Source organism: Cucumis melo, chromosome 9 (assembly GCF_025177605.1).
Source record: "Cucumis melo cultivar AY chromosome 9, USDA_Cmelo_AY_1.0, whole genome shotgun sequence".
Taxonomy (NCBI): Eukaryota; Viridiplantae; Streptophyta; class Magnoliopsida; order Cucurbitales; family Cucurbitaceae; genus Cucumis; species Cucumis melo.
Window position 1 is genome coordinate 8,846,981 of NC_066865.1, and position 72,089 is coordinate 8,919,069.

The following is a 72,089-nucleotide window of genomic DNA, read 5'->3' on the forward strand; positions in this document are numbered from 1 at the left end:
AACATCCTAAGCTGTTTGATGAGTCTTGAACAGTATGTAAAGACATACGGGGATCAATGTTCAAGATCAACTTAAAGGGTCTATAGTATAGGGTTAAGGTTGGGTACCTTATCCTGTTAACACTATGGATACGGCTCACTTTGTATTTGATACAAACACATTGATCCAATGTGTTCATGTATGCGACATGCGAGTGAGGGTATCCTATGCAATGAGTTTGCATAAGACTGGACCACGAAATAGTAATCACTAGATGTAACTCCGTTAACTAGTTGGATTTCTATTTCATTAGGATGACCTAGGTGACTTAGTCTTAATCCTGAGTGTATTATGAACTCTTGTTTGCGAGGAATTGTCCTTTGATTTGTACGAGTGAGAGTGGCCAAATTACCGACTCAATATGCTTATCATTTTGGGGACAAGACCGAGTGGGGAGCTGGAAACATAATCACACAAGATAGAATTCACTCCTTCCCACGTTTAGGGTAAGTAGATAAGTGTTCCCTTAAATGGTGTGTCCGGGACTTGAACAAAGGGCCCTACCCTCTCTATGGCACGAGAGGAGTTTCTGTTTAGTGGTTGGACCATAAACAGGTTGTTCATTAGAGGAGCACTGGTATTTAAGGACAAGATGTAACCCAGGGGTAAAACGGTAATTTGACCCAGCTGATGTTACGAACACTTGTGAAGGACTAACTTACTGGTATTGGTCTATATCCGTGGACACAGAAATATATCTACAGTGAGAAGAGTTCAGCTGTGAGTCTTTAGTGGAGTGTACACACAGTTAACGAATATTGATAATGTAGTTAATGAGTTTAGCTAATTAATCTCATATCGCTGTAGCTTCTGATCTGTAGGTCTATTAGGTCCCCTTCCTAGCTCATAAAGAGTAATGAGATTTATTTATATTGGTTGTAATTTGAAATGTTCAAATTTACTTTGGGAATTAATATAATGTATATTGATACATTATAATATAAAGTTTATTAGACTTTATTATATAAATTTAATTTTGGATATGATTCAAAATTAAATTACGAGAGAATAAAATATTTGAATAAGTTCAAATATTAGTTTAATTTGAATTAGATTCATATTAAAACTATAAGTTAAAATTTAATGTGTATATGATACATATTAAAACTATAGGTTATGAGAGAAATTTATATTTGAATATGATTCAAATTATAGATTAAATTAAATATAAGATATTTAATTTAGAAATTAATTAATTGGAGAATTAATTAATAGTTTAGTTTAATTTGATTTAATTTAATTAATTAAATTAAAACTATAGGTTATGCGAGAGATATTCATTTAGATATGATTTAAATGAAAATATTAATTAAATATGATTTAATTAATTATTAAATTAATTATTTATTTAATTAAATTAAGTAATTAGTTTAATATATATATTAACTTAATAATTATTATTAAGTTAATAGGGAACGTGGGTGGTTTTCCCACGTTCCCACTTATTATCTCTAACTTCCCACTTCTTTCGTCTGAAGAAGTGGGAATACTTTACGTAACAAGGAGTGAGTTCTGTGAAAAAATTTTGCTCTCCCATTTCTCTCTGACAAAAAATATTCTCTCTGAAAAAATTCTCTCCATTCCCTTATTCCAATTTTTGGTTCCCACAAACCATCTCTTGAAGAGAATAGGAAGGTTTCCAAGTGGTGGTGCCCAATTTGGTGATTGGTAGATTCAGAGTCGTCAACAAGCGTAAGTTTTTTTTTCTTCCCTGTATTTTTTCAAAGCATGTTTAACCATAAAAATTGTTTTTCTATTTTTTTTCCAATGTATTGATATTTTTAAGGTTCCAATTAAAATTGAGTTTCTGTAATTTTTCCTCTATAAAGGGTTTTCATCCCTTCAGATTATTGGGTTGGGTTGGGACTCTTGAATATTGAACAGATAGGGTTTATTTTTTGCTAACCCGAATACTTTGGGTTGGTCCATAATTTTTCTCAAACCCGGTCCAACCCATCTTATGTATATCCCTAGTTGTAGTTGAATTGTGATCTTCTAGTGTATAGTCTGATCGCTATACAAAGTAAGGAAATGACACTCACGACCATAAAGGGAACTCCGTCAATAATAGTTTCATTGATATAGTTGGGCATATAGTCGAAGACATATACCTTGCAATGCTTGATATTGGCCGCAACCATCAACCCTTATTGTCATTTTCCATCAAAACCCCTCTATCATCAAGACATTCAGTGATTGTTTCATTGGGCTTAATTGTATTCTTAAAGAACACAAAAAGGAGAAATTGGTAGTCATATCATTCATGAATCAAACTACGACAATCTAATTATAAGTAAAGAGAACCAACCATGAACGAAGAGTCCAATACCATAAACTGGTAGATATAGAGATCTACTCTTGAAAGCATCTTTCTCTAAACGTGCATCATTAGCAGTTCCATGGTCTACAAAAAAAAATGTAAAAACTTATAAATAGAAAATTTCAGTGCATAACCCTAAACTTACATCTTCGGTGACCCATGTATTCCTCTCAAATGTCTAGAAGAAATCCTTTTTTCGTCATGTGTAGACAACAACCTGTTCTTCATGTTTGGTCTTTAGATTTTCCCTCCAGGACAAGTACACCCTCCACAAGTTTCCATCAACCGACAGAAGGGATCTTATTTCGAGATCCACTTCTCTTTGACTTTTGGAATCAAAACTATATACGAGGTTTCATCAGTCGTTTTTTTTTTCTTTCCCTCTCCAAGTGAGAATTTTATCGACTTCTTCCTCTTATGTCGTGGTGGAGGTGCTTTCTTGTCCTACAATCTATCAAAATCTAGTTGATCTTAAGTGACCCTAAAATGTAATCGAAAAATTTTACATGACATACATACCTCCTCTTTATCTATTGATGGTTCAATCAGGGTTTTTTTTGTGAGGTTTTGTATGTTGAACGGAGGTTCTTTGAATTGTTGATCATCAAATTGTAGGATTGGAAGAACTTGCACAACATCTTCAACTAGACTACAATCCATAAGCACTATTAAATGAACCCCGACATCGTCAATCGAATCAATCGATGGGTCTACAGTTTCATCAATTGAATCTTTGCCAGCTTATGATTGTTTATGTCAGCGTTTAGCGATATGACTATAACTAGATCAACCACATCAACGTCGAGGTCCTCGTGTTATAGCCCTATCCTCACTACCTCATTCTTCGTAGTCGTTTCCATCATTAGTGTCTCTGGATGTTGAGTGAGGATTATGAAAATTATGTCAAACATAGATGATTGTCATGAACTGATTAATTAAACATTCATGTACTAATTAATTAAAACAAAAACAAAAAGAATGCAAACACAACATACTATGACTAAGATAGTGAGCAATTCCTTTATGGCTGATAACTCGACTGTAAAAAAGGACTCCATACGATCAAATCTAGAGTCCTTGTGGTCCAACTTGAACACAATCTCATCCAGTCTATAGTCCAAGCGGTCTGTACTTGCTTTCGCCTCAGGCTCGTACATATTTAAGGGCCATCAATATCTAGAGCAAAGGCATCAGGATTATCATCGCGAGGATGGGCTGTAAATGGAAGTTGATGATGGGCGTAAGGATGGGTGAAAAGTAGAAGTTCATATTGACTATGAGGATGGGAAGGGGAAGCATCATCATGTCGAAGATGAGCAGCGGGTTATCCCCGTAACCTTCTGTAGAAGGGATATCAAGAACCCGATCTAGGTATGCAAGCCCTTCATCCATCAGTTCGATCACTTCTATGCGAGTCTGAATTTGGAACATCAACCTACAAGCATTAGTTATTAAACTCAAACCCTAATATGAAGGTGGAAGAAGAACAGAAACTAGGACGTACCATTTGGAACCCAAACACATGTGACTCAATCACCTTCAACCCAGATAAGTAAGTCTAACTACATCGCATGATGCGTGGTATTGCATCATGTGAAGTCCTATTGGCTACCTGCCCACTTATGGACGACATTATCTTGTACGTCCAAACCTAAAAATGCAACAAAAACGTTAGAAAAAAGAACAACAAGCACAAAACATATAACTACGGTAAAAAAAAACATGATAAGCATAGAATTGGGTTACTAACATGAAAGGCAAAGGGGAAGCCATATAGACTATATGACTCCGGACACTTATTGTTTAGAGCTTCTTCTTATGCAAGGTACTTTTTCCCTCATGTTCCTTTCAAGCTACCCGGGGTCTTGACCCATATCAACTCATTTCAATTGTAACTCGCGAAGTCCTCCAAGTTGTCAATGAGGTCTAACATGGTCTAGTCTATATGATGTCTCTCCTCTCCCTCCCTATCATGGCCAGTACAATGAAATAGAAAAGCGACATCTTCACAACATCCTTTTCACTCTCAAAATTTAGGGTAAAGTACTCTTTATCCATCTCTGACCCATTCATATCGAACCTATCTCTCAGGTACAACCGTCTTATCCTAAAGGCCTTATCCTCTTCAAACTAAACGGAATGACTCAACCTAAACATCAACCCCGTGATGATATCAAAATCCTCTCGCCAAATAAGACCTTTTGACCAAGTAATTTAAAATAGATTATGTTGTCTCGATCGTCATCCATGATCTCTCAAAACGATGTAATGGTAAAGTAGTCCATTGAGCACCAGCTTTACATCCAAGCTAGAAATGATCGAATAGAGTTTTCCTGAACATGTGTATCTGCTTGGATGTTAGCTTGTTTTTATGTTTGACATGATCTTCACTAAGTGCGAACAACATGTTAGGTTGGCTAAGAAAAAGTCTTTAAAGTTAATTTTGTGACAAGAGGCATCTTCAAAACAAAAAAAAAAAAACAAGTAAGAAAGCACAATCAGTATTATGTTCTAAAACTTGGGGCAATCTCAGTCGAGAACAACAAGAATTACCAATTAACTTGGACAACATTGCACTAGGATACCATGAGGTAAGGGTTTTACATGCATTCTCTGATGTCTCACGGTCCAATCTCGATCAAAATTATCCCCAAGATTACCCCACAAAATGCATTTGAAACACAAAAAATCTCGAGACTCTTTTAATAAATATTGAGGCAATGTCATAGATCTCAGCCAATATTCCTCCTTTGCACGAGCCCATATTGATGAAATTTTCGAGATTCATCCAACAAAACCACCTCCATTAACTTAAAATAATGTTCTACATCCAACTACAACAGAAAACCAATTATATATTTCCCCATCAGCCTTAGATTTCATAGAAAATAATCTAACAAAACTAAAAACAAGCCTTAAACTATGCAATCCTTCAAAGTAATTCACCTTCAGAGATTTAACTTCATGATGACTTCTTGAAATTTTGCAAAGCAAAATTCAGAGAAATTTCTTCAATTTTAGGAGAAAACTCGTATAGTTGTTGACTAAAATGATTACAATGTTTAGGGTTTAGGGTTTTATGAGAATATCTGACGTTCGAGCTTCTAAGGGTATTTTGGTCATTTAATAAAACCCTTTATTTTGAAATTTAAAAAAATACGCAATCTCGATGTCGATCTCGATCGAGATGGACTGAGAAATTACGTTGAAAGAGTTTTCTAAAATTTGTGAAAATTCTTGGTGTCGAGGTCGACCTAGATTGATCGAGAAAAATAAAATTACGAGTTTTCTGAAAGTAATTTAGTTAATTTCTCAAAATTTTCCTTTACAAATGTTCTACCATCAAGATGTGCACCTCTTGAGTTTTTGGTTGAGTGTGTGGCCATCAATGTGGCTTAATTTAGTTAATTTCTGGGTGATTCCTAGATTATTTTCATTTTGGAATAATCCTACAAGACGACCTTTGGTTCTCAATTGTTTGTCAAGAACTTTGTTTCAAGTCTGAGCTTAATCTTCCACATCAAGTCTTTTCAATAGGATCATACGAAATTGGTTTGATGGCTCTAACTTCACAAATTGTTCAAGAAGTAAAAAGTGAGCTTTACACCAACAAGATTAATTCTTAAAATAAGGTTTTCTAATTTAAAGCTCAATCAAGTGACGCAAAATAACACTTATAGAATGGTGTTAAGGAATTCAGACTTACCTAGTAGAATAAGAAATTTTCTCTCCAATCACCTTGTCAAGTTTATTCTTTCCTACATGATGTCTACATTAGGTCTGATCTTCTTCCCTTGCCCAATGACTTTGAAAGGGTTAAAAAGGGCTGGTGATAGTTATAGTGATAAACGGATGAATTTTGATCAAGAGGGTGTTTAAATTTCATGCTTTTTGCTGTTATGTTTTTTATTTCCTTACAAGTATATTCTTTTGTTACATCATGCTAGGTAAGTCATGGGTGTTTCATCACTTTTCAACAAAGCTTTTACTTTTGCTTCTAAAATAGGAAGAACTTATTGTATAGAATTTTTTATTCTGTAAACAACGAACCAAATTTGCCTCGACCTTTGAGGAAAAGACGGTCACATCTCTGAATGATCGTGAATTTATCCAAAAAGAAAGTTTCGGTGAAGGAATAATTAAGTTCCAACTTGACCTTTGACCATGGGGGGTAAGGAGAACACAAATCTCTTCAATTTCAATTCGACCTCTTCCTTGACCACTAGGGCCAAAGACGAAACAAATTTCTCCAGTTTTAATTTCGCCTCTTCCTAAGCTGCAAAAGCCAAGGAGGTCACTAACTTCATCTTTAGTTTTAATTTGGCATCACCTTTGGTAGTCAAAGAGGATATAAATCTCTAATCATGGTGCTAAGTGTTTTAACTTGCAACGTAAACGTATTTCAAGAAAAAACATAACAAATAATCAACTATATAACAGAGGTGTCAATTTTTAATCACGAGTGTTCAACGAGAGAAAAGAAAAAACATGAGGAAATGATTACATTAGAAAAATCCCAAAATATAAGTTCATATCCTCAAAAGAAAGAACATCCTTAAGTCCTATCCCCAAACCAAAAGTTTACCTTTGCCGCTCATACTGTTCCAACAATGAAATATATAATAAGATCTTCAATACAATCAAAGAGAAGCTTAGAAATAGAGAAAAAGTTGATGAAAGAGTATTGGAATTGCATATCAAAATTAGAAAAAATAGAGCACAAATCGTAGAAGGTGCCCAAGAAATAATAATTCTTATAATCAGGCACAAAACACAAAATGCATATCGAGCCATCATTGCAACTATTGTCACACCTTGCCCTACACGTAACTTGGAGCTTGCCATGCGGTATGCGGTATGACTTTGAGCAGTCCTGACGCCTCTAAGGAGAAACTTCATAACACTCAACTTAGGTCATTGAGTTCTTGATACTTGGCTTTAACGCCTAGCTCAATCTTAAGTCCTTTTAGCTTATTATGCGATAATGAAGACATGACACAACAAAACTAACATAAACTTAATCTTTTATTAACTTAAACAATCAGTTCTACATCAAGTCTTACAAAGAAGTCTTTAAATACTACAAAACTAAAACTTGAACTAAATGCCTTGTAAAGCCTTCTCGTCTAGTAACCTTCTCATCCTTTCCTCAACCTGGCTTTAACGCCTTATCACCTAGGAAGGAAAAATTTAAATCATAAGTCAAAAGACTTAGTGAGGTTTTAGGAAAACCTTTTGGAATCATATTTCATAATAGAAACATTTTAACTTAAAAGACTCATCGCCTCATTTCACAAGTACAACATTTTATAAACACTCATTAGTCTCAATGTTCTTTTTGCCTAGAAAACTGAAACCATTCCCTACGCTAAGACTCCTCATCCTTGTGTTTAGACTACTATGAACAACATTTGGAAATATCCTAGCTTCTTCCTTGTTACTTAGTTCGAAGCGCAATGCACATCTTTTATGCATTGTCCTGCCTCATTTCACCATGCAGGCCTTCTCTACATGGTTGCCTATACTCTTTTATATGCGCATAACAATTAGTTCAGTGATAAGAACAAGACTAAGGTTTGATCACAATTTCATATTCATTTAAACATAGAGACTTCACTTGATATTAAAACATATGCTTTCACTCAAAATAATCGTTTACAAAGCATTCTGAAATTCAAAGAAAGCTTTTAAATATACAAACACTTTAGGAAAATTCACTCACAAAACTTAGTTTTCTCTTCTTAAAAAAGCCTTAGACACTTTTTCTCGCCTAACAGCTCTTCTTCTCAGCATAGTAACACTTAATTAAATTCAGCTTTTTCCTCTTCCAAACTTTACTCCTCTATTTATACTAATAGTCACCTTTAATCTCTTCTATGCTTGCCAGCTCCTTCTACAAGTGGTACACGTGTAAGCTTAATTTTCCTCATGAACATGCTTAAACTCAAACTTGACATGTAATCCATTGATTAAGCACTAATAAGAAATTCCTCAAAAAATTTCTGACTTTTATCACGTAACTTCAGCTCGCAATGAGTTCCAGATCGCCTAGTCTATCTTGCTCACATCATTTCTCCCTTCGAAGAACTTCAAAATGCCTACCCTTATCGTATAGCTTCAAAATACTTTTTTAACAAAACGCCTAGCCTATGAGATTAAACAAAATACATATTTCTAAAATTTAACCCTTTTATTCCAAACACAGGCTCATAACTATAGTGAAATAGCTTTGAGGTGCTTCCATATTCTTAGAATTCATTTTGTTAAAATTTCTACAATCACAAAGAATAATTTTTTCTGTCCCAACTCCAATTACAAGAACATTCTCTCAAATCTTTTGGTCACTCACACCTTAATTTTTCCGCCCTCCAACTAGATAATATACAAGAGGAATTTAATAGAGTTAATATACTAGAGCTTAAAGTGTTCCTAAATGAGACAATTGAAAAACAAGACATACGCTCTTATTTATATTCCATGACTTTTCTAAACCTTTTTATTAATGTAGGAAAAAAACTCATGACTTTCCTAAACTTTTTCAATGTAGCACAAACCCATGATTTTCCTAGACCTTTTTTATGTTGGACAACTCACAAGTCTAATATTTTTTTTCAAAAACCCAACACTTTACCTTATTTTCTCCTCGATAGGTGGATTGTAGAATATCCTAAGTCATCTTTGCAGAAGTAGCCGTTGAAGTTCTCTAAAAAAATGAATTTAACAGCTCGATAAATGAAAAATAAAGTCCTCTTGTTTCTTTCTAACAATTTTTTCTCAACTCAGAAGGTTGTAGATTTGTGAGCCCATCCTGGTTCTCAACTTCAATGTACCTTCTTTCAACAATATTCCACAATTCTTGTGATTCATATTAGACTTTCATTTGAATACTCTTTTATTAAAATTCTTTCCATTGAATCTTGGAAGTTGGGGTTGCAACATGTTACCATTTGAAGTCATTTATGATTTAGCTCTGATACAACTTGTTGGAAACCTATTAGTACCTTATAATACAAATCAAGAGACGAGAAGAAGATTGTTTTCTTATTCACACAACTTAGGATAAAAAGAACTTGAATATTTCTATAACTTGCTTTTCTTTCTTTTCTTTTTACATTCAAATGATAAATCTTACACCTATTTTTACTAATAGAAAAGTACATAAAAATGACATCAACATTAGATGTCAATACACATGCGACTGTTCACCAATACCTGAGCATTCATCAATGCATTTAGTAACTATTCCTTAAATCTCAACATACTATTCATGAATGTAAATTCATGTATTTTAATAAGAGTCTACAATTAATAAGGTTGGTGAGATGTATAGTATATTCTTTTACAGAAAGAAACAAATTTAAGATTGATTTATGCTTTCATTTAACGAAAACACACACACAACTGATGAATTATGTTAATAAAATAATCAAGATATCAGCAAAATCTTAAAAAAAATAATAAAATAAAATAAAAAGAAGTAAGAAACAAGTAACACACCGCCGCATAACAGTAAAATTAATAATGGGTACAATAATCTGTCATTTAATAAAAAAAAAATATCACAATATCAGCTACATTAATCACCCAATTTTCCTCTAAACCAAGTAACTAACAGAAGCAAATCCAAACTATACAATCTTCTCTTCGCTTGTAATGACTTTCACAATTATGATTGCCTAAATATTCAGCAATCATTAGCCACTACATAAAGCACTATAAATTAAGAGAAGAAAAGAAAAAGAAAGAAAATAAAACATGCAACATCAGTAGAATATTAATTAAAGCCATTATAAATTAATGATATCTAGCTGATCCAACTTTGCTATAGCATGCAGCTACGAGGCATCAATATTCCAGTACTGGATCCACGAACATTCTTGCAGTATGAGGTGGCTGCCTTGTTCTTATAAAGAAGCTTGATGTCTTGTAATTTAATGTCTGTGCATGGATTAGTAATGCTACAATCAAAACTAACAGCTTCTAGAGTTGCGGATGTTCCTCTAATATTTCTATACGTGACCTTGCTGATCTGTACGCCGGAATTCTGACGGGGACAACCTTTGTTATCGGGGCAATAATGTTGATCTATTACAATTGGATTTTCGACGTTGTTCATGATAAGGTTGTCGAATACAATGTTCCTAACGAAGCCTTTGCTTGGTCTTGCCCATGTTTTTATTCTTATCCCATTGTCTGATCCGCTAAATATTGCATTCTTTAAGGTTATGTTCTGTACTCCAGCTTCCTTTAACTCCTTCCCTAAGCTTCCAATGCTGTGTATTTCCAATTTCAATTCATTAGCTTCTACTACTGAGATTGTTAATAATTTATTCATATGATTTAATCCATCAAATTTTAATTAAATTACAATCTTCCTCTTTTTTTTTTCTTTTAATGCTAATTCTTTTTTTTTTATTTTTTTAAGAAAAACATGCATACATAGTTTCTATGTAAATATTTGATTGAGTTCTTTAAGCTTATGTTTTGCACTCTATCTTCCTTTATTTTTCCCTAACCTTCCAATGCTGTTCTAGTAATTTCATAACATTGACATTAGCTTTCAATTGTGAAATTGGAATAATTTATTCACTTAATTTGGTTACTGAAACTTAAAACAATATCATTCTTTAATGGTAATTATTTTTAGAAAAAATATCTAAATATTTCTAAAAGCCAAAAACTAGAATCAAATGGTGGTCAAATTATGCATTATTAATATTCTATTTTTAAACCCACATAACTTTTCAATGATAGTTTGGAACATTTTTAAATATATTAAAATAAATTAAAATATTTATAATATATAATAAAATTTTACATTGATAATAGATAGAAGCATATCAGTATCTTTCGATGTTTATTATTGATAAAATTTAAAATTTTGCTATATGTTTTAAATATTTTTGTCAAATTTGTCATTTTTTACAATTTTCCTAATAAATTTCAGATATGGAGAATGGGTATGAAGGAGAAAAAGATTAAATAATAATAATAATAAATAAATAAATAAATAACTGAGGTCTTAAATGTTGTGAAAAGTTTGAACATATTTCAAAGCTCCAAATAGGTTATTAAGAGGCAAATTTTTTTTTTAATAATCTTCAAATGTAGCGATATATGGACATTAACTATCAATCCATCTTGCCTTCACATGATTATATTATTGTGTAGAGTTGAATTTAATTACCTTACGCCATGGCCTGGTCCACATTTGAGATTAGTCATGAATAAATTATAAGTTCCTGGACCAATTGATACGCAATCATCTCCTGTTTGTAGTGTACATCCAATAATTGTAACACCCTTAGAAGTTTGAACATGAATTCCATCAGTGTTTGGGCTTTGATCCGGCGCTATTGCCTTCACATTTTGAACAACAACGTTGTTGCAACCATTGATTACAAGGTGGGTTTGTCGGCTATTAATCGATGTTAATCCACTTATCACAATGTTGTTTGCCCAATTGAATGTCATTGACTGCATTACATATATAATACATATCACTTCTCACATTTAACATAACTTTTAATTACTCTGGTAAAATTTCGATTGAAATTATTGATAAGAAAAATCAAATATACCTTAATCTATCATTGTTTCGTGAAATCCAAGAGAATATTTAGTAAAAAAAGGTTTTAAAGACACCAGAATAATCTTACTTTAATTTAATTTTTAAAAAGCATAGTTTGAAGTAGAATTTATTTTGAATTTCGTTAATTTCTATGTTAGTATGGATTATTTATAAAGATGTTATCAGGTTAGCACCTTTGTTAATTACAAACTAGTAGAAACTACGTTCTAACAGTCTGTAATCAAAATTTGAAATTTCACAGAAATGGACTATTGAGTTTCAATGAAAGTTGAACACATACCGGTGCTCCAACAGGACAATTCTTTCCAGACGTCTTGCAGGCCCAATAACTAGCACCTTTGCCGTCAAGAGTTCCACCAACCACAGAAACTTTGTTAACTTTAGAGAACAAAATCCAAGAATCTGAATTGCCAAGAGCACGATAATCCGAGGGTGCAACAACCGTGCCATCGATTCGAAACGTGATTTGGTTCTTACAAGGGCCTTTGAAAACAATGCCTTTAATTAAGAACCTTCCTTTAGGAACATAAATTGTAGAAGGCGTAGGTGAATTACAAGCAGAAGCCCAGGCCTTGAGGAAAGGAACAGTTGAATCTGTTCTTTCATTGCCTTTTGCACCAAAACTTAGGACATTATAATTACCAGCATTTGATGCTTTGAAGAAGAGAGTGATTAACAGGAGACAGAAATGGGTTGAGAAAAAGGGGAAGTTGGCCATTTTATGTAGAGAAATCTAGCGTTTTTTAAATGAGTGTGTGTGTATGAAAATGGGAGTTGCAGAGGGTTCTATTTATAGTGTATTAAATCTAAAACCTTAAACGGATGAGGAGAGGGAGTTAAATTTGGTATTGGATCAAAGCAACTAACATTGTGTGTGAAAAGGGAATAAAAAAAGAAGTTAACTTAAATCTGAGATTGGGATGTTGCATGTGGCATGCACGTTAGAAGCACAAATGTTTAGGGTCAAAGTTAATGAATTTACGTAACATGGCGTAGATTAGTTAAAGAAATTTGTTTATTCTTCATGCATGGTGTGTACGTTTAATTTGTTTCAATTTCAATCATCTATTTATATTAACTGTTCACCAACGGCCGTAGAGACAAATAGTCGTTTCAAGGACTTGCTTTCGAACTACATCATAAACCGAAAGTTTGATGGAATATGAAGAAACATTGTCTTAATTAGTTTAATTTCTTCTCTCTAATTATAATTAATAATTAATTACAATGACTTTCTACTTTCCCTTCATTGAAAGTCAACATTTTTTTTAATTACCTTCTATTTTTTAGTCTTTTGATTGCACCCTAATCAACTGCACAATGATAGCATCTAATCATTAAAATTTTAAATTATGTTATATATTGGTTCACTGTTGCAACTTTTTTTTCCTTAGTTGCCACATCGATTTTTTTATTCAGTTGTATAATTTTTTACTTAATTATGATCGTTTTTAGATTTGGTTTTAATATTAATAAAAAGAATTTTAAAAATAAAATTTTCATGTGCAATCATTCAATCATTTTAGCCTTATGACCACTTTTTTTCTTTAATTCTTTGTACTTTTGATTTATTTCTTTCAAATGATCTTAAAAGTAAGCTTAGTTTTAGCAGTAATTAACATGATCTTTCATTCTTGAGGTGAGATGTTCGAAACCCTAAATCTTCAACTATTGTACTAAAAAACTTCAAAAAAATTAATATAAAGCTGGCTAGGTTTTTGACCTAGCAACTCGCCTCTCTCATTCAACCTGCCACCATCATCGAGACGACGACCCCCGATCAAACGACTCTCCCTGCCTACACCTATTAAAAATATTATTTTTGCCTTCAATAATGCCCAAAAATTCATTCAAGTCTCAGATCGGTGCTTAGAAACGTTCTATTGATCCAGTCTATGAGTAGTTCTCAATCCACATTGCTCTTTATTTTCCCTACTTGATCCACCTCGCTCAAATTCATACAGCTCTCGTCGCTCCCTACCTAGGTCCACTATGTTCTTTGTTTTTTTAGATCTCTCGTAGGGCCAATGTTTTCAGATCTATTTTCATCTTTGACTGGTTGACCGATCGACATGATAGTTGTTAATGTAAATAAATATAATATAACATTATATTTTGTGTTAATTTGTTATTTTATAATGTCTGGATCCTAGGTTGTTAGGATCCTTGGTTATTGTTGTATATAAATACCTCTTGTACTTTACTCATTCAATTAAGAAATATATATACAACAAAATTCCTCATGGTATCAAAGCCCTAGAAAAACTATTGGATTTCGTGTGTCACACAATTGTTATGATCAAAAATTAAGTCACCCATGCGAAACCCCACTCTTTTTAAAACCCCCACCCTTAACTAAATCCAATCGACCAAACACCTTGACCAAAACCACCTTGTTCAAGCCTCACAAACTACCTTGAAACAAGCCACTCTCAGTCCTTGTGACACCAAAAACCCTCGGTCGTCGTGAAGGCCACCCTCAGTTGTCGTAAAACCAAAAATCTTAGTCATCATGAAACCCACACTCGCAAACCTATCTAGCTGCAAACCTCTTCAGTCTCCAGTTATCTGAACCCAATCGATACCCACCTGGTCAACAATCTCCAAACCCAATGATAACCACCCACAAACCATCATCCATATCTTACCGCACATCTAATCGGTGCCCCACATCTGACCTTTACACTTATCCAAACAGCAACCACCCCATCAAAGTTGCCACAATTATCACATGTGCAAATTGCCCTATGAAAAAAGTAGATGCATTTTGGCTTATAAGCACCATGCTTGATGACTCAAACTACTCACCTAAACCAATTAAATGAATTTTTTTTATTGCTCACAAATTGTAACGAATTATAACATGAGACATCTAGTAAAGGTGCTACTGATGAAGAAAGTGAGTTTCTTTAGAAATTGGAGGATTAAGTCAACAAAATCACCAAATAATCACCTGTCTAGAAAATGTTTCTATCCCAACTATCCATATATACTCAATTTAATGCATTCAGCACTGTCAAAGGACTTTGGGATTTTTTTGGTGTAGGGTTCCAAACTATTGATCTAGCTCACTACTAGTAGTTACATACGCTTTAGTCAACGCCAATCAAGAGACGAGGCAAATGAGTCCTCACTACCCTCTAGTCCATTTGGACTAAGTTAGACCAATCTAAGATCAGTCCTGATCATCTATAACTCATCAAGGTTCTAAAGGGGCTAAGATTCGAATATGAGTTTGTTTGTGCTGGCTTTTTACATCGTAGTTCTTCGCCATCACTTGATGGTGTGATCCAAGAGTTCCTGTTCAAGGGAAAAAAAAGACTTGGCCTAGTATCAACCATGTCATCTGATGTTGCAATAGCAAAAGCTCATCCTCGTGCTTCGACCGAGTCATCATTTTCAAAAAATTGTAAGCAGCATCGTCATAAGTTTAGCAGTTGTCCTACAATTAAATGCAAACATTATCACAAACGAGGTTGTATTTGTTGAAATTTACGTCCTAAAACTCATAGTTTTTAGTTAAATCATATTCTATTCAATAAAGTGGTTATTGAGGACTTATTAATGAAATTAAACTACTATAATCTTGAATTTAAATTAAGGTCCAGAGGCTATCTAGTGTAGACTTGAACTTTATGTAGAGACATAAACGTGGATGAAGCTCGAGTATATAGCCCAAACGGTCTATAATGTATGAATAAGGTTGGGTATCTTATTATGGGAACGCTATGGATGTAGCTCACTTTGTAGTTAGTACAAACTAGGTGATCCCGATTCGTTCACGTAAAGACATGAAAGTTGAGACATCCTATGTAAAGAGTTTACATAAGACTGGAACCATGAAATAATCACTTTTAAGTTATAACACTGTTGACTATATAAAACTGATTATTTCGATTATGATGACATAGGTAACTTAATCTTAATTCTGAGCTAACCATGAACTTCTGTTCACATGGAATTATTCTTAGATTTGCATAGGTGAGAGCAGCTCAATGGCGCTAGCCCAACAAGCCTCCCATTTTAGGGGTAAGTCTGGGTGGATAGCTAGGGACATAGGGTTTAAGACGGAATTCACTCCTATCCGCTATAGGGTTAGTAGAAAGATTGTTCCCTTAAGGATTGAATCCAAGTCTTGAACAAGAGCCCTACCCTCTCATTGGCTTGAGAGGGATTCAATTTATAGGTTGGATCTTAAACCAATTATTCAATAGTGGATCAATGAGACTTAAGAAACAAGATGTAATCTCGAGGATAAAACGGTATTTTGACCTAGCCGAGGTTACGAACAACCTGTGAAGGACTAACTTACTAATTATGGTTATATCAGATGGATAGAAATATATCTATTGTGACGAGAGCGCAGCTACGAGACTTTAGTGGAATGACCAATTAGTTAACGAATGTTGATTAACTCAGTCTAAAAGGGTTTAACCAGTTAAAATTGATGGAAATGGTCAAAGTTGTAAAAGTCAAAATGTTGACTTTTGACTTTGAAAAGTCAAACTTTGATTAGCTTAATATTCAAATGTGATTTGAATTTTAGAAAAATGAATGCAGATTCATACTCGGGAGACTGAAATTAGTCAAGATAGATAAAATGGTAAAAAGTCAAAATGTTGACTTTTGATTTTAGAAGTCAAAGTTTGATTTTAACTAGAATGGTCAAATGACCATTTTGCCCTTGACAAAAGTTTGTGGGAAAATCCAACATTTTGTTGGATAATCTCACTAATTCTTAGTGGGCTATTTGGAAGCTCATGGTGATAGCACCAAACCCACTAAGAGAAATTGAAATGGTGATTAACTCCACTAATTGTAAGTGGAAAGTGAGGTGTTGAATTTAGGAGAACTAATTACCTGCAACTACCTGCAATAGTTGCATGTAATTAGGTTATTTAAAGATCATTTTTCAAATATTTGAAGACTTTTGGATAATTTTTGTTATTTTAAAAATTCAAAATTCTTCCAAAATCAATTTCTCTCCCAAACTTCAAACCTAAATTCACATCTCTAAAATTCCATCTCTCGCTCTATTTCCTCCACCTTACGAGTTCTACAACCTGGTTCTTAGTTTGGATAATAGCGGGTCAACACTAGTGGTGGTCCCATTTGAGTTCTTGATGAGTTTTTTGAGGAATTGGAAAGCATCAAAGGTATGATCTTCTATTAACTCTAATTTTAGTTTTCATTAGGGTAATTATTTATACATGTTAACGATGCAATTAGAGTAGAATTTCGATCTTTTTTCACTGCGCATGTCTCGATTTCTATCAGTATTTTGGACAATTGTTCTACTTGGCCACCTCGTCACCTAGGTTACACTTCCAAGTTAAAGAGCTTCTCTAAAACAGGTTCTTTTTTGTTGTTGTTACTACCACACCATCTTCCATGCCTCTAAGTCTCCAGATTAGTGATTTGCAAGATTTACTTAAACAGGGACCTTGATCACATTTTGAAACTACACGTTAAGACCACACACGATAAGAATTCGTTACGTGTTAAATGTAGATGATGGGAATAGAAGACTGGAAGTGTTACGATGAAAACTATGTAAGGCGTTCTATAGCTACGTGTTAAGAAAAATTTGTGTGTTAAAATGGGAGGCAATGTGAGCTTCCTTCACATGAGGCAATTAATGTCATCCTCAAGCATTAAGATTGACATTCTGATTTGACTCGACCGTCCACTTTGTCCAGAATAAGAAAGTGGCAAAAGCCATGTGGCATTTTGATATTGGATGATCCTCACCGCTAGACAGAAGTAATCATTCTGACTTGGAATACTTCACTAGAACAGTTTATAAATAAGAGAAGTCTGGCAAGCTTGAGAGCTTATTTTACCTTGTATTTGCTTAAGAAAAGTTGAAGGAAATTTGCAAAGGATTTTAGGAACTACTACGAGTTCAGATTCGACAAGGATCTTTAGTTAAGAGCTCAACGAGAACGAGGAGGTTATCCAATTGTGAGTGACTTTTCTTTAAAGTGTTCGTGAAATAAATGAATTTCCATTATGAATCCTTACATATTGCCCTTTTGAATTCTTGAGTTCAATGATTTATATTATGTTTCTCAAATTCTTAAAGTGGATTTGGATTACAAATGAATCAGATTTGAAAATGAATTTGAATGGTTGTTGTGAAATGATTTTTGGTACCCTATGTGATGAGATACCTTACACTTGCTTTGTGATCTGGTGTAAGACGCTCTATTCTTGCTGTGTGATCTAGCATAGGATGTCTCATACCTGCTTTGTAATCTTGTATGGGATGTCTTATACTTGCTTTGTGATCTGGTATAAGATGTCCTTTACTTTCTTTGTGATCTGGCACTGGAAGATGCGTTATGCATGATGAAATTAATGGTAATTTATTGTATGTATTGAGATTACTCCGCATAGCAACAACTTGGCGATGAGAGTGTGTTGACACTTAAGTTGAGTAGGGCATAAAAGATGAAATTTAGTCTGCGATTGAGGTGATTTTGCGTTATGTTATACAAAACGCGCAATGCAAAAATATTCTTCTTAGGCGATATGAATTATGATAAAATGATTTTGTGAGGGAATGGTTTCTATGAGATTCGAATGTGTAAATTGCCTAATGCTTTCGATTTGAACTCATATTTTAATTGAAACGCACACTTATTTGTATCGCTTGGTATCGTGAAAAAGAACTTTGTAATGTGGTATGGCGAGAAATTATTTATTAAATGTATTGGTGAAAAAACCCCACTTACTAGACTCTTTTGTCTAATCTTCAAATGTTTTGTTTTATTCCCTCCCCCCACCCTCTCAAGTAGCGAAGGACATCCAACATTTGACTTGTCGTCTTAATCGTCTATTATGCCAATAAACATGTCACGTCATCTTGTTAGTAATCATAGATAGCTTGCATGACATGTAGAGTTAGCCGAGAAAAGCAAATGTTTGTTTTGAAACAACTTGTATATTTCCATTTTGTGGAAACTCTTTTTGTACTTATTTAAAATGTAATCTTGTTAAATGGAAATGAAGTGTTTGTTGCTCCAAACTTTTTCTATGAGACCCATGCCTGAAATGGAATGGTCAATTGGGAATAAGAGATTTGAAGAAAGGAGTTTTGGGAAGAAAGTTTTTTTTAAGGATTTGGGCGTTATGATGATTGACGTTAAATCAAGGTGACACGAGGTGAAGGAGAATGCGAGCAAGACTAAGTAGGCGGTTTGAGGTTCAACGTGAGTTGAAGCCAGACATTAAGAGTTAGGAATCTTTTGAGAAATTTCCTAATCATGCCTAATTAGTGGGCTACTTGGGTTAAGGTTAAGCATGACCAAAAGAAATACTGAGCTGACACGTCTAGCACTACAAAACGGAGCTGGCGATTTAAGGAAGCTTAAAGGATAACTAATCCAATTTATGATTAGTAAAAATAGGAGAAGAGGTTAGAAAAGAGCTTTTTATAAAAGAAAGTATTAATTGTTGTCTTGTAGAGAAGTTACTGGGCAAGAAGAAGACTTTTAGGGAATTAGGTGTTCTAAAGAAGAGAATTTAGTCAGTGAGTGATTTTTCAAAGTATTTAATGATTTTAAAGCTTTCTTCCTAATTTTCTGGTAGATTTGTAATGTTGTTCATGGAAAGAATGATTTCTAAAGAAGGTTTTGTGTTATGTTTTAAGTAAAGTTTATGATTGATGAATGTATGTTATGTTTGAGGGTAAACCATTAGTCTTATTCATGTGCTTAAGCTAACTATTATGTGCACATAAAAAGTAAAGACAACCATGTAGAAAAGGACTGCATGGTAGAGTGAAGTTGGCCAATGCGTAAAAGGAGCATATTGAGCTTAGCGACCTGAGCAACGGAAAATGGACCAAGATATTCTCCAAGGGACGTTGTTGATGAAAAGGACAACACAATAGTCTATGTTGAATATGAGAGACTAATGTGTGATTTATGTTTTATGAAATGAGGCGATGAAAACCATGTTTATGAAAATAATTTCATATATGGAGGAATGAGGTAATCCAAAGAGAAAATCCATAGTTACATGCTCCCACTTCCACTCAAGCACTGGTAGTGGATTAAACAGTCCTCTTAGCCTTTGTCGTATGCTTGATTTATATCGTGAATGCATTACAATTAGGCTCTAAGTATATGACTAGGTTAGACGTCTAGGCTATGTTCATGTGATAAAAGATGTTGACTCTTACCTATGCGTTGCTAACTTTTAAAGATGCATCGGGTACGTACAAGTTTCCTCATCTCTTGCCTAAGTATAAGCGAAAATAGAGGTTTCCTGGGTAAGCTAGGGTTGAACTCAGGGAATTAATGATCTTACGGTTTTGATCTTGCGTTCTAAAATGTGTGGTATATGTATAATATAAGTATATGAGTAGTGTTATATATATATATATATATATATATATATATATATATATAGATATAGATATAGATATATATAGAGGGAGAGAGATGGAAATGGAAATGGCGTTAGTGATTTATAGAGTATGAACTTTAGTGTTTGTCGACAATGTGGATGCAGGAATGTGTAAGTAATTAAGTGTAAAGCAAGGGTAATCGATTCATTAAGGCGATACAAAAGCATTTATTAACTTCAGATTTAAGGTGAGAAACTTCTCGATGCCTTCGCCATATTTGCTTGCCTTTCGGAATCTATATATCCTTATCGCTACTTGTTTCAAACTTAGTGTTGTGGATTCGATGTGTGTTCTAGTATACCTATATATTCTCTACGTGGCGAGTCATGGTCATTGTATGCAAGATGCTCACTATGTCTTTGATCCTCACATAACTACTAAATTCTCGTTGAGTACAAATTTTCTTATTGTTTGCCCAAGTGTAAACGAAACAGTAGGTTTTCTGGGTAATCCAGGATCGAACACAGGGAATTGACATCAAACATTAGTTTTAAGGCTTACTCTTTCACCTAGGCAAAATACATTAACTATACAGTATAAAGTAAATGTAAGTCTATGCTAAATCTATTATCTACACTAAAGATTATGTAAAAGAGGGTAAGAATGATAGAGAGATGGAAATGTGTACTAACTTGTTTTAAGAACAAGCGAAGGAAAGTTTATGCATTGTAAGCGATTGAATTATACGATGAGTCATGATGCAATAGAGATCATTTAATTAGCTTTTGATTAAGGCAAGCATCTCTCAGTACCTTAAATGCCACACTTGTTTGCCTCTCGGGATGCAAATGACTAACTTTATTAAGCAATATATATCTAGGAGTTGTTGCTTATAAAACTTATAGTACTTCTCTTTTAATGGTGACAACCTCTTGGTGCCAAGTACCCACACTTATTCTCCTTTCGGGACACAAGTGATGGAAATTATCTCGCTAAGGTGGAGTTTGTCTCCAAACTCCTTCTTGTGCGCGTTAGTCATGTCCTTACTACTTACTCTCTCGAGTAGTTGACGACAAGCATTGGTCATGCGATGAATATAGCTCAACTAACGTGATAGACCTTATAAGTTAAACTACTTATTAAGAATTTATCACCAACCTAAACTACTCATAACACATTGACAGATGAACAGTAAAAGAATGTTGGATTGAAAAGGTATGAACATGTAATTTTTAAAGAATGTAGGCCTTAGGCTACTGTACAATGTGAGCAATATACATTACAAAGAAATATAAAAATGAAAAGTAAAGAGAATAAACATTACAAGTTAGGGGAACGGAAATGGTGGAATCTTCTCTCCTCTTTCTCTAGGCTCTCACTTACAGACTAGCTGGAGAAGAAGAAGTATACTTTTACGACGATGGAAAGGCTAGTTCTTTCTGTCCAATCTCTAAGGTTTGGCCCATTCATGCCGACTTCTTTGTCTGGTAGAGATGGAGTCCTTTTCTAGGCAACTTTCGGCAGGAAAATTCTACTCTTCTGATCTTGTAAGGACTAATTGCTACCTTTGTCAAGTCACATCAACTCCAACTACCCTTCTTGTCTTCTAGTGAACCTTCGTCGCGTGATGATTTGGTTCCTCGCCTATGGATGTTTCATCGCTAGACAAGGTTCCTATCGTGTAGCTTTTGCACGCGCTCCTTTACAATTCACTATGTCTTCTTTTATTTAAAATCTTGCGATAAGACCCTGACAACATGGTAAAACAGGCGTGAAGGTTTATGTAAGTTGCATTCTCTAATAGTTATGAATTTGCATAGAAGTTACATGTTTTGACACATTTATCATGCGTTTTGACTCCATTGTACTATCTAAAAGGTCATTATAAATTGTATTTCTACAAGTTATCAATCGCCACACACACTTGCATTTCTGATTGTATGTTAGAGATAAATTCAACGACAAGAATGTATTGCTACATTATTTTTGCGCACATTTAGTTAAATCTAGATCATCACTTTGTCAAGTGAAAAAAACCGTTATTGCATTCTTTCTCTCGAATAAAATGGGGCATTAATTGTTGCATTTAACTTAACAAGACAACTAATGTAGATATCACAATTCTTTATCATTGATTACATCTTACGTCATTTTTCTTTTTACTCAGAGTCAATAATCATGAATAGATAAATGGGAGATTGGAAGTAGAAGAAAATTGAATTTAAAATTAAAACTTTAGGTCTTTCGGCCATTGTGTTCAAATTACAAATACAATTTAAAAAAAATTACAAATAGAAATATAGGGAGATGCATAAAGCTTCTGAGTATGGTTTCTCATACTCATTGCTCGATTGTCTGCCTAATACACTAATAGAAAGAGGAAGGAAAATTTCTATTAACTATGTTCTAAGCTCTCACCTAAAACACAGAAAGAGAAAATGGAAGATGAGATGATCTTGCTCTCCACTATTTTCACACACTTGTTTTTGAAGAGACAACCTTTTATTTATAGGCGAGGACTTATAGGACTTAACATTATTTTGGCTGCATTATTTCTTTGACAAAGTTGCTCCGTGCTGCAGACATCATTTTCATCCTTTTTCTGACATTCGCACCAACCATTTTGTCTTTTAGTGATGTGTCTAGTGATATGAATCACCTAAATTCATTTTTCCGATCGCCTGGTGGTTGCATGTCTCCTCTCCTGATGTTTGTCGTTTGGCTACTCTTCTCTTTTTCACCTAAAATTAACCTCATACATTAAGACATGAAAAAGCGTGATAAACAGGCATAAAACTCTTTTGCTACTTATATGCTAGTTGACTTATTTTATCTATTTAGCTACGCATTTTCTTCCTTTTTCTTGCATTCTGACTTCATTATTCTATCTAAAAGGCTATAATTACTTGTATTTCTATAAGTTATCACGTTACTAGTTTAACTTGTTGACATATCATGCATCTATCAATATGCTATCTCTGGCTTCATCCCATGCCACTAATAAGTTTTCTTCAAAGTTCTATACATCTTGGTGCTACCTAGATGCATATCGTATGGTGAGTTGTGAGCTTCTTCTAAGATAGCAACCTTTAATTTTCTGAAACTCGAAACACATAGTCTGCCTTACTTAACTATGGCTTCATCTGACCTTAGCTAAAACTCGGCCTCTTAGCCTTACTTGGACTTTCCAAACCTTTACTGAACCTCGTTGTTTTCTAGCTGTCTTCTCACAATCTCAGTCACTAGAGAAGACCTAACCTAAAACTGAGCTAATAAGCTCCATGAACTCTCTATAGACATAACTGCCATAAAACTCTTTACCTCTTTCAACAAAGCTACTGGAATATCGCATAAGGCACTCTTCGAAGGTCTCGACTTAATATCCAATGAAAATCACTTGGAAATTAAGTATCACAACAATATATCAATCATATGACAATCAAATAGAAACAAGCTCACAATCACAGGCCAATCGAATAGAAATTATTGCGAATTACTTAATATGTAATAAAAAGCATAACAATTAGATAGAAATAATAACACATTATTAAATATCAAATAAGAATCAGATAATAAAAAAATACAAATGATCAGAAGCTAAATTAAAGATGAGTGTTGAAAATTGCAAAATATTTAGGTGTTTTAAGTTAAGGGCAATTGTGTAATTATGTCTAATGACATTTAGGTAAATTTTTCATGAGTGGCAATTATGTAAATTTAATCCCTTCATCATTTAAGGTCTTCAAATATAAAACAGAAGTTGCTGCAACATACCTAGAGAGATAAAAGCAAATTTATGCTGATTTTTGGGGGAGATTTTGAAGATGCCGCCATGGGTATTTTTGATTTGGCTTCAGGATAAAGTTTCAGATGACAAAGTCCTTGTTAAGTGGTTGGGATTTTCAATTTCGGCTTGATTTTCCACTGATTGTGGAAAATTTAAAATCTAACAAAATCAAATTCACAGTCGATGGAACAGGGAAGAGAAAGAGAAAGTGAAACTTGAGTTTTCACCGAATCAACTTGAAATTCAATTGATTTTTGAAAAGACAAAAAAAGGAAGAAAATAAATTTGTGTGGTTATCGCAAAATCAGGATTCCCCCCAGCCAGCCCCTTGTGGATGTCGAAGCTGGACAACGGAAGGTAACTGAAATGCCTGGCCATCGATTGCCTCGTCTGGAGGATTAAGACTGGCTCGCAGGCTTTACTTGCTTGCTTGCAGGAAGTTCATATATCTCTTTTGCCTTAAAGAATCCAATTGCAACTCACACAGTAAGGAGAAAGAGGAGCTCTCAAATTCTTTGAGCTTTGTTTATTGACCTCTGTAATTCTTTGAGCTTTGCAATTATAAGGGTCCTCAATGAGAATAAAGTCAAAGACTTTGAGTTTCACTCCTTCAAATTGAAAGGATAAGGACCCGCAAATTCTTTGGACCTACTCCACCTCTCCTTTTTAGTCGAGCTACTTTGCATCCTATTATTTTGAGTCGAGTTATTTCTAATTTCAGGGAAAGGATGCAATTTGAGTACTTTTCATCTGAGCCATCTTGACTCTCAAATTCCTTCTTCCCTTGATCTTCCCCGTCAAGCCTTCTTTCTTTAACTCAGCCTACTAGAATAAAGTAAAGGGAAAGTGTATGTATTTGAAACTATTGAGGGTAGTTTTGTAATTTAAAAACATATTAAAAATCAACGTGATTTGCCACATTTGAAATATTGAAAAAGATGGTGATATGGATGCTAATATATTGATTATTTTTGCTGCTTGATGCAATTCTCCGATAAAGATTATTGCATTATGCATATTACAATAATGGAATATAACATATTATTTGAATAATTTAATTACTAGAACACTATTTCTCTTTTTAAACTAGATAGAATATTTTCTTAGTAAATTTTCATAAATATAACGAACTACTAAAGTATTTGCGGCCCGTGCAACAAAGCCTATAAAGTTAGCCATTTTTTAAATATTCCAGGTTTGCCCTTATGTCTTTCTTCTCCCATCCGCTACGATTTTTTCTCATTGTCTTTCTTTCTTTCTTCTTCTTTTTTTTTTTCCGCTGCGATTTCTTTCCATCGTCTTTCTTCTTTTTTTTCTTTTTTTTTTACGTCATTTAGATTTGGGTAACTAAATCTGATTTCTTTCTATCGCTGCGATTTCTTTTCATCGTCTTTTTTCTTTTTCTCTATTTTTTTACGTCGTTTAGATTAGAGCAACAAAATCTAAAAGATCGTATATAAAGAGTCTTGAAAAAAATCATTTAGATTGAAGTAGCCAAATCTAAATGAACGTGTAAAAAAAATAAATGATCATGTACCAAAAGAATTTAAAAAATCATTTAGCCAAATTTAAACGATCATGTACTAATGAACCTTGAAAAAATAAATGATCGTGTACTAAAAGAATCTTGAAAAATTTTGTTTAGCCAAATCTAAATGACCGTGTAGCCAAATCTAAACGAACAAATTTAAATGATCGTATAACCAAATTAAATAATAAAATTGAAAAAATAAATTGAACCAAATCTAAATGACAAACTATTTACACTTTACCTAAAACCAAGTGTAATGAGCTTTTGCCCTTTAGTGGTTTTTTTACCCGTAAATAGCTTGTGTTTTTTTTGTTATCCTTGGAAAATCCCTAAAATAAAAATTATTATATTATCTAACTTTTCATTTTATTTATTATATGTCCATAAATTACTATTAAAAAAAGCATTTTCAAATATGGCAATAAACCAAAATACTTATAAAATATAGCAAATTTTTAGATTCTATCAAATATAGACATGGTTTAGTATCTATCATAGATAGAAATGATATTTTGCTATATTTTATAAATATTTTGGGGAAACTTTCATAAATGTAACAAAACACCAAACTATTTATGACCCGTATAACAAAACCCATAAAGTTAACAATTTTTTAAATATTTCAGGTTTGTCCTTCCATTTTTCTTCTTTTCCTTGCGATTTCTTTCATCAGTCTTTCTTCTTTTCCTTCTTTTTTTATGTTGCGATTTCTTTCCATTGTATTTATTCTTTTCCTCTTTTTTTTTTTTGCTACGATTTCTTTCCATCGTTTTTCTTCTTTTCTGATTCTTTTTAAGTCGTTTAATCTTTCCATCATATTTCTTCTTTTCATCTCTTTTTTTTGCTATGATTTCTTTCCATTGTCTTTCTTCTTTTTCTTTTTTTACGTCGTTTAAATTTGGGTAACCAAATCTAAATGACCGTATACACCAAATAGCAAAATCTAAAAGATCGTGTATAAAATTTTTTGAAAAAAAATCATTTATATTGGAGTAGCCAAATGTAAACGGTCGTATAAAAAAGGTAAACGATTGTGTAAAAAAAACTCGTGTATAAAAAATCTCGAAAAAAATCATTTAGATTGGAGTAGCCAAATGTAAACGATCGTGTAACAAAAGTAAGCGCGATCGTGTAGACAAAAATAAAAAATCGTGTATAAAAAATCTTTAAAAAATCATTTTGATTGGAGTAGCCAAATGTAAGTGATCGTGTAAAAAAAAGTAAACGATCGTATAAAAAAAATTATCGTTTAGAGAAATCTAAACAATCGTGTACCAATGCGTTGTTGACGGCGTGGTTGACGAAGCATTTTTGGTATTTTACATGGTGGGCTTCTGGGTTTTTTTTATTTTCAGAATTGTTCTATACAGTGTAAATACTTTTCCCCTTTGTTATATTTTTTGAAATACCCTAATATTTTGAGTGATTTGCAATTTTTAATAGAGAAATTTTAATAAATATAACAAACTACTAAAATATTTACGGTCGCGTAACAAAACCCATAAAGTTAGCCATTTTTAAATATTACAGGTTTGCCCTTTCGTTTTTCTTCTCCTCTTCGCTGCGATTTCTTTCTATTGTCTTTATTTCTTTCCTCTTCGTTGTTATTTCTTTCTCTCGTCTTTCTTCCTTTCATTTTTCTCTTTTTTTGCTACGATTTCTTTACATCGTCTTTCTACTTGGTAATCAAATCTGATTTATTTTTATTGTGTTTCTTCTTTTTCTCTTATTCTTTTTCGCTGTCATTTCTTTCTATCGTCTTTCTTCTTTTCCTTTCGTTTAGATTAGGGTAACAAAATCTAAAAGATCATGTATAAATTTTTTTGAAAATATCGTTTAGATTGAAGTAGCAAAATATCTAAACGATCGTGTAAAAAAAATAAATGATCGTGTATCAAAAGAATTAAAAAAATCGTTTAGCTAAATCTAAAACCAAATCTAACCAAATTAAACGATTGTGTAACTAAATTAAACAATTTGTAACTAAATTAAACATTTGTAACCAAATTAAACCATAGAATTGAAAAAATAAATCGTTTATATTTAACTATCTAAATTTAATACCAAACAATAAACAAATATCAGCCATTTTTTATATTTTTCATTAGGAACCACTTTTATTGTTAGATCCCTTTTTAATAATTTCCCTTAAGAAAAACTAATTAAAACCACAAAGGTAGACACACCAAAGTTTTCCACATTTAGTTCATCGTGGGTTGAACCTTTTTGGGTTAAGATTCGTTTGTTTGTTGGGATATTTAATTGAGTGATCGGAGTGATGGGTAACAATTGAAGTCTAAAGCTAAAGCTTGTGTAGGTATTTTATAGCGAATAGATGGGGAAGGACTCGAAGCCAAAGGACGCGGGTGGTAAAGGGAAGGGGAAGGCAAAACAAGGAGGTTCCGGAGCCGATGAAAGCGCTTCCAAAGGAAAGGGAAAATCCGGAAAAGCTGCTGCCGATGGCCTCGGAACTTGTACTTATGTTAAAGGTTTCCTCACCTTTCTCTTTCCTTTTCTTCAATCCTATTTACGAGGCTTAATTTCTGAAGATTTAGGGATCTGGGTCCATCATTCTTACTTTCTTTTTCTTCAATTTGTTGTTTAGCAAGGCATATACTGTCCGAGAAGCAGGGAAAAATCAATGAAGCGTATAAGAAGTTGCAGGACGGTTGGCTTAGCAATGGAGACAAAGTTCCACCAGCTGAGTTTGCTAAGGTTGTATTCTTCTTCATCTTATTTTTATTTTTGGTTTTCTTTCTTAGGTGACCATTTGCAATTCTGTTTAAGAAAAGGGGGCGTTAAGTCTTTAGTTAAAGATGCTTCATATTGTAGCTTAACTCACCGCGGGGCAATATAGAGATGCCGTTGAGTGTGATTGTTTGATACAATTGTAAGTGGAAACAGATTATTTCTCTAATATACTCATGTCACTCAGCATTTTCTTTTTTGTGAATAATGCGATTAATTCGTACTTGCTCTCATTTTTCATCTGTAAGTAACGATGGTAGAAATCCTTTACGTGAATTCTATCTTCTAGGTAACTGAATAGCAGTCCAATGGCTGAATGTCCCGCTCCTCTCTAGTAAATTGGCTACTCATGATAGGTTTCATTTCTTAGAATTTGACGTTCAGAGTGTGTATTATGTGTTCACGTTAGATTATGAATACATTTATGGGATATATTCAAGGGCTTTGATAGAGAGATAGTGAATATGTATAGCCCTTTCATTTTCTTGTTTTTAGGTGTATGAACAATATCCTGGATGGTTGAGGTCCGTTTGTGTCTAAGCGAAGTCTTTTTGTGGGTTTCAACGAGAAGGTATATAGGAATAGAGTTGTCACCATTGAGAAGTGTTGTTATTATTCCTTATTAACCTATATGTAACTTGATGCTTGATATTGTGAGGTTGAGGATCAAACCATCATCCTTTGGCAACTGTCTCAATTTGCACATATATATATAAGTTAGTAGTTAATTGCATATGGCGTCTACCAGTGAATAAATAAATTCGTTTGCTTTTCTTCTGGATTTTAATTACTGATAAACCCAAAGGTTTGAATTGATATGTTTAAGTAAACTTAATATTTTGATAATCACTCCCTCTCATGTGTGGACGTAGGTCTCATTTTACTTGATTGGAGCACCTTCTTGATGCTAGCTTCGTTTTTGTGTGGCTTTCCTTTTTGTATAACTATGTGTCCATTGATTTTTTCTCAATGAAAGTTTTCTCATAACAAAAGACCCAATCCTAAAAAAAAAAAAAAGCATAAGATCCAATACTCACCCAGTGAGAAACAAGAAAGATGGTTGGAGGAACTAAGCTTGTAAGAGTTTGAATGTAGGACCTCCTATTTTGATACTAAACTTCGTTTGTGAATATATTAGATATCTTATTTTAAAATTTGGATGTTATTTAAGGCTTTCTTATATAGAAAGATATGTCCAACAATGTATATAACATAATCTGAATAACAACGGAGACACATTTAATTGACTTATTGCATAAATCTGTACAACTAATACACTAGTATATGTTGTTTTTGTCATTCAAAATTTGCAAATCACACTATCTTCTTAATGGGATAGAAAGAACTCTTTTTGTACCTTTATAGTGTACATTGTGTTGGACAAGAGCCCGGTTTATTTATTATCAACAAAGAGAAGTGTTCAGTCTTAGGGATTAATTTCAATGCTCATAAGCAGAGGGCTGGGCTCATCTGGTTGGTTGTGAAGTCCTCTTAGATTACCACGATCTTCCATTTGGTCAATTTTTTAAACTTGCATGAATGTTAGTGATAGAAATGTTATTAAGAGCATTGGGGGACATAGTAGTAATTAGTCAAAGAAGTTATTGAAGTACTTGGTTATAAATTGAGGGAGTGGCGGGGGAACACAATTTGGCTGGAAGAATTAGGTCTTGAATGAAATCTCAAGCGAGGAGGTTCTAAGTACCTTAAATACCTAGGGAATGATATTGTAATTTATTTTATCCTTTCCATCAATATAGTTGGGTTCTAATATTTAGTTGTCTATAAATGTTAATTCAGTTGACCCAAAAGAAGACAACTACTCTATTTATAGCAAAAGTAAACTAATCCTAATCCTAATTAATAAAAGAAACTTAGTCATAATCCTAAATAATAGAAACTAATTCTAATCCTAATAAACCAAAGAAACTAATCCTAATCTTAATCCTAATCCTTATAAATTAAGGATTTGACCATAATACCCTATTCCTACTACATCATTTCTATCCCTCCCAAAAACAACTTAGTACCTTCAAAACCCGCGCTCGCCCTGAGCCTTGCGACCTGATGCCTCGGCCAATCTTCCACCTTGCCCAAAAAACTACAAATTTCTAGAAAACTTCTTTCAACTTCAAGCATTCATAACTTTTAATCTAGCCATCAAAATGAAAAAGTTCATTCTTCAACTGGTTTGAGAGAAAACACATGAGGGAATTGAGAGCATTCTTCATTTGAAAATTACCTATTCATAGAGCTCTCTACATGAAAAACCTTGCCACCTCCTACTTGCCGGAATTTGGAGTATTGCATGCTGTGGGCACTTGTTCTCCACTTCCACCGACTGCCTTGAACGCCTAAGGGTCTTCTAGAATGCCTATCAGCTTAACTCCTCTCCAAAAGCCTCCTAGCAAAACCATGCTGCCTAGCGAACCTCGAAAAGCCTCTCGAGTTTTAAAACAAAAATGAAGGTAAAAATAAAAAAGTAAGTCGGTCAAGTGGAGGCATCTTGGAACATCCAACATCAATAATATCCATTTAGGAGGGTTGTGGACATTTAATGTTAATTCAAAATAAGGAAAGTTTGTGAAAGAATTGAGATAACATCCACTTCGTATTGCTACTTCTTTTTTCTTCATTGATTCCCGCGTAAATTGCGATTCATCCAGGATTGGTGTACCCTAAAATTCATCTTCATCTTCGTAGAGAACTGTTTCTTCATTTTTTTGTGCAAAAACATCAATTGGTTTCCTTTGCAACGCTGCCGACTTCATTTTCTTTGTCCAAAGTAGGTAATTCGGTTGCTCCACGTTTTTTGTTGTCAATGATTTTCACTTCAATGCTTAGATTTCCTATCATGTTTTCTTATGTTTTTGAAATTTTAGATGGGTTATTACCTGATTTTTCCTCAATTGTCGACGTCATTTTCTCTTTCAAATTAGGTCTCACAATCTCTAAATTGAAAATGTTTTTGTCGTTTTCATTCCCACTTGCAATTTCTTCTTTGCGGTTTATATTGTAATATTCCCGCTTCTTTGTGTTTTTTTCTTCCTTATTTTCTTTACTTGGCTCATTTCCTTCGATTGTTGGCATGTTATTTTCGTAGTATCTTCTTTGATAAACTTGCCTTCTTGGTCGTTCTTGGATTATTAGAAGCAAATTTTGGACATTTTTTTGGAGGAATTTGTTGCATGTTCGAATTCTTTCTTTGTTGGGAGTAATTTGTGATTCTTGGTTGATTTTTTTACATTTGTGGTTGTGGTAAACCCATGTTGTTTTTTGTTTGATCAAGTGCCAAGGACATGGGTTCAAGTGAAGAAAAGATACCATCGATAGTGCTTTCGGTTGACCGCAAGCACAAGCATCAGATGATGTTTTTGATGATAGGAGGGTTGTTTGCTCGGCCTCTTTGAAGGTTGTCATGGGGTCATTTCCGATCGACCTTCACACCATAAGGTCCAAGTTTCTTGGAGCTCCGATACCAATTTGATTGTATCAATATTTTTTGAAGTTGAGAATACAAGAAGACAACTACTCTATTTATTGCAAAAGTAAACTAATCGTAATCCTAATTAATAAAAGAAACTTAATCCCAATCCTAAATAATAAAAGAAACTAATTCTAATCCTAATAAACCAAATAAACTAATCCCAATCTTAATTCTTATAAATTAAGGATTTGACCATAATACCCTATTCCTACTATATCACTTATTTTCAAAAGGGAGACCCTTTTAGGATTGGCAGGGATGCAGTGGCCTTATTGCACCTCTAATTTGTGGATGATACTATGTTATTTTGTTCCGGTAGAGATGAGTCTTTCTTGATCCTTAGCTATATTGTGGCCTTCTTTGAAGATATGTCTGGGCTTAAAATCAATAGGAACAAATGCACTATTTTTGGAATTAATAGTAATCAAGACAAGCTTAAGAGGTGGACAAAGATGTTTGATTGTGAGATTGGCTCTTTTAGGGGTGAGCATGATAGATCGAAAAAGTAAGGCGACTGTTGGTCGGTCGGAAAACGAGAGGGGTCTGTCGAGGTCGGTTTCGAAAAGTTTCAAATCAAGAATTTTCAAAAAATATTTCTAAAGTGTTAAACCGACCCGACAAAAACCGACCGACCGACTAACCCTCCTTCGTCAATGTCGAGGTCTGTTTGAACATTTACTAAGCCAACTGTGTTCGGTGGCGGTTTTGTCGAAAAACCGACTCTGACCGACCGATGATCACCCCTAGGCTCTTTCCCTCCTCTTTATCTAGGACTTCCCTTGGGTGGAAACCTCAGAGCTTTGACTTTGTGGGATTCTTTTTGTGAAAAGATTCATGAGAGACTAGTGGTGCGGAAGAAATTTGTTTTCTCTAAAGCTGGAAGACTAACCCTGATTAAGGTATGTATTGAGTGGCATCCCCGTGCATTATATTTCCCTTGCACGGCCCCTAGCTTGGTTTGCAAGATTATTGAGAAATATATGAGAGGTTTGCTTTGGGAAGGGGTGGACAAAGGTTCGAGTATACCTCTGGTTAGTTGGGAGGCAGTGGGACATTCGGTGAGTCAGGGGGTTTAGAGATTGGTAATCTAAGAACCTACAATAGAGCTTTGTTGGCCAAGTAACTCTGGCATTATCTCCTTGAACCTGAATCTTTATGGCCTCGGATAATTGCAAGTAAGCATGACACCCATCCTTTTGAATGGACAGAGAAAGGGGTTAAAGGTACTTTTCGAAACCCTTGGAAAGATATTTCTTTTGAGCTCTCATCTTTCTCCCAGTTTCCTTGTTGTATTGTGAGGGATGGCTAGGACACATATTTTTGGGAGGATCAGTGGGTTGGGGAGAGGTTCATTTGTTCTTTGTTTTCACGTCTTTACCACTTATCCTCTTTTAAAAACCATATGATTTTGGATCTTTGGGTCGACTTTGAGAATTTTGTGTCTTTTTTCTTTGGTTTCCTTTGCAATTTATCCAATAGGGAAAGAACGGAGGTTGCCCCTTTTCTTTCTTTGCTCGAGGGGTGCAGTTTTAGGGACTAGAGAAGGGATGTTCATGTTTGGAGTCCTAACGTTAGAAAGGGTTTTACGTGTAAATCTTTGTTTAGTTTACTCTTGAATCTCTCCCCCTCCAAGGAATTTGTTTTCGATGTGGTCTAGAACATTAAGGTTCCTAAGAAAGTTAGGTTCTTTATTTGGCTAGTCTTACTTGGTGGGTTAACATTGTTGATAGGTTGACTCTTCTTGTTGGACCTTTTTGTTTTCTTTTTCAGAAGGCGAAGGAAGATTTTGACATCTCGTTTAGTATTGCGAGTATGTGCATGTCGTGTGGAGTTCTTTTTTGCAAGAGTTTGGCTTTAACTTTGTTGGTCAAAAGAGTGTTCTTGCAACGATCGAGGAGTTCCTCCTCCATCCGCCCTTCAAAGGAAAGGGTTTGTTTTGTGGTTGGCTGGGGTGTGAACTGTGATTTGGGATATTTTGGTAGAAAGGATCAATCTGTTTCGTGGTAGAGAGAGACCATAGTGAGATTTGGGCTTTTGATTAGATTTCATGTGTTCCTTTGGGCTTTGGTTTCGAAGATCTTTTGGAACTATTTCTTAGAAAACATTTTAATTAGCTGAACCCCTTTTAATAGGTGGGGTGTTTTGTTGGGCTGAGATTTTTTTGTATGCCCTGGTTTTCTTTTATTCTTTCTCAATAAAAGCTGTTTCTGTTTGAAAAAACATGAACATATATGTTAGGTACTAGATATGTAGTTTTTGTTTGTTAAGGTGTATAGGGGTAATTAGATAGATAGGAAGTTACTATAGTTATTGTATAAGGGTGGATACTAGGGTGGTTTCTACTTGTTATAAATGGGAGGTTATTTCGTAGAGTGATCTTGGGCTTGGGTGAGAGTACTCAAGAGGGAGATACCATGAGCCTCATACTTGGGTTTATCTTGTATTTCCTTATAGTTACATTACAATAGATTCAGATCTTGTTCTCCTTAGGAAGTATCCTAATAAATTTGGTGCCCTTCAAATACAAGTAGTGGTTGCTAGGATTTTACTGTAACATTTTTATATTAATCTATATTTCATTGCAAAGATTAATATATTCACATAAATTAGGGGTTTGGGAGAATGTAGTGTTTTAAATGCCCTCCTAGATGCGTGTCATGGCACCGTTTTGCAAGGCAAGGCACATAAAAGAAGGCGCACATCTTCTGTGAAGCACTGGGGCTCGGGACTTTTTCTCTCTTAAGACCAAAAGATTAATAATTCTGGATTTTTCTTCATTAAGTTAAAAAATAAATTTTACTAAGAAATTGCTTGTGTTTAAGGTTATTATTTATTATTATTATTAATTTTTTCCATTTCCCCACAATTATGATTTCTCTTCTTTATGTAGCACTTTTATTTATAGTGTGCTAAAAACAAACCCCATTTTTTTGCACCTTGTAATTAAGCCCTAGAAGACCAATACACTTTATTATGCCTTGTTGGCTTTCAAAAACACTCGGAAAAGGTAAAGGGGGCACACCTAGTGAATTGAGCAACTGTTGGGAAGCCTTACGCTTGGGAGGTTCAACTTGGAGAATTTAAGGGGCCATAAAAAAGCATTATTGACAAAATGGTTCTGACATTATTCTCTCGGAGTCTTCTTCCTTGTGATAAAAAGATTATCATGAGCAAGTATGGTTCTCATCCGTCTTATACTAGATTTCAAGTGGTGCTAAAAGTTCATCAAGAAACTAGTGGGAAGAAATTTCTAATGAGCTTCCTTCTTTCTCTAACTTGATCTAGTTTGTGATGGATGATGAGAAGGGAATTTCTTTTGGGAGGTTTGGTGAATGGGGGATCTTCCCCTATGTAACATGTTTTCTGAACTTCCATTTGTTTGCTGCTACGAGAAATTTCTTGTGTTGCTCGTGTTTTGAATCATTGGAGGATCTTCTTTTCTCATCGTTTGGGTTTTGTTGTTCGATAGAGAAATGACAGAAATCATGCTCCTCCTTTCTCTTTTAGGAGTTCTCAAGTTTAGGTAGGGGGAAGATACGTTTGACCTTGGAGTCTTGTTCATGAGGACTTTTCTTGTAGATCCTTTTTTTCTTCATTTTGCAGACCCCTCATAATCCTAAAAAGGGTCAAGGTCTTTGTTTGTGGACCTTGTGGACCTTTTTCGTCATAGCTCATTTTGTGGACCCCTCATGGAAGAATCAACACGTGCTTAGATAGCCTGGGAAGGAAGGAAGTCTTTGGTTGGACTCTTTCAGAGGGTGGAATTCATTTTGGAGGTGTGGCTCATGCTTAGTAGGTTTGCGACCACAACTTTGATGCGTTTTGTCTCCAAATAGCTCGTCATAGCTCTTTAGTGCTATGATTGAAGAGTTTGTCATCCATCTGTTATTTCGAGGGAATGGAAATTTTTTGTTCTTTTTTATAGAAAGCAGATGTGTGTGCTTTGTTTTGGGGTATTTTAAGAGAAAGAGATGCTAGAGTTTGTACAGGGATTGAGAGGCTGTCTTTTGATATTTATTGTCTCCCTTTGGGTGACAATGACAAATTTCTATTGTAATTATGTTGGAATTCAATTCCAACAGTCCTCAATGATGAGAATATGACTTCTTTATTGAATTTCCATGGAAATGGTTACAATATAGAAGTAATCGAATTGCAAATACTGCACTTCGATGAACAAGACTCTCTCTCCCTCTATTCTATTACCCTATCTCTCAAGAGTATAGCAGAAAAGAACTTCACAATGAAAACTCACTATCCTTTCTCTCTTCCTACTATTTATATTCTTCCTCTATGTGGTCCCCCACTTCTTTTACAGTTATATTTTCTTTTCACATTCAGTTGCATTCTTCTCTCTTCTACAGTATTGATGTACAATCGGGGGTCTAACAAATTATTTGTTCTTATTATACTTAATTGGAGGCACTTTCTTTAGGCAGGGTGCTTTTCTTCTTTTTCTTTTTTTTCTTCTCTTTATTTTATTATTATTATTATTATTTATTATTATGCGTTTGTATGCTTTCATTCTTTTATCAATGATAATGAAGGCACCTTACTCTCTTTTCAACCCTAAGCATTGTCGTTGATGAATGGAAATTAGGGATTTCTTTATGTATGTTTCTTGCTGTTTTATAACGACCTGAAATGTTACCAAATGATAATAACACGTTATAACAACCTGGTGGGTGTCTCAGTTAGCAGCTGAATACTCAGAGTGCCCTTCAGGGAAGAAAGGTGGGGACCTTGGATGGTTTCCGCGTGGAAAGATGGCTGGCCCTTTTCAAGAGGTTGCATTCGCCACACAAGTTGGAGCAACCAGTGCACCATTCAAGTCAACGTATGTCCTTTCTCCAACTTGTTTATTGTAATCGATTGTTGCCATTGGTTTTTCTATTCTGATTTTTCTTTATGTCCATCTGCTCTTTATTTTTGCTCAATATTCAAAACCTAACTAGGACAACGGGACACAAACACCACATGGACATGGCAACATGGCAATTTGGTTGGGAAGCAGAAAGATAATGTATAGAATGTCTATATATTGTTATACTAATACTTCTATACAGATAGAAAATGCAAATTTAGTATAAAAAAAGATATACTTTACTACAAACATACAAAATTAAGTCAGAACAACATTTTTGAGATCTTAAAAGACATAGAAAGATTAAGTTGGCTATAACTAGAGGAAGAAGGTGACTTCTAATACTTCAGGACGAAACAATGTATAAGGATTCAGTTTGTAAGAAAATCTCTGTTGGTTTCCTGTGTCCAACAGTGTCCAAATTTTTTAAAAAAAACTGTTTAGTTTGGATAGGCTTTTTAGCACGTTGGATGTTTTAAAAGGTGATGCGTAAGCTTCGAGGCGGTATGAAGCATAAGCCTCATTTTAAATTAAGAAAACATAATTAAATCTTAAAAATAAATATATTCTTAGCATTTTAATATTGCATACATACACAGAACATATCCCTTAATTATGACAAAGAAAAAAATCTCAATAATTAATCTGATAAAGGGAAAAATCTCAATATTACATCTAAAAGTTGGTAAAAAACTTCTCTAAATCAAAAGTTGAGAAAAATCTAACCTAAAAGTTTGACTCTTTGGTGTTGACTGAAGCGATTTTTATTACATTATTTTGTTCTCATCATTAACTCCCTCCACCGATGGATTATGTTTATCTTTATCCCCCACTTTATCTTTTTGTGTGTTTTTAAATTACTATTTGGTTGGTTTTCATTTTAAAATTCAATTAATGATAATTTTCATTGCCTGTCAGTTCCACTTCCTAAAAAACTCGATCAATGATAACTTTTGTTGTTAGAGGCCGTCGGTTCTACTTTCACCCAAGTTTCATTGTTGAAGACATATGCAAGAGCAAAATTTATTGCTCTCGTTGGTAGGGCCCAACCCATTTAACTTCCATCCTTCAAAATTTTGAGGGTTTAACCTCATCAACCTCATGTGTTTGACCAAAGGTGTACACCTTTACTGGACAGAGGCATAAGTCTTTTTTGGAACACAATAGCACGCCTTGAGGCAAAAGGATGCCGCCTCGCCTTGTGCCTCAAGGCACGCATGTTGGGCGCTCTGATAGACTCACCAATCTCTAAACGGAATTGCCAACTGGGATACTTGGTCAACCATACCTTAGGTTTTGTTATCTTTCGTTACCCGTGACCTTGGAAAACACAAGAGATCAAACCACAACTATGACTCAACTTAATACTCAAATTAAACATGTCATCGTTACAATTTTGGATAATCAGACATGCATAGTGTAGGCGAACAAATAAACAAGTATACAAGACATACAAGTATGCATGATTAACGCGTGAGTGTAATTTATTTAGTAGGCTCACTCTAGAAATTCAAGCAAGGCGGTAGAAAACATGAACATCAGAAAAACCCATGATCAGCCCACAAAATTCAAAACAAAAGTGCCTAACAATCTTCTAAATCAACATTTGGACCTAGTCAGTCATTGAAGCTCGAATTCTAATGCCAAAATCTTTGCTATAAGGCTAAATACGAAGAAATCTCATGGGTTTTGATCAAAATGAAATCCGAGTTTAAAGCTCTGAAAAATGTCCACTAACCCTTCATACAAACCCTAAAATAAAAGAGAAGCTTAAATAGAAAATGCTGAGAGATGTGTGGCGTTGTGTGGAAAAAGCCTTGCTTGCTGTAGTAACGCAGCGTGGGGCGTGATGGAAATAATATAGCTCCATGACCCTGCACTACATTCTGTTAAGCTCCTATTTGCTCCAAATCAACTCCAAATTTTCCAAAGTGCTCCGGAATGATTGTAATATTCAAATTCCTACAAGTATAGAGATTTAAAGTCAATAAAGAAGGAAAATTAGAGGCACATGATAGCTGATTTAGGGACTATCACTTTTCTGAAGATACACATAATTCAAAGATTCTAATCACAACAAAGAAATTAATTTTTTATTTTTTAAAACAGAAATAAAACTGTTATGTATAGGATATTAAGAGCAACTATTGATATGATAAAGATGTCTTTGGATTAATTTTGCAAGTCAAAGAACTCCACAGAATTCACATTTTTGCTTTGTTGCAATGCAGGCATGGGTACCATATTATCTTGTGTGAAGGAAGAAAGAATTAGGAGATCTTGCATTCAAGCAAATCCTAAATTTGGGTATGCATTGACGATAATAATTTCCAGTACACAACTTTTTTCTTTTTAAGAGCTCTACCAAAATACTCGTTCACTATATTGTGATTATTGTTCTTTTTAGAGCCATGGAGTGAAGAATAGCAATGCCCATACATCTTCGTGTGTCTATAGTTGGGTTTGGTGATCTGTTTTACTAATATTTAGTAATAATGGAACTATGCGTTGATTTTTTATGTATGACAAGATTATCTCCTGATTTGACGAAAACTAATGTTGTAGGAGAGCAGATAAGTATTAGTTGCATCCAAATATTAATGAAGTCTTGGTTTGTAAAATAAGGTTGAATAATGAAGGTTCGAATAGAAGCAGTGGTTAGAATAGGTCTCCTTGGTGGGCACCAATCATTGTTTAAGTTCCTATTTGAATTGACAAAACATTAAATTCTTCTGATACAAAATTGTTTAAAATACATTTTAAAGTCTACGCAAAAGCTACTTTTGAGTAAATGTCAAATACTTTCTTTCCTTTAAAATGACTTGAATTGAAAATCAGTTTAATGAATAGGTCATGAAACCTTCTCTAACTAAGAGAATAAATATACACAACTCCTATCGCAGCTGTGCTATGGCTCATCCAATGAAGAATCCATTTTTTCCCCATTATGAATACTCCCATTTAAATCATTTTTTAGACCACCATTTCTCTTATTTGATTTGATTTAGCATACTCTTTTAAATGTAAAAGTCTCTTTCCAGTTCTCCCTAACAACATTTCTCTACCATTAGTCTTGGTTCATTCGATCATCGTTATGTTTTGCCGTTATGCTCTCTTGAATGTGTTCATAATATACATGAAAATTGCAATGGGTAGCAAATGAACATAAGAGTTGTGATTTTCTAAAATTGCATATAGCAAAAACATTTAAATTTTATGTAACAAAAACATTTAAACTTGATTTTCGATTTAAAAAAAAAGTTCAGTTCAACTCTCACGTGTGTATCAAGAAATATTTGAAATACTTTATATTTTGATAGATCAATTAACTAGTAGACTTCATATTTGGTCTAGTAATTAATCTATTTAGTTTATTTAAAGAATATAATTTGACTTCAAACAGACACACTATCAAAATAAAAAAAATAAAAAAAAAAACCAATTTCTAGACTTCTTACCATCCTTCGTCTAGAAATAAAGAAAATTCAAAGTTCTCTTTTATTTGAAAAACCTGTCACTATCCTTTTCGACTATAATGATGGAATCATGCATTTCAATGTATAAAAAATGCTATTTTTAAAAATGTTGTTACATAAAAGTAAAGTATATTAATAATACAAAAAATATTATAGTTGACATTGTTTGTTCAAGTATGATAAATATTATTGATAAATATTATTATTTTGTATTAACATAGAGTTATTTTCATTGATGGTTTAATATATATTTGGTTGCTATGTTATGTTTTAGGGCGAGGAATAGAAAGTTAAGGAGGCATCGATTAGCCTTTTTTTGAATTCTTATTTACTTTCTTACCTATTTTGTATTTTCTTAGTTTTAGGTGGCTTCTTTTGAATTGTCATGGATCGATTCTTATGTGCCTCGGCTATGTATTTTTAATGTATGTAATATTTGTTTTTATGATTTAGGTAATGGATTTCGATGAACCCTTTGAATATTTATGAGTGGATATGTTCTCGAATCACTATATTCTATCCATCTTGCATCTTCATCTCTTGAACTAATCTACAGCTTGTTTGAGTGTCTAGTTTGACAAACCAATTGTTTAGACTTGCTAGCTAATTGCTATAAATTTCACATCTAATCCTTAATTGTTAGGTGTGGATTACTTAAGTACCATTGGTTATCTCATGGGTGTATGTTGTTTTTGAGCCTTTTTTGGTAACAACCTATTAAAACTATAATTCATGAGAGAAGTATATGAGAGAAGTATATTTGAATATTAAGTATATTTGAATATAATTCAAATATTAAATTAATGGAACATTTGTGATTCAATTGAAAACTAATAAATAATAGTTTGGTTATTTGTTTGTTTTAAATAAAATCTGATTTGATTTGTATTTAAATAAATAAATTAGTGGGGTGGTTAGAGGGGTACCTCAAGTCTTCTTGTGTTTGAAATAGATACAGAATACAAAACAAGAAATTTCTTCTACTTCCATTTTTTAATTGATCTCAATTTACACAATAAGATTCTTTACTCCTTCCTTTAATGCTTAAAAAACAATTCTTCTTCTATAAAAGTTTGTTGTAACAAAAATGGGGCAAAAGCAATTAAACCATCCCACACCAACAGTCGCTTTCCACTGTAGATGTCCATTTTAACTCGTAGAGTTGGGACCTACAGGGATCCATTCCGAACGAGACGAGGAATCCTTGAATACACGGTGAATGGAGGAGGGAGTGAAAAAGAAAATTTCTCCATTGGCAACATGGAGTTGGGGACATTCCCCATCCCCGGCCCCATGTTGCCAATGGAAAATTTTTTTTTCTAGCCCCAATCCTACCCCTGCCCTAACAAAAATATAATTAAATATATATATAAATAGGGAAACTTCCATAAATATAACAAACTATTACAATATTTATGGTCTGTCTATAAAGTTAGTCATTTTTTAAATATTTCAGGTTTATCCTTCCATCTTTTTCTCTTCTCTGCAATCGTCTTCCTCTTTTACTTTTTTTCGATTTCTTTTATCTTTCTTATTTTTTTTACGTCATTTATATTTGGGTAACCAAATCTGATTTCTTTCTATCATCTTTCTTATTTTTCTCTTTTTTTTAATGCATGTCTTTCTTCTTCTTTCTTCTTTTTCCTATTTTTTTTCGTTCACTACGTACATCGTCTTTCTTTTTTTTTTTTTTTTTTTTTACGTTGTTTAGATTAGGGTAACTAAATCTAAAAGATGATGTATAAAGAATCTTGAAAAAAATCGTTTAGCCATTTAGATTAGGGTAACCAAAGCTAAAAGATTGTGTATAAAGAATTTTAAAAAAAATTGTTTAGCAAAATCTAAACGATCGTATACCAAATTTTGAAAAAAAAAATCGTTTTCGTGTAACCAAATCTAAACGATCGTGTACCAAATTTTGAAAAAAAAAATCGTTTTCGTGTAACCAAATCTAAACGATCGTGTAACCCAATTAATTAAACGATAGAATTGAAAAAAATAAATATAAACGATCGTGTACCAAATATATTACATGCGTTACCAAATATATTACGCATATTGTTAACGGGACATTTTTGGTATTTTCCATGATGAGCTTGTGGGCTTTTTCCGTTTTTAGAATTGTTCTGTACAGTGTAAATATTTTTCCGCTTTGTTATATTTTTTAAAAGATCTCATATAAATATTTATTTTTTTACTTATTTAATAATATATATAAGAGTAAAAAAGACCTATTTGGATATTCTTCCTTTCCTTATTTTCTCTATTCCATTTTTTATTTCTTTTTCTCTAATTCCATTTCTATGTTATGAACTTTTGTATATGTATATGTTATTTCTTGACTTGTGTTTTATAAACTTTTCTTAAGAAAACATGTTGGTGTCTTAAAAAATATGATATAATTGAAGGCTTCGTTAGAATACTTATGGATTGATCTTTGATTTTTTTTTATATGAATTTTTGAATTTTATAGATGGATTTCTAAATATATCTTCTAACAGTTGAATTTTTATTTTTATAAACAATGAGAATTTGACATTTTAAATTGTTTTAAATAAGAATATTGAAAATATTATATCAAAAATAAAACAACTTTGGAAATGTAAAATAGATGTGAATTGAGAAATTAGATTAAACTTAAAAAAATAAAAACATGAAATATTTCTCCATGGGAACTTGATCCCCGTGGAATCCTGCCCCGTTCCCTACGGAGAAATTGGTGGGGATGGAAAATGTGATAGGGGGCGGGGACAGGGACGGGGAGTGGCATCCTCAACCCCGCCATGCGTTGTGGACATCTCTACTTCCCACAGCACAGAGGTGAAGCCCAAAGCGAGATGAGAAATTTTTTTGTCATAAATGAGAAAAAAGCGCATTTTTTGCATTCAAATTTCTCAACTTTAGTAATTTACAATGTAGTTTAAATGTTCCAGATCAATGACATTTATTAAATGCTATTAAATAAAAGGACATATACAAATATTTTAGGTCATTATGTTCTACTTCAGATTCTACCAATGAGAGATACTTGTAAACATGGTAAGTTTTTATTCGTATTTATTAGTTTGTTGATAGACCATAGTGTTGGAAGTGTGTGATTGACACGTCTAAATAAATAATTACCAAATTGAATATTTAAGAGAAAATAAATAAATAAAAAAGACCTATTTGGAAGACTTTTAAAATACAAAATTTTTTTTTGGTGTAGTCTTCTCCACACGTGGTTATTTTTTTAATATAACATTTGAATCTTATGTATAGGATTGTCATCGGTATAATTTACACCACAATTAAAGGAGGGATAGGAGATTATTTTGAGAAGTGAGGGGGAATTTTGGAGAGTGAGTGAAAGAAGAGAAGAGGGATTTTGGAGAGTGATGAGAGTGAGAATTGAAATTGAGGAGCTAAAAAGACAAAGAGAGGACGTTAGAAATGGGAGATTTTGAAGAAGAAAAAGTAAATACATGAAGATGTGTAGGTGTGAGAATGTAAAGGGAGGTGGGGACTTAAGAAGGTGGGCGAGTCTTCTAACACTTGACCTTATTCCATTTGACGTGACAATTTCGTGTGCTGTGAATTCAAAATTTGATTGGGAGGGCCGCATCAGTGGCAGCAACGTCACGAACCATCGGCAATGTTAGATGTTCCAACGTCGTGCTTTCAAACCTCAACATTTTGCATTTTGGCATGGTATCGACCTACTTTCAATTTTTTCATAGTTAGTATACCTCCGATTATAATATTTAATATTTCAAATCGTGGAATAATAGGTTTTTTTATTTTGAAAATTTTCATAAATACGATCAACTACTAAAATATTTATGGTACGGGTAACAAAGCCTATAAAGTTTGTTATTTTTTAAATATTTCATGTTTTTCTATCCATATTTCTTCTCCTCCTCATTGTGATTTTTTTCTATCGTCTTTCTTTCTTTTTCTTTTTTTTTTTTCGCTGTGATTTCTTTTCATCGTCTTTCTTTTTTTTTTCCTCTTCTTTTTTTACATCGTTTAGATTTCAGTAACAAAATCTGATTTCTTTCTATTGTCTTTTTTCTTTTTCTCTTCTCTTTTTTTTTTCGTTGCGATTTCTCGTCTTTCTTCTTTTACTCTTTTTTTTTACGTCGATTAGATTAAGGTAAAAAAATCTAAAAGATTGTGTATAAAGAATCTTGAAAAAAATCGTTTAGATTAGAGTAGCTAAGTCTAAACGATCATGTAAAAAGAATTATTTAGCCAAATCTAAATAATCGTGTACCAAAGAATCTTAAAAAAAATAAATGATCATGTACCAGAAGAATTTTAAAAAAATTCGTTTAGCCATATCTAAACGATCTTGTACCAAATTTTAAAAAAAAAAATCGTTTAGGAAAATCTAAACAACCGAATCTAAAGTATCGTGTAACCAAATTAAACGATCGTGTAACCCAATTAAACGATAAAATTGAAAAAAATAAATCAATTCAACGATAGAATTGAAAAAATAAATTGTTTAAATTTGGATAGTCAAATCTAAACGACTGTGTACCAAACACTAGCCAAATATAAACGATCGTGTATCAAATATAGTACACGCGTTGTTATCGTCATTGACAGGTTATTTTTTATATTTTTAAATGTAGGGCTGTAGGTTTTTTTCGTTTTCGAAATTATTTTATATAATTTAAATATTTTATCGCTTTGTTATATTTTTTTTTAAAAAAAAATTATTAAAAAGAATGGTCAAATACGTTAAAAATGTTTTAGTTGCCAAATGTTTTTTTTGAATTTTTAATAATTAATAATGGACTTAAATACCCATCAAGCTAGAAGTACCAAATAATTGAAAGTTTAATTTTTTTTTTTGAAAATACCAAGGATTCGTGGGTAACCTTTTTCTTTTTCTTCTTGTTTTCTTTTTTTCTTTTTTTTTTTTTGAAAATTAACTCTATCTTCCCACTTACCAATTTTCTTCTTTTGTTATCAATATTCTACAAATAATTTTTAAAAACAAATCAAAATTTGAAAAGTAAAAAAAACTTTAAAAAATAGTTTGTTTTTAGATTTTGGCTAAGAATTCAACTATTATTTATTGTTGAGCAATAAATTTTGGCCAATTAAATTCCGCCACGACATCACAATAAATATTGTGATAATCATAATTTGATTGAGTTTGGATAATTAAGTTTTCTTGTACCTGATCTAATTAAGCCCTAAATATAAATTAAGGCAAGAAATAATGGACCAAGTCCGTCAAACAATTGGGCCCGGACACGAATCCAACAAGCAAATGGGCCCAAGTCCAGAGTGTCAGGTGGGCTCAAGCCCAAGCCCAATAAGCAAATGAGCCAAGCCTAAGTCCAACAGACAGATAGACCCAAGCCTAACTGTAACACCCAACAAATTCGATATTTCTTTTTGTTTTGGCCATTGTCATCAATATTAAGTGTGGTTATGGGAATTTTTAAATTTATTGGAAGAACCTTACCATTTTGATTTTCTCGAGTAATTAAGGTTGGGAATCCATATTTGTTTAGGATAATAAGTATTACTTTTTATTTTATTATTTTATTTTTATTGGAAATAATTAGGGAAGCCTTATTAAACTAAAGTTGGTTGTTTTTGGTGAGATTTGGGGAGAGAGAGGAGGGGTTGTTTTGGGCTTTTAAAAGGAAAAGAAAAGAGTCATTTTTTTCTTATAAAAAGGCCTTGGGACTCGTGCGTAAAGAGGAAGAGAAAAAAAAATCAAAGAAAGAAAGAGGGGAAAAGAAAAAGAAAAAGGAAAATTTTTTTTATTGAAACCCTAGCCGCCGCACGCCGCCGCCGCCGCCGCCGCGAACCCGAGCCGCCAAGCATCCCCCCTCTCTGTTCAGCAGCGCAGCCGAGCCTGCAGTCGAAACCAAGCCGTCGCCGAGCTTCCAGCCGCGTCGGAAGAATTGTCCAAGCCGGTCCGCGCAGCCGAGCGCCGTGTCTGCAGCCGAAACTCGCCGCGCCGCGTCGATCTGAGGAAGAGCAGCCAGCCGCGTCGCGTCGCTCCGATCCAGCGCTGAGGAGCCGCAGCCGATTTGCCAGCCAGCCGTGTCCGCAACGCCGTCGCTCACACGCCCAGCCACGCCACGCCGCTTAGATCCGACGCAGCGCAGCCGGAACGTTCGTCAGCCAGCCGTCGCGCCGACTGAAATCCAGCAGCTAAGCCTCGCGCGCCTCCAGCCGTCGAACCCGAACCCGGAACCGCTCCACGCCCGCTCGCCCGAACCCGAAACCGAACCCGCGTCCGTGCCCACACGTGCCCAGCTCTCCCCGCGTGCAAGCCGCGTCGCGCCGCCTGCACTGCAAGCCGAGCCGCGCCTCCTTGCTGTCGCGAGCCGAGCCGCACGCGCGCGCCTCCTTGCTGTCGCGAGCCGAGCCGCACGCGCGCGCCTCCTTGCTGTCGCGAGCCGAGCCGCACGCGCAAGATCCTTGCGCCAAGCCGAGCCGAGCCGATCCCTGTTCTCCTTCCAGCCGAGCCGCCAAGCCTAATTTGGCCCCTTCCACCTAATTTTGGTAATTAAATCAACTATTTTGGCATTATCCAGTAAGATTCAATATTTTTGGGCACTAAATGATTTAATTTGGAATTAAATTAGATTATTTCTCCTTAAGGGACGTCCTGGACCAAGTAACTGCTGCAGCGGGGGATTTCTTCAGTAGGGGCTTGAGCACTGCAACCTCTCTCTAGGGTAAGCCATTTCAAATGAGTCTTGAACCGTTAGTCGTTGGTGACCTAATTACGAATCTTGGCATATTACACAGTTAGGACCTCGTCGCTTGGAAAGCGTACTGCCTCGCGGTTAGGACTCGACAAGTAAATCTCCAGGTAAGAGATTCTACTACTAGCTCCATGCTTAGAATTATGAGACTATGTATGCTCCAATTTTGCATGTTGAGGATTAGACGGTACGATGCCTGAAATCAATGTTAGTATGATGTAAATGACGATATGGTTATGCTATAGCCTGTTATGTGTGGCGAGAGCTGTTATGGCTATACGACGAATGTCGAGACGGAGAGTGTAGAGACGATTTATGTGATATGTTATATGCTGATGCCATGTGTATGTATACTGCAATTAGGGTACCTGTTAGCTTAATCTGTTAGAGTCGTACCTGCATGGGTGTCCTTCGGGATCACCACCTATTGAGGACTGTGTGGTCCGACGGGACGCCAGTCTAGCATGGATATAGATATGACTCGAGTGACTCGACGGGGTCCTCGCATCCCGACTGTCCTAGGTGTCCCCCGGGGCACCGAAGACCAGAGTTACGTTCCTACGGGAGCGCATGTTGCACGTGTTCGGGAACGTGCCAGAAATTGGGTACCAGTTACAGGACTCTGACAGGAAGTTAACAGGCACCTAGTGGGACTAGTAGTGGGTCCCTTACTGAGTATTTTATACTCACTCTCTTCATTTCATGTTTTCAGGTAGAGGACGAGGCAAGGGCAAGGGCAAGCTGGCGAGCGACCCGAAGTGACCGTGGAGGGCCATAGGGACTACTGCTTCCGCTTATTCTTATTTTAGACTTTCGTATTTGAGTTTGAGTACTTTTCATTACTTAACATCTTTTTATGTAGATAGGGCCCGAGTAGGACTTTAGAACGCATTACACCTTTTGCATAACTACCTTGTTTGAATTTTCATAAATAAAATTTCTTAAACGTTACGCGTTTTTTATAAATTTTATGACTTAAACCACTTGTTCTATATTTAGTAATGACTTCGATTCAGTATAAGGAGTTGGGTCGTTACACTAACAAACAAATAGGCCCAAGCCCACTTAAAGCCCATAAAATTTCTCTATAAATAGAGACATCTACCATTCATTTGGGGGACCTTTGATTGAAGAGAAGAATCGAAGCTCTGAAGAATTGAAGACAAAAACTTCTGAAGACTCTCAAGACGTGCAAGTTATCATCAACCTCGAAATCAACCTTCTGAAAGATCGAAGACTTGGAAGATAAAACTTTCCTTGAATTCCAGAAGATTGAAGCTCGAATTGACTTGTAGTTACAACTTCTTGAAGATCGAAGACCACGGAGTTTTAAATTTTACTTTTTGTATCCGAGAGAAAGAATCAAAGGAGTAAATATTAGAGATTGTATCCACAATACATAAATCAATACAAAGTTCGATTCCACGAATTAAATTTCGTCCGAAATCTCGTGTGAACAATTTGGCACGCCCAGTGGGACCATCTCTACCTTTCATCTCTTTCTCTTTTTGAAGAACATCTAAAGAAAATCATGATATCTCAAGGCAACACTTCCAAAGCTCTCAGTGACATCGACAAACGACCAAACACTCGTAGTCGCTCAAGGGAGATTCAGTCATCTGAAGATATGCCTCCTTTTGAAGTTGCAAAGAATATTTGGGAGCAAATCTCTAAGCCACCAAAAGGTGGAATTGTAATCAAAGAGAATCCTGCGATTGACGAATACAACTCGTTGTCTGAGCGCTCAAACGAGGAGGTTCCACAGCCAAATATAATGTCAGTTATGGTAACTGATGTGGATACAAGCAAAGACAGAATGACAGATCTCGAAAAAAAGGTTAATATGCTCATGAAGGCGGTTGAAGAAAGGGATTTTGAGATCGCATTGTTGAAGAATCACATCAAAAGTCGTGACGCTGCTGAATGAAGTCACACACACTATAAAAAATGCTAACAAAGGGAAAGCGATTATGCAAGAAAGTCAACCACAAAATTCCACCTCGATCGCATCATTGTCTGTCCAACAGCTGCAAGAGATGATTGCAAACTCCATCAAAACTCAATACGGTGGACCTGCTCAAACGTTCTCTTTATATTCCAAGCCATATACAAAAAGGATTGACAATATGAGAATGCCACATGGATACCAGCCACCCAAGTTTCAACAATTCGATCGAAAGGGCAATCCAAAACAACATGTTGCTCATTTCATCGAAACTTGTGAAACTGCTGGTACACGAGGAGATTTGTTAGTCAAGCAGTTTGTTCGAACCCTCAAAGGAAACGCCTTCGACTGGTACACCGACTTGGAGCCTGAATCCATTGATAGTTGGGAGCAGCTTGAAAGAGACTTTCTCAACCGTTTCTACAGTACCCGACGTATTGTTAGCATGATAGAGTTAACTGCAACCAAGCAGCGAAAAGGTGAGCCAGTCATTGACTATATTAATCGCTGGAGAGCATTAAGCCTTGACTGCAAAGATAGATTAACCGAACTATCAGCTGTTGAAATGTGCACTCAAGGAATGCATTGGGGACTCCTGTACATCTTGCAGGGAATAAAACCCCGTACCTTTGAAGAGTAAACGACCTGCAGAAATAGGGAGAGTAAACGATCCCAATTACTGCAAATATCATCAGGTCATCAGCCATCCCGTTGAAAAATGTTTTGTGTTGAAGGAGTTGATTCTAAAGTTAGCTCTAGACAAAAAGATCGAGCTAGAACTTAATGATGTGGCACAAACAAATCACGCCGCAGTAATCATACAGTCAGATAGTAGATTGTCTGCTATAGGGAGTCTAATCCAATTTGGATCGTTGGAACCTGGTATTATATATTCTTCACAGGAGGATTTACAAAATAATGACTTCCGGGCTGATGGCCCCAAGGAAGAAGAAAAACAAGTAGATAATGTTGAGGAGGGATGGACGCTGGTAACGCGTCGAAAGAAGTGCAAGCAAAGTTTTTTCCGAAAAGAATCTGGCACGTACCGAACATACAGAAGCAAGGGTAAGTCTCAGAGAAGAAACACAAGAAAGAACCTGAGAAAGTTTCTACCGATTATTGAAGAAAGTGAGGGGCTTTCTCGACCACGACGGTCGATAATTCTAAAGGACTTCTTCCCTAAAAACTTTCCAATGGAAATAGTCTCGTGTCATACTACCAGCACGACGGAGAAGGACGCTTTCCCCTTAAATGCAATGAAGGAGACACCCAGACCAGAGGATGTGCTTCCTTTAGGCATAAATGATTTGTTGTCACTATCACGAGAAGTTAAGGATACAATCATCGAGATATTAAAAAATGATGATGTCTCGACTACTGTTACATCACCAACGAAGGCGTGTGATTCCTGTTGTATGTCGATATCATTCAGTGATGAAGATTTGCTACTTGGGTCAAAGCTCCATAATAGACCTTTATATGTGTCAGGATACGTTCGGGAGCAAAAGCTTAATCAAATTCTCATAGATAACGGTTCTGCCGTCAACATTCTGCCCAAGTCAAAAATGAATCAATTAGGTATCTCAGTAGAAGAGTTATCAAATAGTAAACTGGTGATTCAAGGCTTTAATCAAGGAGCACAACGGGCAATAGGCACTGTTCGTTTGGAGGTCGTCATAGGGGATTTGCAGGCAAGCACAATATTCCATGTGATCGATTCGAGGACCACTTATAAAATGTTATTGGGACGTCCACGGATACATGAAAATGGAATAGTAACCTCCACGCTTCATCAATGCTTCAAATTTTATAAACAGGGAATTAGGAAGGTTGATGCTGACTCTAGGCCATTTACAAAGGCTGAGTCTCACTTCGCTGATGCAAAATTTTATACAAAAAGTGAAGACGTGAGTGAAATCATATCAACTGAAGTTCCAGTGACTAAGGGAACTTTTAAGAACGAGCAAGAAATGATCACAAGCAAGAAATCAAATAAAGGGAATGCACTTAATAGTCAACAAAATGATGAATCGACGACCGAAACTAAGTTAAGGGCGTCAGAGGCTGAAAAGATAGCAACCTTACAAAAGGAAGTCTCAAATCCCCCTGTTTTACGTTATATCCCTTTGTCCCGACGTAAGAAGGGAGAATCACCATATGCAGAATGTTCAAAAAACCTGACGGTCAAAAATACCGAGATATTAAAGGAAAATTTCACCGTGCCGCTTACCAAGATAGAGAAAGGAGAAGCGAAAAAAATTGAGAAAAAGGACTTAGAAGCATACCTTCCAGAAAGACGAACAGTGGAGGGATTCGACCCAAAGGCATATAAGTTGATGGCAAAGGCGGGTTATGACTTTACAACTCGTACTGAGCTTAAAAGCATGAAAATATTTGACGAAAGGCCTGAGCTTTCCCCTACTCAAAAGAAGCTTCAGAAACAAGGATATTCTATACCTAATTCCAGAGCTGGAATTGGATATCAGTCTTCTGAACCAGTCCGAATAACTGGTAAAGGAAAAGCAAAAGTTGCTAATACATGCCACATTACAGTTGAAGAAAGCAAAGATTCTAAAGAGGGCAAAAAAGATAGAAGTCAAAGAAGTTCAGTTTTTGATCGCATTGCTTTTTCTGCTATACGTCCTTCAGTCTTCTAGAGGGTGAGCACATCGATAGCGAAAGACAGTAATCAAGTTTCAACCTGCAGCTCCACTCGACTTTCTGCCTTTCAAAGGCTAAACACAAATGCAAAGAAAGTACAATCTATAAGCCCAACTTCGACCACAAGAAAATCTGCCTTCAAAAGGTTAAGCGTGTCAGTAACAAAAGGCCAAAAGAAAGCCTCCATATCCGTCTCAAACAAATCTAGCCTAGTGATAGGAGACGAGAAAATTCGCAGTGCATTTCCATCAAGAATGAAAAGAAAGATGTTTGTCTCAGTAAATACAGAGGGTTCATTGAAAGTAAAGCGACATGATGTTGTTTTTACTCGACCTGAAGATTATGAACCAGAAGATGAAGTAGATGTGGCAGGTTGCTGCCATGTTACAATAGAAGAGACATCTGAGCATGATATATTTGAAGAGGATGCCGAAGCGGCTCCGTTATCGCTTGAGGATGGGGGTCAATCAACGATTGACGAGTTAAAACCAGTCAATCTTGGTACGAAAGAAGAACCTCGTCCAACCTTCATAAGCACCCAACTTTCTGACAATGATGAAAATGAGTATGTAAACTTACTCAAAGCATATAAAGATGTCTTTGCATGGTCATATAAGGAAATGCCGGGCCTCGATCCAAAGGTGGCCGTTCATCGCTTAGCGATCAAACTAGAGCATCGGCCAGTCAAGCAAGCCCAACGACGATTTCGACCAGAACTCATTTCTCAAATCGAGGAAGAGGTAAATAAGCTCACTGAGGCTGGATTTATTCGTGAAGTCAAGTACCCAACATGGATAGCTAATATTGTTCCCGTAAGGAAAAAGAATGGCCAACTACGTGTTTGTGTAGATTTTCGCGACCTAAATTACGCATGCCCAAAAGATGACTTTCCTTTGCCTATCATTGAAATCATGATAGATGCAACCGTAGGGCATGAAGCTTTATCTTTCATGGATGGGTCGTTAGGATATAATCAGATTAGAATGGCTCTAGATGACGAGGAGAAAACAACATTTCGAACTCCAAAAGGTAATGCCTTTCGGATTGAAAAATGCAGATGCTACATACCAGCGCGCTATGCAAAGGATCTTTGATGATATGCTGCATAAACACATTGAATGTTATGTTGATGATCTCGTAGTCAAGTCCAAGAAGAAATGCGATCATTTGAAAGACCTGAAGCTGGTACTTGATCGCCTCAGAAAATATCAACTAAGAATTAACCCTCTCAAGTGTGCATTTGGTGTAACTTCAGGGAAGTTTTTGGGATTTATAGTGAGACATCGTGGCATCGAAGTTGATCACTAAAAAATTGATGCTATCCAGAAGATGCCAAGTCTGAAGAACCTGCACGAATTGAGACGATTGCAAGGTTGTTTGGCTTACATTAGAAGGTTTATATCTAATCTTGCAGGTCGATGTCAACCATTCCAGAGACTAATGAGGAAGGATGCAGTCTTTGATTGGGACCAGTCATGTCAAAATGCATTTGATAGCATAAAAAAGTATCTGCTCAACCCTCCGGTCTTAAGTGCGCCTGCAGCTGGAAAACCATTAATATTGTATATTGCGGCTCAAGAGACTTCGCTCGGGGCATTACTTGCACAAGAAAATGATAAGGACAAGGAATGTGTACTCTACTATCTAAGTAGAACTCTGACAGGAGCTGAATTAAATTATTCTCCAATTGAGAAAATGTGTCTCGCACTCTTCTTTGCAATAGATAAACTAAGACATTATATGCAAGCCTTCACTATAAACTTGGTTGCAAAAGCTGATCCTGTCAAATATATCTTATCAAGGCTAGTCATCTCGGGACGCCTCGCGAAGTGGGCTATTATACTCCAACAATATGATATTGTATATATCCCCCAAAAAGCAGTAAAGGGCCAAGCATTGGCAGATTTCCTGGCTGATCATCCAGTTCCATCAAATTGAAAGTTATGTGACGACTTACCTGATGAGGAAGTATTGTTTGTTGAAAGCATGGAGCCTTGGATCATGTTCTTTGATGGTGCGGCACGAAGAAGTGGAGCTGGTGTTGGCATTGTCTTCATTTCTCCTGAGAAACATATGTTGCCATATAGCTTCACACTCGGTGAATTGTGTTCAAATAACGTTGCTGAGTACCAAGCCTTTATTATCGACCTCCAAATGGCTTCAGAATTTGGGATAAAGTGCATAGAAATATTTGGTGATTCGAAGTTAATCATAAATCAGCTCTCTTATCAGTACGAGGTAAAGCATCAAGACTTGAAGCCTTACTTTAGTTATGCTAGAAAATTGATGGACAGATTCGACAGCATAATATTGGAGCATATACCGAGATCAGAAAATAAGAAGCTGATGCACTTGCAAATTTGGCCACTACTTTAACAGTCTCGGAAGATATACCAATAAACATTTCCCTTTGCCAAAAATGGACTGTGCCTTCAATTGAAAGTCAATATGAAGAAGCTGGTGTAATATCTGTATATGCAATCAATGAAGAAGATTGGCGCCAACCCATTATAGACTATTTGGAGCATGGAAAACTTCCCACCGATCCTCGACATAGAGCTAAAATACGTAGAAGAGCTGCACGATTTATTTATTACAAAGACACACTTTACAGACGCTCATATGAGGGACTTCTGCTGCGATGCCTAGGAAAAGAGGTATCGACAAAGGCCTTAGAGGAAGCTCATTCAGGTATTTGTGGTGCCCACCAGTCTGATCCAAAGCTCCAATATCAGTTGAAAAGAATGGGTTACTACTGGCCTACCATGATCCACGATTCGATGCACTTTGCGAAGTATTGTGAAGCTTGTCAATTCCATGCAAATTTTATACATCAACCACGAGAGCCGCTCCATCCGACAATAGCTTCATGGCCTTTTGAAGCTTGGGGACTCGACCTGGTTGAACCTATCACGCCTAAATCGTCGGCTGGTCATTCTTACATCCTTGCAGGAACCGATTATTTTTCCAAATGGGCTGAAGCCGTGCCATTAAGAGAAGCAAAGAAGGAAAACATTGTAAATTTCGTTCAGACACACATCATTTACAGATATGGTATTCCTCAGCGTATCGTAACTGATAATGGAAGACAATTCGCTAACACTTTGATGGACAAGCTATGTGAAAAATTTAACTTCAAACAGTACAAGTGTTCTATGTACAATGCTGCAGTAAATGGATCCCCAGAAGCATTCAACAAAACTTTGTGCAGTCTGCTTAAAAAGGTGGTCTCCAAGACAAAAAGAGATTGGCAAGAAAAGATTGGGGAAGCATTGTGGGCCTACAGAACTACCCATCGTACTCCTACGGGTGTTACACCTTATTCCTTAGTTTATGGCGTTGAAGCAGTACTCCCACTAGAAAAAGAAATTCCGTCCTTGAGAATGGCGATTCAAGAAGGGTTAACTACTGAAGACAATGCTAGATTACGCCTTCAAGAGTTAGAAGCACTTGACGAAAAGAGACTGGAAGCTCAACAAGCACTCGAATGTTATCAAGCACGAATGTCAAAAGCCTTTGACAAACAGGTAAGGCCCCGATCATTTCAAGTTGGTGATTTAGTGCTCGCAGTAAGAAGACCTATTATCACGACAAGGCATACGGGAAATAAGTTCACACCTAAATGGGACGGACCCTACATTGTCAAAGAAGTTTTCACGAATGGAGCATACAAAATCATCGATCAAGATGGATTACGAATTGGCCCAATCAACGGAAAATTTCTCAAGAAGTTTTATGCCTAATCCAGTTATGTAAACAAAAAAATAAATAAATAAATAAATAAACTTTGAACTACGTCATGACTTGATCCCTATATTATAAAAAGGGTACGTAGGCAGCTTAAAATTCACTTTAAGTCCAGTCACATGTATAAAAAAAAAGTCATGTTTCATTGTCTGCTCATATGAAAACATGGTAAAATAAATGTAAATGTATATATATATATATATATATATATATATATATATATATATATATATATATATATATATAAATCCTTCTGCATTATAATTCAACAAAAATCTTCACATCTACAAGGTTCACAGCAAAAAAAAAAAAAAAAAAAAGGCAAAGGGGGCATAAATCAAAGCCTCCACTTGAAGTTCTTAAATTCTTCTCGTGCAGCTTCCATGCTCTGGCGAACCGTAGCTAGTGCCTCGATCGCTTCCTCAGTAATAGCAGAGGTGCTTTCAAGGGTATTGACTTCATCCTGGAGCTTGGCAACTTCTAGTTCTTGTTGGTCTATGGCCTCCGCTTTTTCACAAGATAAAATCGACAGTTGTTCAGACTCAGCATTTATGCTCCGAAGTCTCTTCTCCAGTTCCTTCCTTTCTAAAGATAACTCTGCGGTTCTTTCCTGAATAACTTTGGCATCTCCTCGTAGTTGTTTCACCAAAGTCAAAGCTTCCTTGATGGCAGATGTCTTCTCATTTAATTGACGAGCTTTGTCCGTCGACAACAACTGTGCAGAATATGAAGATTGCACATCGTTAAAATTGTCTACCCTCTTAAGGTAACTATTTAGATACTCTTCAAGAGAAGTCAGGCCATCCGCATGGATCTTCTCAATCCCCGAGAGAACCGTCACTATTTCTAGCTTAAGTTTTGGGATATATTCAAAAGGAGTTTGTATGATCTTATCTTGAATATCCTCCCACATACATAAGGCCGTTTTCTGGAAGAAGTTTGAAACCACCTTTTCACCAACCCATTGAGAAGGTTCAGGGCTTCTCGCAGTCTGTTTATTAAAAGCGCCTAATGGTAATTCAGAAAGGGGAGCATGTGCTGAGCTAACTTTTTGTAAAGATGCTTTAAGACAAACACCTTTTTTGGATGAAGGGCTCTCAAGGTCTTTTCCCCCCACTGTCATCTTGCCTCGACGAATCTCCTCGAGAAGAGCAGATGGGCGTAAGGATTGTTCAGCCGGTTTATTGACGGGAGTTTTCGAGGTACCAACTTCCTCAAAGGCTGAACCAACTGCGTGAGGTCCCGTCAAAGATTCATCACTGTCTGGCTCTATAAGTCCTTCAAGATGATCGTTCAATGGGGACTGCAGAAGTAAACAATTAATAAGTCACTTACGAAGAAGATGGACAAAAAAAAATTTAGAAGGGAAAACGTGCAAACCAGTGGTGGAACATCAGGAACTTCCAAAGCACTTAAACCCCTTCCGTTGGGATGATCACCTGATACCTTCGCTTTCTTCAAAGGTCTCTTCCAATGACGATCACTTTTGCTGCTATCGCTCTCATCTTTATGCTCCTTTACCTCCTCCTCAAGATTAGGAGCCATCGCCTCAACCAATCGAATTTCTTTACCACCTAGGTTGCTCCCTCGGTTCTTCGGTAGTCTAGGCTGTGAAGGGGGAGGAATGGCACTACTCACCAAATGGTGTCTGTTATCCTCAAAATAGGTCCCGTGCTTCGTGGTCCACCAGTCTGTAAATCGCTGAGTCACATGCTTGCAAGGCTCTAATGAACGGGTGGGCAAGTATAGCTCGGATAAAGTGTTACGCCTCGTACATATTCTCCAGTGATATAATATATTATTCAGCGTGATCGCAGGTGGCATACCCCCTATATCATTAGGAAGGTCCTGGTAAAAGCCAAACTGTCGTCCAAATCGATATGGACTGTATGATGTTATGATCCAGGTATTTTCGCAACGAGAGGACAAGTAGCAAGAACGCATGCTTACGAAATATGACATTTGCAGAAACGATGAATCATGGGTATCAACCATGCGTTCATGTTTACTTCTGTTCTGGAGGTTAGCGTGCCACTGAATTCTCGCACCATTATGGATCAATTCGCGTGCCTCATATTCGCCAAAATAAATAGACCCGCCTTCGCCTGAAAAGTTAGTCATCTTGGGACCTCGAACTTCCGTGGGAAGTGGATAATGTGTACCAAAATAATGGGCTAACCAGCCATGGACGTAATGCATGGGAAAGTGAAAATCCATGCGTCCTATCGGATTGGAGGCTTTGGTTATCAAACCTAGCCCATGGTATATGTTCGCCAGAACTGAAACTGCAAGACTATAAATAGTGCCAGCGGCCATTAGGCTTGCAGCCCTAAATACTCCAGGACGAAGAAACGATCCTTTCTGAGGAAATACGAAAAGACACAACCAGCAAGATAAGAAGGCAGCTAAATACGTTTCATCCTTCAAATCATCCTTGATTCCAAGTTCTGCAAATAACATACTCTCTCTAGAAGACCACTCACGAGCTTGAATCTTCGAACCATCAGGGTTTTGAGTAGATTTGGAGCGCGACACCTTCTTTTGCTTTCGTGTTGTTGGCTTATCATAGCTCCTAGATCCAAGATACCAGAACGAAATCCAAGAGTCAATAGTTACTTGGGAGTCATTCTTAGAAGATGCCGAGCGATCATTCCTCTGCGTACAAACTATTGAGTAATACGCCTGGAAAAGATATTGGCAGGTCGTCGGAAGACACTTCGTCTTATCCCGCGATGTGGAGGTTAATTCTTTAAAAGAAGGGATCCTTTCCTCGTAGAAATCTCCCTTAATGGGAAGACCCCCAAAGGACCATAAGTCCCATAAAGAAATGGATAACTCGCCCGCCATAGTATGAAGAGTATTAGTCAAGGACACCATGCTTCACAAAATGCTCGAACAACATCACTGTTGCGATCATAAGTGTACAAAGAAGTTGTTACGGTGCCATATAAACGAGTACTGTAAAGAAGTCGTGTATTTCGACCAACTACAAGCTCCAACCACTCCCAATAACAGTCAGTAAAGCAAAGCTCTCCAGGGACCTTGGTCACAGTACTCCAACGTGTTTGACCTTCAATTAAACGTTGTCCAAGAGTGAGAGCTCTGCCAGAATTAGGAGCCTCATTGTGGATAGAAGATTGCAAGATCCATGCGCTTTTTCCTTCAGACAAAGGTATCTCCACGGATAATCTAGAAAGAACTGAGTTGTTGTCTAAGTGTGGCCAATGATCTACAAAAGCGCCAGCCCATGGCTTCTCCACAATGAGACTAAGTCCATCTTCTCTGGGTTGATTTATGTCAGAAAGTATTACGAGATGTCGAACTCCAGAAAAGAATCGTTCCGTGAAGTAAACCATCGTCTGTAAAAGAAAATCATCACAAGCAAGTTAGTGTCGATGACATTGTCTTGGAACAAAGAGTATATGAAAACAAAGTTGACGAATCAGCAGGGCGTCATGATAGAGTTGCATCGTCTATCACGAACAAACCCCAGACGTCGAGGAATCAGTAGGGCGTCATGATAGAGTTGCATCGTCTATCACGAACAAACCCTAGGCGTCAAGGAAGCAGCAGGGCGTCATGATAGAGTTGCATCGTCTATCATGAACAAACTCCAGAAGTTGACGAATCAGTAGGGCGTCATGATAGAGTCGCATCGTCTATCACGAACAAATCCCAGGCGTCAAGGAAGCACCAGGGCGTCATGATAGAGTTGCATCGTCTATCACAAACAAACCCCAGACGTCAAGGAAGAACTAGGGTGTCATGATAGAGTTGCATCGTCTATCACGAACAAACCCCAGGCGTCGAGGAAGCAGCAGGGCGTCATGATAGAGTTGCATCGTCTATCACGAACAAACCCCAGACGTCGAGGAATCAGTAGGGCGTCATGATAGAGTTGCATCGTCTATCATGAACAAACCCCAAAAGTTGACAGTCATAGAAGCAGGGCATCCAGGAGATCTAACTACATATATACTCGCATGAGATCTTCATTTTTTTTCTTTCTTTAAAAAAAAAGAGAGAAGAAGAAAAAAAATTCGTTAATAGTAAACAAAAAAAATGGAACCAACCTTTGATAGAGCTTCTGGTTGGTGCAAACCTGAAAAAAAAAATTTAGGTAAGCTAGGGATAAAAAAAAGGAAAGAAAAAGAAGGGATTAACAAATAAATAAATAAATAAATAAATGAAAAAGTCTTTCTTTTAGAAAAGGGTAAAAATATATATATATATATAGAAAACAAAGAAAAATTAAATAAAAAAAAAGAAAAGAAAAGAAAAAGAATTATAAATAAATAAATAATAGACTAAAAAAAATGGCGAACAAAGTGGAAAGTTAACAAAAAGGGAAGAAACTAATTTTAAAACAATAATGATAATAATAACAATAAACATTTGTGAAAAAAGAAATAAAAAGTAAAAAAAAAATTTATAGAGATCATATATAAATAAAAAAAAAAGAAAGAGATTAAAAAAAGGTTGAAAAAAAAAAGAGAGAAAAATCTTTCTTTTAGAAATTATAAAAAAAAATTATAAATAGATTAAAAAAACAAAAAAGAGACAAAAACTCTAAAGTCAGCCGCTGCCCCCCTCCCCCCTCTCTTCTCTCTCTTTCTTTTCTCCCTTTCTTTTTTCTCTGCACCTCTGCTTCTTCTTCCTTTTTCTTTTTTTTTCTTTCTTTCTCCTTTCCCATTTTCTTTTTTCTTCCTTCTCCTCTACATCTCTCTGCACCTCTTCTTCTTCTTCCTTTTTCTCTCTTTTCTTCCTTTTTCTCTCTTTTTTTTCTTCTTTCTTTCGCCACATACTAACAGAGGCGTGCGCCCGGCGGAATGAAAAAAAAAAAAGAAAACCAAAAAAAAAATCAGCAATAAAAAAAAAGAAACAAAGAAAAATCTTTTTTTTCTTCCTCCTTTTTTGACAATAAATAATGTGAATGTTGTGCCTCTTTGCATATAGCCTCAAGTATTTATCGGGACTAAAAATAAATCATATCTAGGATTGTTGAGATTTAACATTTAAATTGTTGAGATTTAACATTTAAATCGTTGAGATTTAACATTTAAATCGTTGAGATTTAACATTTAAATCGTTAAGATCTTCATCTAAAACATTTAAATTGTTGAGATCTTCATCTAAATCTTGAAGAAGTTTTTCTTTAAATCTTGGAGAAGTTTGAGATTTTATTTATTTATTTATCTTTTTTCTTTTTCTTTTTTTTTTCTTCCGTTTTTAAATATGTATCTATATATTATATATAAATAATAATAATTCAAAAGAGGAAGATATATATATATATATATATATATATATATATATATATATATATATATATATATATAAAACTTAAAAACGAATGATCGTCATTCATATACACATTTTTATCTTTCTTATTTTACCTTAAATGTTAAATTATGGCGGAATTCAATAAATAAGTACTAATTTTACCTTCTCCCATTTCTCTTTTATACTAGAAAAAATAAATAAATAAATAAATAAATAAATAAATAAAAAATTTAACATATAGAGTCAATAATAATAATAATAAACAATGGCTTACATTCATGAATTGGCAATATTCCAATTTCATTACTTTTAAGCTTCAATCTTCCAATTACTATTTAAAAATAATAATAATAATAAATTAATTAATTAAATTTCACATAGTGTTTTAATCACTCATATCCAAATGCATAGTGATTAATTTGACATTTTTTATGGGAGCCAAAATCAAGAACAAATCGCTTGTATTTTTGATCTCAGATTATTGTTTTCGAAATTCATCCACTCATGCAGGTGTACGAATCTCGAAAAGGGGGCATTTGTTGAGCAATAAATTTTGGCCAATTAAATTCCACCACGTCATCACAATAAATATTGTGATAATCATAATTTGATTGGGTTTGGATAATTAAGTTTTCTTGTACCTGATCTAATTAAGCCCTAAATATAAATTAAGGCAAGAAATAATGGACCAAGCCCGTCAAACAATTGGGCCCGGACACGAACCCAACAAGCAAATGGGCCCAAGCCCAGAGTGTCAGGTGGGCTCAAGCCCAAGCCCAATAAGCAAATGGGCCAAGCCTAAGTCCAACAGACAGATAGGCCCAAGCCTAACAAACAAATAGGCCCAAGCCCACTTAAAGCCCATAAAATTTCTCTATAAATAGAGACATCTACCATTCATTTGGGGGACCTTTGATTGAAGAGAAGAACCGAAGCTCTGAAGGAAAAATTGAAGACAAAAACTTCTGAAGACTCTCAAGACGTGCAAGTTATCATCAACCTCGAAATCAACCTTCTGAAAGATCGAAGACTTGGAAGATCAAACTTTCCTTGAATTCCAGAAGATTGAAGCTCGAACTGACTTGTAGTTACAACTTCTTGAAGATCGAAGACCACGAAGTTTTAAATTTTACTTTTTGTATCCGAGAGAAAAAATCAAAGGAGTAAATATTAGAGATTGTATCCACAATACATAAATCAATACAAAGTTCGATTCCACGAATTAAAGTTCGTCCGAAATCTCGTGTGAACAATTATATTTTAAAAGTGTACAAGCTATTGTAAGACATGAAGTTAATAGACTTGATTTTTATAAACAAAAACAAAAGACGAAATAATTACCAAATAGGATCTAAATAATTAATAAATTTAAAATTTAAGTCATAATAATAATAATAATAATAATAATAATAATAATAATAATAATAAAACATAATACTTCCATTTTAAAAACAACGTAATATTTCTATATCTCAAAATTTATATGAAAATCAATCTAATTAATCATCTTTTTTAAGAAAAAAATATCACCATATATGCTTTTTAAAGTAAATTTCTTATGAAAATAAAAAACGAAAATTATTTTAAACGATAAAATTGCTAAAATTATTTATAAATATAATAAAAAAATTCAATTAAAAATTTAAATACTAAATAAGTAAGGGTCTGTTTAGTAGATAATTAACTAATAACATAAATTTGAAAATAATGGCTTAAATAAAAAAACGTTGTATTTACGTTATATGTGTTTGGTAGTCGAATTTAGAAATTGGTTTCTAAATTAAATAGTTGTGAACTAGCTGTAGTTACTCACAAAATATTAAGATTTTACCCATGTGATTTGGTAAAAGTAACATAGTAATAATTCCTATAGTTATGAAATGAGAGGATTTAACAAACCATAGACTTATTTGAAATTAACTTTTAAGTTTTTACTTTATGAAAATCATAGAGACCAAACTTAGAGTTTAATATATTATCGTATTTTGAACTTTAAAATTTCAAATTCTAGATAAAAAAACATAAAAATGTTGTGTTAAAAAATTAGGATTCTATGTTAAACATGTATTCAATAAACTTAATTAATCTGAAAATATAAAACAAAATTGGGATTACCAACCAAACACACTCACAATCTAAAATTTGTATCATAAGAATATTCAAGAAATCATAATACTTCCCTCAACCAAATTAAAGATGGTTTTTTTCCCTTCATGTTTCTTAAACAAGAAATTATACAAAAAGAATCGGTTTCAAGTTTTATCTTCTGTGTTTATTGTTTTTCTCACCCTTGTTATCGTACTAAGATCTTTTATCTAGACTAAAATAATTATAGATAAATTTCTATAAATATAACAAAATAGTAAGATATTTACGTCATGTATAACAAAACCAAAATTTTCACGAAAGTGGTCAAAATATTTCATAAATTTCATATTTGTCCTTAATATTACAGACGATTCGTCACTTCTCTTTCTTCTTCTTTTCGATTTATTCATCTTATCTTCCAAATTTCTTCGGCTCCTCTCCCAGATTTTCTTTCTTTTTTTTATTCTTTTTTTTTCTTTCTTCATCTTCTATTTCTTTCCTACGGCTCCTCTTCCAGAATATCAAGATCATTTAAATATCACTTTGATATAATCTAAACGATCGCTTACCTAATTAAAACGATTATTGTTTAGTATGGTCAACACGATCGTTTAAATTTAAAGCACTTTTTTCCATCGTTAAAAATACTTACATGATCATGTATAATTTCCTACACGATTATACACGATAGCGTATCATGATCGTCTAGAAAAAAAATTACAAGCGTTCGTGTGACCGATTAATCATGTGTTGTCTGGAGCATTTTGGTACTTTTCATTATGGCCCGTGAACTTTTTCCGCTTTCAAAATTATTCTACACAATGTAAATATTTTACCGCCGGTTTATTACATTGTTTAAAAACCCTCGTAATTATATCCAAACACAAATTATTATAATGAGATTCTTATAATTGACAGGTTACTCAAATATCCTATTAACTTGGTATGGAAAGTATAGTTATGCTCAAGCTTTGCATCAACAAAATTTTTGTTCACATGTTTTTCACTAATGCACTATACATGTAAAAGTTAGAAAAAGGTGAAAGGGGAAGTGGTACAAAAGTAGCATACACAGCCGTGAAAATGAAACAACAAATACAATAAAAAAAGTAGTATATGATACTCAACTGTTGAATAAAGTAAGATACAATATCAATTGTCAGTGATCATCAAATAAGATGGTTAATCAAGTTTTGTATCTGTAGAGAGAACATAATGTTCAACCATTTTAAAGTCATCTAACATATATAATTTAAAGAGTAAACATGATATTTTACTCTAAAAAACAACTTAATTCGATTGGCATTAATGTATGGTGAGAATCAAGAAATTCAAGATTTCCAAATCTCCTACTTTCATTCGTACAAACAAAATTTGCAAATAAAATGGATACACTTGAATGAATATTGTGAAGAGTGAGGTTCCTGCATGATTTTGAATACGCCTTTATATATTTATTATTATGTGTATTTTTACATTAAAAATGATTCTTACATGAGTTTTCTCCTAACTTTAGTCTTAATCTATCAAAACAAGTTCACCAGAGGATAATCTTCTATACAATATCCACAAGGGACAAAGTGGAAGAATTTTTATGTTTTCATTTTGTCCCTCACATGTATTTAGATGTATATATATATATATATATATATATATATATATATATATATATATATATACCTACTAAATCCTTAGTTATTTTGTACGTGTGTTTTTGCACCTTTTCTATAAAGCATCTTTTGATTTTGCTCTTTCAAATGTCAAAACTCTCGCATACCTCTCACAAATTAAAGCACCATTTCATTCAAAATGTGTATTTAATGTGTGTAATTGGATTAGATATTTAAAGGCAATCTATCTATTCAAAACAATATGTGTAATGTTTTTTTTTTCTTTTCATTCTTGTTAAGTTATAATTCCAATCACCACTATTTTCAATAGGTCCCCAGCTTCATTTTCAGGAAAACAAAATCATTCTCATTAACAATATAATGTAAATGCTCATTTTGACTATCTATTTTCATTGCGCGAGTTTTTTTAGGCCAAGTAGAGGAACTTTTTCTGTGTTTTCTTATTGAATTCAAGTATTGAAGAGAGAATGGAGAGAAAGACAACAGAGAAGAGTGACTCTTAATACAGATCATGGAATAATTCTTTCTATGTTTTCAATCATTGTTTTTCAATATTGAAATCAACTAATATAATGCAGAGATAATGGAGAGAGGAGAGACTTCAGGGAAGAGAAAACAGTGAGAAATAGAGGGAAATTTTTGAGAAAATGTAAGAAAAGAGATATAGAGGGGAGAGGAGTTGGAAAATAGAATTTCTTTTAATAATGTAATTTTTAAATATAATGTCCAAAATAGGATAGGTACAAAAGAAATGTCAAAAATATTGTTGCGAATTCATGTACCCGATCCACGACTCGGTAAATGTGGATCGGGTACATGTCTACTGGACAAATTCATAGACCCAATCCACCACGCGAGACTGAAGTCGTGTACGAGACACATGACTCCGATCACATGTGTATCCTCTATGGTTGTCAATGCTACAGTTGACTGCCACGCTTTCCGATATGCAGAAAAATCGTGTACCCGATACACGACTTTGTCACTTTAAAACCCTAGTCTCTAAGCATCCTGCCTTCCATCTTCATTCGACCTCCCTTCACAAAAAATCAACAACCTCCCACTTGGCCTTTACAAAAAAACTCCCCCTCCCCTCTCATTCTACCTTCTGACCTTGTATGGTTTTGTTGTTACATAGTGGGAATTTTGTTGAATTTAACGTAGTCGTGGGCGAGGTACACATTTTGTTGAATAATGCTTAAATTTTAATTCTTGAAATTATTTGATTTTAAGGAAATTATTTGATTTTAGGAAAAATATTTTATTTTAGAGAAAATATTTAATTTTAGGTATATTATTTGATTTTATGTAATTTTTTTATTTTGATGCTTTAAATTTTTTGTTTCATAAATTGGACATGTAGTGTTTTTAATTGATCACTTTTATGTAGTTGAATTTTCCTTTTTTATGTTATTACTGCAATACATCTATTTTAGTAATGAAATACTTTTTCAGAAATTTGCACAATGAAACCTGGCTCTATTGATCCTACCCAGCTATATCAACAATTGTCCCATCGCTTACAGTTTGTATAGGATACTTCCTCCACTGTGGTTTTGAATTGTTGGAGGAGAGAGGCAGCATCCCAGCGCACAATCCTCTTCGAAGAGCATATTGTGCCATATTTAGAGGTTGCTGGATTTCTTGGGGTTTCCCAGATAGGATTCATTTAGTTGGATTGACACTTAATTATTGCTTCGATGAAGCGTTGGAGACCAAAGACTGGCCCACACATTTCATATGCCTTGTGGGGAATGAACAATCATGTTTCAAGACGTTGCGATCCAATTGGGATTACCTATGGATGAGGAGCCTGTTATAGAATCATTAATGTATAACTGGAAGCAAGTATGTGAAGATTTCTTAAGAGTTTTACCGCCTGATATGAAAGGTCAAAGGTTGAGTCTTCCATGGTTTACCGAACAGTTCACAAGTTGACACGAGATGTTGGCGTTGTGAGCGTTCAAGGATATGCTCGTTCATACATTATGCAACTCATTGAAGGCTTTTTGTTTGCCAACAAGTCAAATACCTTGGTATACTGTATGTTTCTTCCACTTTTAAGCGATTTCGACCAGGCTAGTACGTACTCTTGGGATGTTGCATGACTTTATAGGAAATTGTGTCGAACGAGTAATGAACAATCCTTAGAAATAGATGGGCCACTAATGCTACTGCAAGTATGAGCATGTGACAGATTTCCTATATTGTAGCACCACAAGTTACATTACAAGCTTCAGTTGCTCGGCCATGATCGACCACTGAGTTTCAGATATTATTTTATTATATATATTTTTTTAATAAAATTTGCACTATCTATAACTTATTAATTTCTTTTACACACTAGATGGAGCGGTGTCCACCTACATCGAAACAATCAACATATATGTTGTTGACGTATCGACATATATTTGACCAACCGATGCGCACTCGGGTAGTAAAGTTTTATATGAATGTTGTCTACTTATTTTTTGTTGTATACTATGTTTATTTTTCTTTTTAACAGACTAATTGGACACCATAAACACCTGATATTATGGTGTTGCTTCCTAACCGATGTCATAATGGTGAAGTGGTCTGGACTTACGTGGACCCTATGATATACTTCCATATCGTTGAGTTGCATCAACCAAATCTGTGTTGTGACAGTTCGATATGCTTCAAATCCAACCATCATTGTGCTATACAGACCCAACACTGCACCAAATTTGATTTAAAAGGCAAACACAATCAAGATTGGCGTAGGATTCTTGTAGAGTAGATCATAATATGGCATTCATGATTTGATCATCTTTGTGTACAAGGAGAAGCAACACATGGGTCAACTGTATTAGACGATTATTTTTCCTCGTACATGTCAATTACAAAACAATTTATCACACTTGATGGCGCTTAATATTATTGCATAGTAAGAATTTTAATAAGATTTATTTTATAATTTTATAACATGCACATTATTTAATTATATTATTCGAATCGTTCAGAATAATTTTGTTCAAGACATACATGATTACATGATGGAACACAATTTACAAGATTTGAGCTCAATGTGTGATCAAACATTGAAAAATATAGAACATATTATTCAACAGACCAGATGACTCAATGTTGCCGACATGGATCGAAGACGCATTGGACGTAGATGACGACGACGACAGGACGATGATGTTGCAAAGGGAGATTAGGATAATGCTTAGTTTGTAAATAAAATTTTTAATTCATATATATTTCAATTTTAAATGTAGAATTATACGAAAATGCATTTTTTTTGCACCAAAACCATGGTCATATTACAAACTTAAGTTAAAAAATAATTCTTGAAAGCTTAAAAAATATCATACAATTAAAAATATACAAATTTCTTTTTTCTTTTATTTACCTTAAAATTTTTGGGCTTTAACTCATATAACCTAAATATATAGTATCAATTACATAATAAGCTTAAAATTACCATTTTTTACATAAAAGACATATTGAGCTTCAAATTTACATAAAAGTAAGGCCCAAACTACCAACAACACCCATCATTATGATTAATATTAATATAAAAATGAAAGAAATCGGTAATGACACAAATATGGAAAAAATGAAAATAGTTTCCTTATTGAGTTAATTTCAAATTTGACTTTGGGTATTTATTATTCATTTTAGTTTTGAGCGTTTAATGTGAGATAGTACATATATTTTTTTAATTGTATGATATTCGATTTATTTAATATGAGATGGTACATATTTATTTTTTTCAATTGTAAATATTTGGCTTATTTTTTTCATATAAATTCTAGGTTAATTTTCATAAAAGTAACAAAATCCCAAAATATTCACGACCAATATAACAAAATAAAAAGTCCATGAAACCGGTCATTTTCTTAAATATTCCAAGTTTGTCCTTGCCGCTTTTGAATTTCACACAACTCTGATTTTTTCCTTCTTCTTTTCCATCTTCTTTACACTGGCAGTCACTAGCTGTGTTCTCCTTCTCTTCTTCTTCTGCATTTTTTCTTTTATATTTTTCTGAAATCGTGATCATTGTTCTACGATTATTATTATTCTTTTTCATTATACTTCTACTATTATTAACTTTGTTTTTCATTATACTTCTACTATTGTTATCTTCTTCTTCTGCTACCTGTGCCTAGTTAACCTAGTTTAATGAGCATATGTGAGAGATGTACGGTTTTAAAACTAGTTTATCATATAGACACCCTAGGTTAAAATCCAGTATAAAAGTTATACTTGGATTCTTTCACCTATACTTAGGATTTGTTTAAGTTAGCCTAAATATAATCCAAAAGTAAAATGATACCCTTAAAACTGTCAGAGAACACTTCAGCTAGAGAAAAGTAGTGTACTTTTAGCTATAGCGTTCCTAAGTGTTCACATCGTGAGGTCTATGCAGGGCTTTGGGTTGTGCATAGGAGCAAACTCCCTTCAGAGAGTATTTGCATGGATCAATATCAAGGAGGTAAGAGAAGTAGTTCATAGTAAGTCGGTGAGGGATATGTGACAATACATCTCGTGGTCTTTTCCATTAAGTTGCACTGTGAGATTTCTATAATGAACCTGCTTGTCTGTCCTGGAGCAACGTTTCCTTTGAAGGGTTGTATTATAGGATTTGGAACACCACGAACTCTAAATATGGATAGGGTTTCTTTAATCAATTTTCATATTGACTTTCCACTTTCAAAAGCATTATGATTCTTATCTCTGAGATTCAAAAATTGTGAGTTATACTTACAATAATTACTAAATTGTTAGTAAATTCTTGACCAAAGTAGCAATAACTAACACTACTAGAAAAATGACCAACGATGATAGTTAAACATTGTCATATTTAAAATTCGTGATAATTATTCTCAGTCATTGTTCCAGAAGTCATGGAAAGTCTATTATGATAGTTTGAAAAAACTGTCACAATAAGTGTTTTTCATGACAGAAAATAAATGTCACATATCCAGTATTATTGTTGACAAATAATAAATGTCATTATTTATATTTTATGACAGAAAATAAATGTCACATATCAAGTATTATTGACAGATAATAAATGTCATTATTTATATTTTATGACAATGACTAACTATCTTCATTTCACCTAGCATGACTTTAATTGACTGTTAAGAATACCTTTTCCATGAAAGTTTTTTTTTTTTTTTTTTTAAATTCAAATGTCATATACTCCTCCATTATTACATTTGTTTCTTGCCCTATTTTTTTTTCAGTCCCTGTTTTTCTTGCCGCCTTGCCATTACACAGACCAGTTCAAGCACAAGTACTATACAACATACCCATATGGAAACAAACCCTCAATGTTTTAATATATATATGTTAACATACACTTTGTAATATTTGTACAATTGTTGGTAAAGGGTTTGTACAATGATAGAATAAAAATACATGTTTTGGTACCAACAAGCTATTCAAATAAGTATGTTTCAACCAAAATTTTGCTACGAAACCTACAAAAAGGACTATAAAATTAATTGCTCCAATATGGCTTTACTGCTCCAATGGATTCTTGCAAAACCTAGTAAGAAAAAAAAATAGAGTATGACTCTGTACATCAATATAAGAATATAAGAAAGATTTTACCCTTGTAATGCCAACACAAGGTACCAATTCCAGTCCTAGTTAAGAGGCTATAAATCGAATCTACTTCACCCAATTATTAGTTCATAATATATCTCAATATATCCCCCCCCCCCTCCCAAAATATAACTTTGAAGTCATTTAAACTAATATCAAGAAGTTTAACCACTTCTAACCACTATTTGAAACTGTTTTTCCATCCAACAACATAATTCCAAAATGACTTCAAACTTTATAAATCTTAGCTTCTTCACACATTCTAAGCAGAAACATATTGTTTGAAACGTAAACCACTTAATCAGTCATCAAGGCAATTCAGTTATGTCCACAAGAAATCCCAACATCACAGAATTTCAAAGAGAAATAGGTAAAGATCAATGGAAGATATGAAGTTTCAAATATTGACAAGATAACCAAGCAGACATAGTAATGCATTCTTCTTCCCAACAAAAGTTCCATTTACTTTTCCCTCTCTTTTAATCAAATAAAAAGACATACAACATAAGTAGTATCATCCAGAACTATGATACCATTAATTTGTCAAGTTCCTTATAACTAAAAGTGAAAAAAAAAATTCAGAACTAAATAGATCACCACCAGCCATACGTGACATGTTTGCATTTATGTTTCAGTCATCTAAAACAACATAACTATTCAACTCATGTAGCAAACTAACCTGTAGAAATCATTACCAGCAGTATGCGATTACTACCCCATATTTTCAATTTTGTAGATCTTTGTGTTCATTACGACACGCATCTAACGAAAGAGAAAATATGAACAATGACATAAAAAATTATTGAATCTGGCATTAGAAACAAAATATGGTAGCTCTATAAGTTACTTAATAAGTCTCTTAAGCAATCAATGTGAATCCCCTGCACATCAAAAAAATGCTTCATACGTTAGAAAACCATGCATTGATTTATTATCTTGTTAAACATGAAGAGATTGATCACAAAGTCAAGTTGAAAGCTAAAAAATGAAGATAAATTCTTACCAAAATATGATTGCTACTGTCCACATATACATTGATTCATCATCTTGTTAATAACACAATTATTCTAGAAAACAATACATCTAGGAAAACCCAAGTTGAAACAAAAATTCTTACCAAAATATGACCTTTTATGGCAGCTCCAACACAAAACTTCCATGGCAACTCCAACACAAAACTTCCTTCTTTTTTTCATTTAATTCAAAAGCTGCTTTTGTGATACCTATAGGGTTTGTTTGTACCTTAATCGGGAAAACATTTATATTCACCAAAATATGTGACAAAATATTTCAAAAAAGTTAATCAACAATCTTATCCTAAGCACAATGTACGTGCTTCCGTACGAACTCTTCCCACTCAGACCTTATACAGTCAATGTCATCCTGTATGTAAGTACGGGGTGAACCTTTCATCTGTAGACAATAAAGTGGTTCTAAATGAGTTTCATTAATAATAGATTGTACGTGCATGATAGTTTTAAAACTGTTATGCTTACTATGTCTATGATAGAAGTACTCTTTAACAATATGATATCACGCATAAACCGCATGATGTAATAACCACATTCGACTACTCCTAATTGCTTAGGACACTATGGATACACATACAAAAGACTTGACCTATGTTAAAAGTAATAATTAATTTACAACTATAGTAATAAAGATATTCTAATACCTTCACAATCCTCCAAATTGGTTTTTCTTCTTCATTATGTTGAACGACCTACAAAAGAATATCAGACTTTTACCTACTTAAAGTAGTGTGGCATAAAGAAAAAAAAAAGAAGTAACACGATAAGTGAGTATCACATACATTTCAACTACTTCAGATATATCTTGATCAATACGATTTTTCAAAGGGTCTATCCAAAAAGCAACACCCTTCATGTAATTTATTTCAACCAAAGTCCAGTGATTCCTAAATATACGTGTGAAACAATAAGACTGCATATTAGACTACTGCAATCAAAATTTGAATCCTTTACTTTAGGTTATCCACATACCCAAAATTGTAAGGAATCAGTGAGAGTTAATTATAATATGTGCCAAGTAATCGAGCAGTTAACAATTGGACACATTCTTCTTTAGAACTCGAACAACTGATGACCCAGTGTCAAAGAACTTATATAGATTCAAAGTGGCTGATTCCATAAGTATGTATAGATACCTACAAGTGCATTAAAAAGAAAATGAAAAGTAAGAAATTTTAAACATATTTACTGA

General features: G+C 34.5%; 2 protein-coding genes across 6 annotated transcripts; one reads left to right on the forward strand and one right to left on the reverse strand.

Annotated features, from left to right (window-relative positions):
• Window positions 1–9,874: 9,874 nt before the first annotated feature.
• On the reverse strand, window positions 9,875–12,702 carry LOC103503343 (polygalacturonase-like). The gene is made up of 3 exons (XM_008467507.2): window positions 12,232–12,702; window positions 11,547–11,836; window positions 9,875–10,632 (listed from the first exon to the last, which is right to left on the reverse strand). Exons 1-3 carry the CDS (start codon window positions 12,667–12,669, stop codon window positions 10,182–10,184), a joined length of 1,179 nt encoding a protein of 392 aa, XP_008465729.1. The 5' UTR covers window positions 12,670–12,702; the 3' UTR covers window positions 9,875–10,181.
• A 15,085-nt stretch (window positions 12,703–27,787) lies between these two features.
• Window positions 27,788–39,247, forward strand: LOC103503344 (uncharacterized). Of its 5 annotated transcripts, none has more exons than XM_008467509.3 (5): window positions 27,788–28,114; window positions 28,231–28,340; window positions 36,555–36,697; window positions 38,956–39,031; window positions 39,132–39,247. In XM_008467509.3, the coding sequence occupies exons 1-4, from the start codon at window positions 27,961–27,963 to the stop codon at window positions 38,996–38,998; spliced, it is 450 nt and encodes a 149-aa protein (XP_008465731.1). In that variant the 5' UTR covers window positions 27,788–27,960; the 3' UTR covers window positions 38,999–39,031; window positions 39,132–39,247. The 5 variants fall into 5 exon arrangements, with proteins under 5 accessions (XP_008465731.1, XP_008465730.1, XP_050946367.1 ...); XM_051090410.1 differs by having other exon boundaries at window positions 27,822–28,114; window positions 28,231–28,343; window positions 36,559–36,697; XM_051090411.1 differs by having other exon boundaries at window positions 27,823–28,114; window positions 28,231–28,343.
• Window positions 39,248–72,089: the final 32,842 nt, after the last annotated feature.

What these genes read in the sequence shown, in the direction of transcription:
- LOC103503343 (XM_008467507.2), bottom strand. Translation starts at nt 12,669, where the DNA reads ATGGCCAACTTCCCCTTTTTCTCAACCCATTTCTGTCTCCTGTTAATC. An exon ending in ATTGTCCTGTTGGAGCACCG is followed by an intron (nt 11,837 to 12,231) that starts GTATGTGTTCAA and finishes TATGTAATGCAG; the next exon opens with TCAATGACATTCAATTGGGC. An exon ending in GGACCAGGCCATGGCGTAAG is followed by an intron (nt 10,633 to 11,546) that starts GTAATTAAATTC and finishes GGAAATACACAG; the next exon opens with CATTGGAAGCTTAGGGAAGG.
- LOC103503344 (XM_051090409.1), top strand. Translation starts at nt 27,961, where the DNA reads ATGGGGAAGGACTCGAAGCCAAAGGACGCGGGTGGTAAAGGGAAGGGG. An exon ending in CAGCTGAGTTTGCTAAGGTT is followed by an intron (nt 28,344 to 36,558) that starts GTATTCTTCTTC and finishes TGTCTCAGTTAG; the next exon opens with CAGCTGAATACTCAGAGTGC. An exon ending in AGTGCACCATTCAAGTCAAC is followed by an intron (nt 36,698 to 38,955) that starts GTATGTCCTTTC and finishes GTTGCAATGCAG; the next exon opens with GCATGGGTACCATATTATCT.